We start from the raw sequence: 72,089 nt of genomic DNA, 5'->3' as shown, positions 1-72,089 counted from the left end.
AACCTGAGGCGGTGGCAACTGCTGCTGCAGCTCTATTTTCTGTTCGCGTTTGCTTGGTTGCGTTGCGAGTGGCTTAGTGTTCGTTGTTGTTTTCCAGGCTCTGCGGAATCGCATTCAATCCCACCCTCGTCGCCAGTTTTAAATATGTTTGAAGAGGGATAGACGCAGGAGCCATGGAATCAGAGAGTAGATGTTTATTAGTAGGTTGCAAGCGATTCAGAATGTGTTACAACTGTCACAGTATTTATACTCTCAGGTGCCAACTGTCATTTAACTGTCATTACAACCACCAATCACAGGCTGTGCTTCGCCCGACCAATTAGAACGCAGCACAGGCTGTTGCTGGCTATAACAACACCAATACTCTTCCCCCAAGATGTGTGCAACCCTTACCTTGCTCCAATTGTGTAAAAAGATTAAAGCCATTTTATTTCAATCCACTTTTAGTACCAGATACCTCCTGTGGGTTTTGGGGAGGTTTTATCATTGCTTTCCATTCCGTTTTTTGTTTAGGATATTGTTCTGGTCTCTATACAGAATAACAGACTAACAGAGTTGGTAGGGACCTTGGAGGTCTTCTATTACAACCCCATGCAGAAGATCCTATAGGATTCCAGACAAATGGCTGTCCAGTCTGTTCTTAAAAACCTCCAGTGAGAATTTCTGGAGCCAAGCTGTTCCAATGATTAATTGTTTTCACTGTCAGGAAATTTCTCCTTATTTTTAGGTTGAATCTCAGTTTGATAAACTTTAACCATTACTTCTTGTCTTGCCTTCAGATGCTTTGGAGGATAGGCTAACTTTCTCTTCTTTGTGACAGCCCCTTAAATATTGTAAAACCGCTATCTTTCTTAGTCCTTCTCTTGGTTAGATTAAACATTCCCAGTTCCTGCAATCGTTCTTCATGTTTTAGCTCCAGTTCCCTAATCATCATTGTTACTTTTCTCTTCACTTTTTCTAGCATCTCACCATCTTTTTTGTATTGTGGTGATCAAAACTAGATACAGTATTCCAAGTGTGGTCTCATCAGTGCAGCATAAAATGGCACTAACACCTCACATGATCTTGATACTATCTTCCTATTGATGCAGCCCAGGACTGCATTGGCTTTTTTGGCTGCTGCAGCACAGTGCTGGCTCATACTTAAGTGGTTGTCCACTATGACTCCTAGATCCCTCTCACAGTTACTACTATTGAGCAAAGTACCGCCTGTTTTATACCCGTGCATCTGGGTTTTTTTGCCTAGGTGTAAAAGTTACTTTTCTCACCCCTGAAATGCATTTTATTGGACAGGGCCAATAGAAGGGGATAGAATTCCCCTTCAATCTCCTCATCTAAATCCTTTGTTGATGAATACTGGACCCAAGACAGAACCTTGGGGTATCTCACTGCGTACTTCCCTCCCTTTAGATGTAGCTGCATTAAGAACTACACCTTGAGTGTGGTTGGTCAGCCAGTTAGGAATCCAACTGATGGAGATGTTTTTCTGTTGTTGTTTTTGGTGTTGTTTTCTGTTTGTTGGTTTTATTTCTGGGGGAAATTCTAAGAACTACAAAATAAATGTAGAGCCACAAGCTGAAGCTTGCAGATTTAATATAAAATGGCATAATTTGTTTTCTGAATCGGAGAAAAAAGGAGTCAGACATAGAGACCACATAGCTCTGGAAAGACAATCACATGTGTTGCCAATCAGTATAAACTGGCCTGAAGTAGGGTCTCAACCTCCTTATATCACCCTTCATATCACTTCAAAGAACTCTCTCCACCCCTCTAAAGGTTGGTTAGATCCTGCTGGACTTCAGAGCAAAGCAGAGTTCAGAAGATTTCCTAGCAGATTGGAAGGTTTGTTAAGAAAAAGAGAGGGGACATGAGGGGAGAGGAGGCAGGCCAGGGCATTCCTCTAAGGAGCACGGGAGATTAATGAGGCTGAGGCAGAAGAAAACAATTCTGAGGCTCACAACAAAGGAGAAGTCAGGGAAGGAAACCAGAGACACAAGGCGCTACCCAGAAACAGAGGCCGAAAGTCATTTAAGACTGTGTAGCCAAAGAGGTTTTGTAGAAAAGAAGTGGGGCTCATCAACAAACTGGAATACTTCTCCTCCCCTCTCCCATGATTCATTATCCTTTTGGCTTAATTGCTTTTTAATTTTAATGCCTTTCCCCCCCTTTCATGTCCTTTCTCCTTCTCTGTTAAAGGCTGTCAAGGCCAGGCTAAATTAAAAAAAAAGGTAGAGATGAATAATTTGAGTAGAAAGGTTTTTGAGGGAGAAGAAAGAATTGCTTCCAAATAGGGCAAGGAAACTGTAATTAAGCCCAGTTATAACTTGTAGGCAAGCAATAGCAAAATAACGGCTTTAAACATTTTTTTTATAAAAAGACTTAAAAACTGTATGTGTGTGTGTGTATGTATGTATGTGTGTGTGTGTATATATATATATATATATATATATATATATATATATATATATATATATATATATATATATATATATACGATCTATCAAAATTATTTGCTGCCCATCTTGCACTACATGTGATTCTGAGCACACTACATCAAAATAAAACAATGTATAATAACAAATGCCAGCTAAATGCCAGGTCTGTAGTTCATAAGGCTCCTCTCGTTCGGGACTTAATTTTAGACGAGAGGGCAGACCTGGCATGTATTACTGAAACCTGGCTGGGCCCGGAGGGAGGAGTCCCCCTCGTAGAGATGTGCCCAGAGGGTTTTCAGGTGCTCCATCAGCCGAGAGCTCAGAGAAGGGGTGGGGGTGTGGCCATTGTCATCCGAGAGTCTCTAGCACCTCGTAGAATCCCTGCTCCGGAGCTTGTCGGGTGTGAGTCCCTGCTGGTGAAGTTGGACCTCAAGGGTCAAGTGGGTGTGCTGCTAACGTACCTGCCTCCCAACTGCGTTGCAGCAGCCCTCCCCTCGCTCCTCGAGTCGATAGCCGAGCTGGCAGTTGAGTTCCCCAAACTTATGGTTCTGGGGGATTTCAATTTGCCTTCGCTCGGTGAACACTCTGATGGAGCGCAGGAGTTCATGGCTTCCATGACAACCATGGGCTTGACCCAAGTAATCCGGGGACCAACCCACTCAGCGGGTCACACGCTTGACCTCGTATTTCTCTCGGAGCAGTGGAATTGTGATCTTGGTCTGAGGGGTAGTGAGACCTTGCCCCTGTCATGGTCAGACCACTACCTATTGAGGCTTGACTTTTGGAGACCAAACCCCCACTGTAGGGAGGAGGAACCGACCAGGTGGTTCCGCCCCAGGTGACTTATGGACCCCTTGGGGTTCCAGACGGAGCTTGGGGTTATTCCTGATACTCTCGCCCGCAGTCCGGTGGAGGCTCTGGTTGCTGCCTGGAATTTGGCAGCGACGGAGTCTCTTAACCGGATTGCGCCTCTACGGCCGCTCCGAGGCAGTGGATCCCAGAGGGCTCCTTGGTTTACTGAGGAACTCCGGGAGATGAAGCGCCGAAAGAGACGCCTAGAGCACCTATGGAGGTCCAGTAAATCCGAATCGAGCCGAGCACTTTTAACAACCTGCAGCAGAGAGTACATTCGAGCACTCAGGACGTCTAAAAGAAAACATATTGCCTCTCTGATTGCGTCCGCCGAGTCGCGCCCAGCCGCCCTGTTTAGGATAACCTGTTCCCTCCTAAATAGGAGGGATACAGGCGATCCGCTGCAGGGCAGGGCTGAGGATTACGTCTAATTCCTCGCGGACAAGGTTGCTCGGTTCCGGGCGGACTTGGACTCCAATTCTGCAGAACCAGCCGAGGCACTAAGGGATAATCTGGTAAGCCATCGCTGGATTGATTTTCAAGCTGTTACCCCTGAGGACGTGGACAAGGCGATAAGAGCTGTAGGCGCCTCCACATGTGTGCTGGACCCGTGCCCCTCCTGGCTGGTTGTAAACAGCAGAGAGGTGACACGAGGCTGGATCCAGGCGGTTGTTACCACCTCCCTATGGGAGGGGGTCTTTCCCCCCGCTTTAAAGGCGGCGGTGGTGAGACCCCCCCTGAAGAAACCATCCTTGGATCCAGCCGTTTTAAACAACTATCGTCCAGTCTCCAACCTCCCCTTTGTGGGGAAGGTTGTTGAGAAGGTGGTGGCCTTTCAGCTCCAGCGGTCCTTGGAGGAAGCCAGTTATCTTGATCCATTCCAGTCAGGCTTCAGACCTGGCTACAGCACAGAAACCGCTTTGGTCGCGTTGACTGATGATCTCTGGAGAGCCAGGGATGGAGGCCATGCCTCCATCCTGGTGCTCCTTGACCTCTCGGCGGCTTTCGATACCATCGACCATGGTATCCTCCTGCGGACGAGTGCGGGAGGTGGGGGTGGGAGGCACTGTCTTACGGTGGTTCTCCTCTTACCTCTCGGACAGGTCGCAGTCGGTGTTAGTCGGAGGGCAGAGATCGACCCCTAGGCCCCTAATGTATGGGGTGCCGCAGGGTTTGGTCCTGTCCCCCCTTCTTTTCAATATCTACATGAAACCGCTGGGAGAGATCATCCGACGGCACGGGATAAAATACCACCAGTATGCGGACGATACACAGTTGTATCTGTCCGCCCCGTGCCAACTCAATGAAGCGATGGACGTGATGAGCCAGGGTCTTGAGGCTGTTAGAGACTGGATGGGGGTTAACAAGCTTGTGCTCAATCCAGATAAGACCGAATGGCTGTTGTGCTTCCCTCCCACGAATTGGCCAAGTGTTCCATCTCTCAGGCTGGGGGGTCAAAATGTACGCCCCTCAGACAGGGTTCGCAACTTGGGAGTCCTCCTGGACCCACTGCTGACTTTTGAACATCACTTGTCAGCTGTGACCAGGGGGGCATTTGCCCAGGTTCGCCTGGTGCACCAGTTGCGTCCCTACCTGAACCGGGAGGCCCTCACAACAGTCACTCGTGCCCTTGTGACCTCTAGGCTGGAGTACTGCAATGCGCTCTACATGGGGCAGCCCTTGAAGAGTATTCGGCGACTTCAGCTAGTCCAGAATGCGGCCGCGCGAGCGATCGTGGGTGCACCTCGTTTCACCCACGTAACACCTATCCTCCGTGAGCTGCACTGGCTGCCTGTTGATCTCCGGGTGCGCTTCAAGGTGCTACTTGTCACCTACAAAGCCCTTCATGGTATTGGATCTGGGTACTTGAGAGACCGCCTACTGTCAATTACCTCCACTAGACCGATAAGATCGCATAGATTAGGCCTCCTCCGAATTCCATCAGCCAGCCAGTGTAGACTGGCAACTACCCGGAGGAGAGCCTTCTCGGTGGCTGCTCCGACCCTCTGGAACGAACTCCCCGTGGAGATTCGGACCCTCACCACGCTCCAGACCTTCCGCGCTGCCCTTAAAATCTGGCTGTCCCGGCTGGCCTGGGGTTAAAGACTCTAACCCCACTCGAATTGTATGACTGTTGTGTTCTTAAATGATGTAGTGTCTTTATGTTGTAAATTGTTTGTCCTTCCCCCCCCCCCCACTTTTGAACTGTGAGCCACCCTGAGTCCCCCCAGGGAAAAGGGCGGCATACAAATAAAGTGACTATGACTATGACTATGACTATGACCCTAGGCCTTCCAAAACTGCCTGTGCCTCAGTGTTTTGAACCAACTTATGTTTCTGAATGCTTTTCAAGGGTAGCCCAATGTAGAATGCTTTGCAATAATTCAAGCAGTAGATGACCAGGGTGAGAGTGACTGAGTGCAGGGCTTCTAGAGCCAAAAATAGCTGCAATTAGCATATGTCTGTGTGTCGGGGCACACATATGTTTGCATATGTTTATATATGGGGGAAATCAAGTTATAGTAAATGTTTTGGCAAATCAATTGTTTTAAAGATAAATTGTCTAAAATAAAAAATGGTCAGAGGTACTGATGATAAGAAATATAGCTCAGTTTCTAGAAATTTCATGCTTGTTTCTATTTTTAAAATTAAGAGAAATTTCAGTTTGCCTACAAATTGCATGATGCTTCTGAATATCTACAGATGGATGCTCTCACTTTTAATTGTGTGTGTGTGTGTGTGTGTGTGTGTGTGCATGTGTGTGCACACGCCTTCAAAATTAATCATGACTCCTAGTGCCTTCCAGAACTAGTCCCTGCAGTTTTCTCAATAACATTTTTGGAAGTTGTGGGCTCTTGCCTTCTTTCTAAAGCTAAGAGAGAGTGATTGGCTCAAAGTCACCCCTCATGCCTAAGGCAGAACTAAAACAGTCACCTTGTTTGTAGCCTGTGATGTTGACTTATCTAATAAGAAGTGTTATCTAGCCTCATGCTTTCAACCACCATTCCAAACTGGTTCTCTCACTTTAATTTAATTTCTTGATAGTTTGTGAGGTTTATTTGCAGTTGCCAGTTTGGTGTAATAAAGGTAAAGGCAGTGGTGGGTTCCGGATCCCGGTACAACCGGTACGGTGCAAAAGGGCCAGACATCCACCACATGAATGCGCACAGCACGCGTGCACATACACGCAGCGTGCGCATGCATACTTACCACCCGTGATGCTCCGTGACACCGCCATGATGTTCCAACTGCTCGGTGGAGCATCGCACAGGCATCGTACAGGTATTCCATCTCTCAGGCTGGGGGGTGAAATTTTACGCCCCTCAGACAGGGTTCGCAATTTGGGAGTCCTCCTGGATCCACAGCTGACTTTAGAACATCATCTGTCAGCTGTGACCAGGGGGGCATTTGCCCAGGTTCACCTGGTGCACCAATTGCATCCCTACCTGAACCGGGAGGCTCTCGCAACAGTCACTCACGCCCTTGTGACCTCAAGACTGGACTACTGCAATGCGCTCTACATGGGGCAGCCCCTGAAGAGCATTCGGAGACTTCAGCTTGTCCAGAATGCAGCCGCGCGAGCGATTGTGGGTGCACCCCGGTACACCCATGTTACACCTATCCTCCGTGAGCTGCACTGGCTGCCTATTGGTCTCCGGATACGCTTCAATGTGCTAGTCGTCACTTATAAAGCCCTTCATGGTATTGGACCTGGTGTACTTGAGAGACCGCCTGCTGCCAATTACCTCCCAAAGACCCATCAGATGCCACAGACTAGGCCTCCTCCGAATTCCATCTACCGGCCATTGTCGATTGGCGACCACCCGGAGGAGGGCCTTCTCTGTGGCTGCTCCGGCCCTTTGGAACGAACTCCCCGCGGAGATCCGGACCCTCACCTCCCTTCAGGCTTTCCGTAAAGCCGTTAAAACATGGCTGTTCCGCTTCCTGGGCAGGACTTACTGATGGAAGCAGCTTAACATAGCTGCTCCCGAGTTCCTGGTAGCGTTATCTGTTTAGATGATCGTTTATCAGACATCTGACAGGTACCTTACCCTTCAGGCAAGAAGGGAAGGAGGGAGGTCCTGCTGTGCAAAGTGCCTTTTGATCTTTGCAGCTTCTATGTCTGCGAAGAGAGGGGGCCCAGCCGAAGGCAGAACCGTCTCTGTGCCGGGATCTCCAGCTGCTTCTTGCAGCACGAAGTAAGAATCCTCCCACTTAGAACAACGTTTGAACTATTTGATTTTAATACAAGCAGAACTCGTATGCGAGAACTTTATTTGTTTATTTAAATCCTAGCTTCATTTTTACAAGATCTTCCTTCGTTAATTTGGCTATTTAAAGAAGCTTTTAAAATGGCGACGATGAATTCTCCGTAACAATGTTTACCTTCTTAATCTTCTTGTAAAGTTTTACAGAGCTGTAAAACTTCAAAGGAAGGGAGTGATTCATCACTTTGCCTCATAGCCGGCCAGCAGATTTTTACTAATTAGCTTCACTTTTACAAGACTCCCTTTTGTCAACTTTGCTAATATAGAGACGCTTAAAAAAAATGGCGATGAATATGCTGAGCTGTTTCGTTACAATGCTTTTTTCTGAAACCTTTTGCAAAATCCTATGGAGTTTTAAAAACCTCAAAATAAAGGGGTGATTTAATACCTCTTTCCATAGCTGCATAGTGGGCCAGTAGAGTTTGACTAATTGCTTGAAGATAAAACTTGGAATGGCCTCAAAACCAAATCCCAATTTGAAATCCCCTCCAGCCCCCAGAAGCACATTGCCAATACCTGGTACAAAGTCGCAGCCTCCACCCTCTATGCCCCCTACTGGAGATTTACTAACGAAAGAATTCTTTTTGAGAGAATTGAGTGAAACTTTTAACATTTTGACAATCAAAGTGGAGGACAAACTTAAAGATTTTAAAGAGGAGATAAAAGAGGAGATAAAAGAACTTAAGGAGGACTTGTATGATAAAATTGATGCCAGGGTTGCTAAAATTAAAGATGATATGCTGGGGCTCATAACTATACTGACAGAACATGTTTCTGGAATTGAAGATAATCTAGAGGATCTTAATGAAGCTAATACCAACTTGACATCGAAATCAGAGGTGGTGCAACAAAAAGTTGAAAATGCTGAAAAAGAAATTATTATGATACAGTACAGGCAAATGGAGCTGGCATTAAGAGTAAGGGGGTTGCGTGAGGATAAACAGGAGAACCTGAAACAGATTCTTTCAGAAGCTTTTGATTGTCTGGTGGGAAGACAGGGGACTAAGTTTGACTGGCAAATCGAGAAAGTTTATCATGTCAACTCTTGGGTGGCAAAGCAGAAACAGCTTCCTCGAGACATAGTTATATATTTCACTACAAGAGAGCTCAGAAATATGATATTACAAGAGTCTTATAACACTAAGCTCCAAATTGGGGGTCAAGACTTGACTGTTTTGAAAGAGATACCACCTCAAATGCTAAGAGCCAGGAGAGACTATGCTTTTTTAGTGGAAGAACTCAGAAACCGTCAGATACAGTACAGATGGGACGCACCATTTGGCATTATACTTACATTTGACAGGCAAAGATATCGTCTCAACTCCGTATGGAAAGCCCGAGATTTTTATCACAATATTTTGAAGGCTGGACACCCTGCACCATCTGGACCCGGAGAAAGACCACAAGAAGGACAAGACAGACAGCAAACCACACAACCACCAGATAAGATGGATCATCTCTCCCCCCTAGAAGTGCAAGGCGTTATGGAACAAAGACCTAGCCATATGACTACTACACGAATGGAAAAACAAGCTAAAAGGCAACAACCTCAACAATCACCGGCCATCGATCAAGGAGCTACAGTAACAAGTCCAGAAGCTGTGGGAGGAGCTAGGCCAAAGGTTAAACAGGCCATGCAGGAGGCTCTAAAAAAGCTTCAGGTAACCAAAGATGACAACTAAGATTTTAACATGGAATGTCAATGGATTGAATTCTCCACAGAAGAGAAAGAAAATATTTCACTATCTTAAACAATTTAAGAACGACATAATTTGTTTGCAAGAAACTCATATTAAATCAACCGATCAAAAATATCTGATTAACCCAAAACTTGGTCAACACTTTGTAACTTCTGCTATGGAAAAGAAAAATGGTATAGTTGTATACCTAAGAAAAGATATAAAAGCTGAATTAAATGAAGCAGATCCCGATGGAAGATACATCGTGTTAGATCTAATCCTAGAAGGGAAAAAGACATTGCTTCTGGGAATTTATGCTCCTAATCAACAGCAAGATGGATTCTATAGAAATCTTCATGCTAAATTAGTACAGTGGGATTACAGGTCTTGTATACTATTGGGTGACTGGAATGGCGTTATAGATACCAAGAGAGACAAGAAGATTTCTCGGCCAAATATTAAGATGCGAGCAAAGCTTTCCAAATCCTTTTTTGATATGATGGATGACTTTGAACTGAGAGATATCTGGCGAGAACGAAATGCAGAGGAATATGATTTTACCTTCTTTTCTGATAGACATCAATCCTTTTCCAGGATTGATTTCATATTAATCACTAATGATTTACTTTCTAGGGTCAAGAAGACGAAGAGCATTCGGAGACTTCAGCTTGTCCAGAATGCAGCCGCGCGAGCGATTGTGGGTGCACCCCGGTACACCCATGTTACACCTATCCTCCGTGAGCTGCACTGGCTGCCTATTGGTCTCCGGATACGCTTCAATGTGCTAGTCGTCACTTATAAAGCCCTTCATGGTATTGGACCTGGTGTACTTGAGAGACCGCCTGCTGTCAATTACCTCCCAAAGACCCATCAGATGCCACAGATTAGGCCTCCTCCGAATTCCATCTACCGGCCAATGTCGATTGGCGACCACCCAGAGGAGGGCCTTCTCTGTGGCTGCTCCGGCCCTTTGGAACGAACTCCCCGTGGCGATACGGACCTCCCTTCAGGCTTTCCGTAAAGCCATTAAAACCTGGCTGTTCCGACAGGCCTGGGGTTGATGAGTTCCCTTCCCCGCTCGAATTGTGTGACTATTGATTGTTTTTAAATTTTCTCTGTATCCTGTTTGTTGTTTTTGTCTGGTGTGTATTACTCCCTCCCCTGGGTTTGTTAGCCGCCCTGAGTCCCTCCGGGAATAAGGCGGCATATAAATGAAATAAACCTATAACCTAACCTATAACCTATCGTACGCTCCGTGCGTGTAAGCCCCGAACAGCTTAAATACAGGTAAAGAGCACGGGTGGGCCTTCCGGAGCACCATACCGGAATGATATCTGGTGCTCTCAGCAGGCATCGGATGCCCATACATGGGCGTACTGGTCATATCCCACCACTGGGTAAAGGTAAAGATTCCCCTCGCACATATCTGCTAGTCGTTTCAGACTCTAGGGGGCTGTGCTCATCTCTGTTTCAAAGCTGAAGATCCAGCGCTGTCCAAAGATGTCTCCATGGTCATGTGGCCGGCATGACTAAACCCCGAAGGCTCACAAAACGCTGTTACCTTCCCACAAAAGGTGGTCCCTATTTTTCTACTTGCATTTTTACATGCTTTCAAACTGCTAGGTTGGCAGAAGCTGGGACAAGTAACGGCAGCTCACTGCATTATGCGGCACTAGGGATTCGAACCGCCAAACAAGCTCAGCAACTTAGTCACTGAGCCCCCCCCCTTTTTTTTGGTGTAATAGGATGGTTATATTGCATTGACTGGGATGATTTATGCTAATAAAAATAGGCAATTTGGTGTCTGCTGTTGATAAATAATGTAAACTTTTTTAAAATCAAAGTTTAAATAGCAATACTTAAAACCATTGAGCATCATTGTTAATTAGCAAACCCTTTTAAACCTCTGTGGTGCTAATTCTTATACTTGGTATAATTCAAACAGCTTAGAACTAAATTGTTTTTCTATGAAATACTCCACCAAAATATTCTTAGTGGGTAGATCTCAAAGGGGGATGGAGAAACATTATTCTGTTCTCCTCCTCGTTACATATTCTCTGCCCTCCTCTCCTCCTTCCCCATTACATTCCTATCCAGACAGAATAAATCCTTCAGCAGCATTCTTTATCCATGGCTGTTTGATGTAGTTCCAGCAACTTCAAACACAAGAATGATCCAAACTCATTAAAGTCGAAATGGCTGAGATTCCTCTGTCAAGGGAACAGGCAATAGCCACAATGCAGTCTGATTGTCATGAGCATGGCTGGATATGAAATGCCCTGGGACAAACTGGCTGGTTTGTCCCAGGGCATTTCCAGCCCTTCTGTTTTGATGCATCTTTTGTAAATCTGTTACCAACTAAACAAGAGACAGAACCCTTCTGAGTAGCTTTACTGCTGTGCTAAAAACAATGTTATGGGAATAGAAGCTCAATGGGAGACGCACAAGAAAACTTCAAGGAGGGTCTGAATTAGTATGCTTGTATTGAAGGGGGTTGGCTGTCCTTAACAATTTCACAGCCCTTCTTTTCAAGTCTTGGAACTGTCTTGCCCCTTTCATATGCTCGTGAGCTAATTCCTAAAACACACCACTTTCTAGAATGCAGGGCCTTCCAGATGGTTTTTACCGTCTCTCATTATTGTCAGACAGCATGGTTGAGGGTGTGGAGAGATATCTTCCACTTATCTCTGAAGGATCCCATAGTGAAGAAGATTGTGCTGCAAATATACCACAGGCAATTAGGCATTCAGTCCTCTTTTTCAGATGCTATAAAAAAAGAAGGGGTGCTCCCTTCTTTGCCGACCTTCCTACTCCCCACAGGCATCATAAGAATCCACAGAACACCATCTCAAGTCACATTGTGTTTTCCTTGGTACTTACAATGAAATTTTTAAATTTAAATTATCCTGCTTCTTTCACATAGTATTACAGAGGAAAGGTCAAAGTTCATCACTTTCTGCTTGTAATCCTCTTGTATATAGTACTAAATGGTGATGAAGAACATAAGCAAAATATTTGTTGTGTGGTACCATTCATCACAATTATTTGCACCCACATTGTGGTGAATTGTTAAAATCAATGTTTATATCATCTTCATCAATGAAAAATACAAATAGTATTTCAGAATTTCATGTTCTTCCTTTTATTATTACTTGTCTGAATGGTAGAGATAAATAACTTGTGTCCTCTAGATTTAGTTGAATTCCAATTTCAGTCACCCCTAATCAGCATGGCTAGTGATCAAGGATGATGTGAGTTGTAATCCAACAACAATTGGACCTTGTGTTCAATTCTTGGTATTTCTAGGTAGGTAGTTATTTACTTATAACTTTTGTACTGATGAGTAGATAATATTTAATTAGATTCTTAATAGACCAGAATAGAGATACTATTTAATGAGATCCTGCCAGTAAAGCATAATAGGATGAGATCCTTTGCTTTGGTGCAGAAATTATTGACATCCCAGGGGGCCGTGAGAAACTGAGAGTCAATGGGCTGGACCAAGCAAGTGGCCACAGGAGGCTCATCTTTGCAGACCCTGCACTGGCGGCAGACGGAGGCAGAGGCAGAGGAGAAAGACAGGCTCTCTGGACATGCTGCGCAGTCTGCGGGAAAGCCGAGTCAGTGGGCTGGAGTGGGCGGTAGGCGGCTTGTCTTCACATAGCGGCACTGTGGAGGGAAGGCAGGTGATCCTGATGCACCACATGGGCCACAGACAAGCCGAGAGATGATGGGATGGAGTGGGCAGGAAGCCATGGGAGATTTGTCTTTGTATCTCTTGGCTTGCCTGAGGCCTGTACGGCCTGTCAGGATTGGTTGCCTTCCCTCCCATGCCTCTGTCTCCGTCTGCTGCTGGTGCCACTGTGCAAAGACAAGTGTCCTGCAGTCACCCGCCTGCTCCGGCCTACTGTCTCTCGGCTTTCCTGCAGCCTGCACAGCATGTCCAAATTGCATGCTCCCACCGCGTCTCTGCCTCCATCTGCTGCTTGGACAGGTAATCAACTCACCTGTGCTGCATGGGTTGCGCAGCCCCAGAATGTACCAACCAAGGGGCCGGCAGACTGCAGATGCTGCTGGACACTATTGGTTACTGCATGCTTGCCACCTGTGTGCACGCCAGGGGGTGAGGCATCCAGCCAGGCTGACTACCCTGATATTGTGTTTCCCTGGTGCTTATTTTGGAGCCCCCCAAAATATAAAACTGGGTCTTATTTTCGGTGAAACACAGGTAAAAAATGTAGTCAAAAGGAGTGGTGGTGCTGAAGCATCCACAACCTTATCAAATTTTATTGGCACAGGAGTCCTGGCTCCCAGCATTTTGTAAGTTAGCCCATTTGAGTTATCATGCTTCAATAATTGTTGCCCTATACTTTCCAATTTCACCCAGTTGAAAGTTACAAACAAACAAACAGACTTGAGAGTTGTAGAAATATATAGATGGTGAATACTTTTCTTATTAATCAGTTACATTTTCCACCTCATTTTTGGGCACATGCTTGTAATCTCTTATTTCCAATTAGTATTCTGGTTGTCTTAGATTCAGTAGGATTCATTTTTGAAAAAGGAAAAAAAGTACAAGATAACAAATCACAAATTTCTCACAACTACATTGCAGCAATGACAACAACAGATTAAAATGTTGAAAATTATAGGCTATACCTATCATGTTATTATGCTATTTCATTTTAATACTAAAATATTCGAAATGTATATATTGTATTATTTTTCTTTGTGGTCTAGCCATCACACTCTAGCTCTAGTTAAGTGATTTACTATGCAATTTAATGCCTTTCAGCTTTCAGTAAGATAAAAGAGATCACAGAACAAGCTGCCAAAAAAACCCATTCCAACATTTTTTCCAGCACAGATTTTGGCAAGCAGTAGAGAGCCCAGTTTAGCAGAGTTGAGGAAGGATCACATAACTTTCTTTGATACACCCATGTACTCAACAGGAAAAAGTTTGTAAGTTTGTGACCATTATGTTTCCTTCAACACTCCAGGTTTTCAACAGATCATTTTGAATACTGGACATCCTGAGGATTTGTTTATTGTGTTTAAGATATACTCATTCAGTGCTAGCAAAAAGTCCAGGTTTTGCATGGTTTTCTGCAATGACTTCCAGAAGGGTACCACTGAACCTCACCTGAGCAGGCCAGGATACTGATATTTTCATATTTTCCTCTCCTTAACCAGAGCTATGTGATTAAACCTGAAGGAAATACAGGGGCCTTAGGCAAGTAGTTTAACTGGGAATCTATTAACTTAGACCTTCTGCAGCCTGTTTCTAGCCTCTATATCTTAAGGCAGAATTTGGCACCAAAGAACTGTTTAAAATGTTACTACTACAAGACCCCAGGAGAGCATAGATAAACATGGATTAATATTAAGCATAAAGAAAAGCATTAGGTATAAAAAGTGGAAAAAATAACTGGTATGCCCATAGCAAAGGGAGACTGGGCTTTAGAGAAAAAGCTTGTTTTGAAGAAAACAAGCCTGGTGAGATTCGATCTGCCAAATTGCAGTCAACTGGTAGTCTGCAGAAGTAGCCTGCAGTACTGCATTCTAACCGCTGCACCACCACGGATCATAGTTAACACTATGAGTAAGCAGAGAGCCAGTTTGGTGTAATGATTAAGGCATGAGATTAGAAACCATGAGACTATAAGCTCTAGTCCTGCCTTGAGAATAAAGTCTGTTGTGTGATCTTGGGTCAGCCATAGAAAGGAGACAATGACAAACCACTTTTGAAATCTTGCCAAGAGAACTGCAGGGACTTGAGCCGATATTCATCAGAAGTCAACATTGATTGGGAGGCACCAATAAATAAACAACAAATGATTAAAGATAAAGAGGTTGATATCCCAATTCATTTCCATGTTACATTTTGCTCTTCCCTAGAATTCACTAGCAAGATTCTCACATGTCTTTTTTGCTTTCAGTCATCTCTTTGCCTTTAATTACTTACCATTTGCCATTCCTAATAAAAATAAAAATAAAAGTGGAATACCACATAAGGAATTAATACTCTTATTTCAAGAGCAAGGGCAATAAAAAACAAATGACACAATGGCTCTAATTAACATTTCTATTAGGAGAGTGAACTTTCATTTATCTTTCATAATTTCAAATATATCTGTAAAAGGTGGTTTGAACAAGTAGATGAATTACAAGCTTAAATTTCAGTTTTTTCCTTTTGTTAAATAGAATATTTCAAGTTGTTTAACAAGTGAACAAATGTGTAACTACTTAATAAATCATCATCTGCCTAGTTCTTTGTATTTTTTGAGCTTAACGGATGACTTTCTTTGATTTAGTTGTTTGTTTTTTTATTGTTGCCAGAGGAATTGATTGATCCTTTTTGGGTAGAACAGAGCCATCTGAATGATCAAAGGAGCTTCAGTCTAAATACTAAGAAACAAGCTGTTTTCTCATTGTTCCTAAAATTCTCAAGATATTATGCAGGCCTAACACAATTCTTCTGCTTTTATCTGTGATTGGTTCCAAGATATTCCAACAGGTTTTCATGGGAAGAAAACATGGGGAGGGGGCAATGTAGAGCAAATAAATTTGTTATTTGTTATTTCAATATTTATTTTAGTTTGTTTACAGAAATGTGCTATATCCTTTTTCTCCTCTAATATTAGCTTTGATATTAAGGTGTTTTTTGTTTTTGTTTTTACAAAATTCAATCAAAGCAAACATTTGCAAAAAAATAAAACTGGAATTAAAATGTGCAGGAAAAAATGAATCGTATCTTAGGAACCATTGAAAGTCAAATTGAGCAAAATGTTTGCCTAAAAACTGTTGGGACTTACTTTGAAAGAAAATGTTATACATGTAGTCCTAGACTTGCAACTACAATTGAGCCCCAAATTTATGTTGTAGAGAGAGACATTTGCTAAGTGAGTTTTGTCCCATTTTACCACCTTTCTTGCCACAGTTATTAAGTGAATCACTGCAGTTGATAAGTTAGTAACCCACTTGTTAAGTGAATCTGACTTCTCCATTGACTTTGCTTGACAAAAGGTTGCAAAATCTTGGGACACAACAACAGTCATAAATATGAACCAGTTACCAATCATCTGCATTTTGTTCACATGAACATGGGGCTGTTGCAAAGGTTGTAACTGTGAAAAACAGTCATGTCACTTTTTTCAGTGCCATTGCAACTTTGAATGGCACTGTTTGAACAGTTGTAAGTCAAGGACTACTTGAGTTGAAATATTACCATATTAAAGAACATACCTACCTACCATCTTTTGCTGGTAGGAATTACAACAGAACCTGCCTGAATATAGGTTCATCTGGATTTTCCTGGTTTCAAGCTTCCTCTTAATGAACTGCAAAGCTTTAAACTAAAAATATTTTTTGTGGGTAGGAAGGAACGCTCTAATCTCTGTCAGATATGGCAGAAATTTCTTCCTAAGTGTAATTGTTACTTAAGGACCATATCTTAAGGAATACAATGCAGAATCTGCTTATTTGTATTTTCATTTGATTTACATCCCTGCCATTTCTCCACAACAGCGTCTTTGATTGGATCTGGACTGAGACAACGGTTAGTTCAAAATCAGATAGTGGCTATTTGCATCTGCTATTTAACATTTACAATAAGGTGACCAGATTTTCAGATTGGTAAAGAGGGACACCTTTGACCGGGGGGGGGGGGGGGGGGGGCTTGATTAAAAAATTTATACGGAGCAACAAAAATTTTCATACAACGCAAAAATAGTATCGTAATTTTTTTATTTCAACATAAGTACAATTTACAAATATAAATTGTAACTGTTGCCAAACATCAAAATTTTGATCACGTGACCATGAGGATGCTGCAATGGTCACTAAGTGTGAAAATGGTCGCTAAGTGTGAAAAATGGTCATCAGTCACTTTTTTCAATGCCATTGTAACTTTGGTCACTAAACCCATTATACCACCTTTCTTGCCACAGTTCTTAAGTGAATAACTGCAGCTGATAAGTTAGTAACATAAGTGAATCTGGTTTCCCCATTTGACTTTGTCAAAAGGTGATTATATGACACTGAAACCGTCATAAATACGAATCTGTTGCCAAACATCAAAATTTTGATCGCGTGACCATGAGGATGCTGCAATGGTCGCTAAGTGTGAAAATGGTCGCTAAGTGTGAAAAATGGTCATCAGTCACTTTTTTCAATGTCATTGTAACTTTGGCACTATACTACCTTTCTTGCCACAGTTTTTAAGTGAACCTTAAGTGAAGATGTTATATCTTAAGTGAATCTTAAGTCTTAAGTGAAGATGTTATACAGTAGAACCTCTGGGCACGAACGCTTCTGAACAAAATATTCACATTCCCCTCCCCCCGCTGCTGATTTCCCCTTCTGCACCATTTTTTTTGTAAGCGTCAAATTTCCAAAATTAGGTTTGATTCATGACCAAATCAGTTTGCGACCAAAGTTATGGAACGAATTATGGTTGTGACCAGAGGTTCTACTGTATTCATGCCTTTCCATACTCTATATCACCTCAAAATGTTGCACAGCCTTCATAAGTTTCTAATACAGATAAAATTAAATACAACATCAAAACCATAAAAAAGTAAAATTAACCTGGCTGGAAAATCCTATGCCTGTCTTGCTATTATTACTGACACACTTGCTGCAGTATTTGATGGCTAAAAGAAAAAAAAAATATTGTTAAAGTGTGTATTATGTTCACTCCCATGTCTTGTCTGCTGCGTTGATTTTGAATTCATTAAAAGAGCTTATTTTACATCAAATCCCTCTCATATTATTCTCCTATGTTCAATAAACCCTAAGAGAGAGCATACTATACATGAAATTCCTGTAACTGTATATTTAGTAAATTGTGGAGCTGAGTTTATCCAATTAACTCAGTTTTTGGACTTGAGTAATCACATACAATAAAGGAAATAAAACTATTTAGTTGGCTATTTGTGATTAAGGGTGTCATGCAGAAACAATTATAGTTTTGATCAGGAAAATACCCTAAAAAAACCCTTTGTTTTTTGTTTGCTGTCAAGTTACAAGACCCTCGCACCCCTAACCCTTTAGAAAAAAACCCCAGGGGTCTTCAAACATGACAGCTTTAAAACTTGTGGACTTCAACTCCCAGAATTCCTCCTCTATCCTCACAAATGTAGGTCAGTCGGGAAGGGAAGGGAAGAGCCGGACTGTTTATGTTGCAACAAGAGACGAGGAGGGGGGTCAGCACCCATCCACCCAGATATGCCTAAGCGCGGCCCCTCCGCCGCCCAGCACCGCCGTCCTTCTCCAAGCGCGGATCTTTGGGCGCAGCTAAAGAGCTTGTCTGAACGGGGCTGAAGGGAGGGAACCAGGAGCCCAGTGGAGCAAAAGTGCCATGTACCTTTGCACACAAACAAAGCACATCCGCGCCGACCGACAACTCCTGTGCATGAGAAACGAGCCGGGATCCCCCTCCGCTGCCTTCCTATTGGCTCCCGCGGCTTCATTGCTCCTCAAAAGCACTGCTGTTGGAGGTGGAGGCGGCAGCAGATTTCCGGTGGTGGCAGGGGCTTTGGGGGTTTATTTCAGCCGCAGCGCCGGGCGCAAGCGGCTAGAATTCACCGCCCGCAAAGGACCTCCCCGGACTTGTTTTGATGAGCACGGAGCGACTGATGGTAGTTTGTGCCGGCCGCAGCTGCTCAATCAGTACCTACATTACAATAACACGGTTAAAATCAGCCTCAAATATAAGATCTAACAAGAGCATTAATTAAGCCTATAACGTATGCAGGAAAGCAACCAATGGCAAGCCTTTTGCCCACGGGAGGCATAGGTTGTTTCTGCACGCACAAGGGAGGCTTCAGTTAATAGAAACTGCTTCAACTTTACAACTTTATTAGTATGGAGTAAAATATATCACAAAACAGAAGTTTGCCCATTATGTTAGATTGAGAGTTGTTAAATTTAGAAACCATAGAGCACACATTTCAAATACACAAGTTTATGTTACCACTTTGCTATTGCAGACATAGCTTTTTGGGAAAATCTAATGACTTGCTCATTAGGTATTTAATTCCTATTATTGGCTGAGGTTTCAGCCATGAGTTATTAGAGTTTTAAGTTCAAATGTTAGATGATGTGCACAATAAAGGAAAGGAACAAAAAAACATTTTTAAGAATTTAGAATAGAACAGAGCTAGTCCAGCCCCCTGCTCAAGCAGGAGAACCTGTACCATCTCAGATAAGTGCCTGTCCAGTTTCTTCTTAAAAACCTCCAGTGATGAAGTAACCATGATTTCTGCAGGCAAGCTGTTCCATTGGTTTATTGTTCTCACTGTTGTGAAGCTCCTCCTTAATTCCAGGTCGCTTCTCTTTTTGATTAGTTTCCAACCATTATTTCTTGTCCTGCCCTCTGGTGCTTTGGAGAATACTTTGACCCCCCCCCCTCTTCTTTGTAGCCGCCCCTCAAATACTGGAATATAGCTATCATGTCACCCCCAATTCTTCTTTTCTTTAGAGTAGCCAGACCCAAGAGCTGCAGCCATTCTTCATAGGCTTTGATTGCCTAGTTGCTCTTCTCTGAACTTTTTCCAAAGTCTCAACATCTTTTTTGTAGTATGGTGACCAAAATTTGTTGCAGTATTCCAGATGTGGTCTTACTAGGGTTTTGTAAAGCGGCACTAATATTTCACGTGATGTTGATTCTATGCCTGTTTATACAGCCAAGGATTGTATTAGCTTTTTTGGCTGCTGCTGCTACACACTGCTGCTCATATTCAAATGATCATCCACTAGGACTCCAAGGTCCCTCTCACACTTACTGTTTTTGAGCCAGGTCTTGTTTAATCTGTACTTATATCTTTGATTTTTTCCTGCCTAAGTGTAAAGTTTTCCTTTTCTCCACATTAAAATTCATTTTGCTGGATGGGGCCCATTGTTCAAGTCTATCAAGTCTACCTTTTTGGATCTTGAGCTTGTCTTCTGGGGTGTTGGCTATGCCTGCCAGTTTAGTATCATCTGTAAATTTGATGAGTTCTCCTCCTATTCCCTCATCTAAGACATTTTTGATAAAAGAGATTGATTTTGAACAAACTTGTTGGTTTTGCCAGCACAAACATCTTGAAATTCGTAAGATAAAAGTTTGGAATTTGCCAGGACAATTTATCAATATCAATTTACCAATCAATTATTTCTGTGGAGTCCTGTAGGTCAGTGGTCTCCAACCTTGGCAACTTTAAGACCACAGCTTTGCTGGCTGAGGAACTCTGGGAGTTGAAGTCCACAAGTCTTAAAGTTGCCAAGGTTGGAGACCACCGCTGTAGGTAACTGTAAGTTATTTAATCGTTTCAAATAATCTAGTTTGGTCTAGTGGTTAAGGCATCAGGCTAGAAACCAAGAAACTGTGAGTTCTAGTTGTGCCTTGGGCATTAAAATCAGCTGGATCACTTTAGGCTAATCACTCTCTCTCAGCGCCTCACATAGTTGTTTTGAGGAAAATAGGAGGCAGAAGTTAGCTGCCTTGTGTTATTTATAAAAAATAAATAAATGCAGGACCAAACAATCTAAAAAGGGGCCTCTGATCAATCCTTGTATAAAAATAATAATTTCATTAGAAATTACTGTTTATTGCCATTTTCTGAACTACTCTTTAGAAATAAGCCTCATTGAACTTGGTGGAAATTACTGTATTTCTAAGTAAATATGTAAGTGTTGGTTTGTTTCATTCCTATTTTTCATCAGTAGTTTATTCCACTGAGCTTATGAGCTTATTCCCATAAGTAGAATATATTTCATTATATCATTACTCTGGGTTAAGTAATTAAAATACCCAACTGCAATATAGAAGCAGTATGCATTAATGCCTTTAAACATGTTAAATTTTTATACATCTCTTTAAATTATTAATAAACAACTGATTTTTTAAAAGCCAAGTTGGCAGTGTATCAATTATAAAAAAGAACAAAACACAAAATAAATGTCATTGACAACCATGATTCAGAGCATAATAAAGCACAAAACACAAAGCACTGGCACAGGAACTAGGATTTTTCTCTAAGATGTCTCAGCCAATTCTATGGGAATAGAGCAATATTCATGCTTGGTTTCATTAATAATAAATATTCAAGTATTAATAAGGCCTACTATATTAGATGATATAATATTAAACATATACAATTGATATTGTCAAAATTATGATATAACACTGAAATTCTGTTCAAATATGCATAATCAGAGCTTGAAGGGCTGTGCAGTGGAATGCTATTTAGTAGAGTGACCAGATCTGGACTTTTAAAAAAAGATAACCACTAGATAGGAGCAAAGAGTTACAACTTCCTATACCTCTTGTCTAGTGGGTATCTAAATTCTTGCAGCCAGATCTAACATCCCTCTATCTAATTACCTTCTCCTGCATCAAAAGCCTTAAGCATCTTAGCTGATGTTCAGCTATTTTAAAATTTTCCCACAATGCTTCTGCCATAACATTGTTTCAGTGAATCATGGGAACTTCAATTAGTGCCTCTCAGGCAAAAAAGTATTCAAAGAGCAGGCATTTGTTATAATCCTTCCTGATGCACTGGACCCCAAAATAGCTTTCCATTCAATCTATTTTTTTTCCTGGCATGCATGCCTGTTATAATGAGAATGCTTTTCATTTGTTTCTAATTTAAATACAAAGTTGTTTATCTATACAGAGTGCATGCAATAATACTTCTAAAACAAAGGAATTGTAATTTAATTCTGTATTCAATCTTTTTATTTCTAACACACTTGTGAGCCATTGACATCATAGTAGTAGACCACATTAACAAAAACATATGTTGCAGGAAGATGACAATAAATAGATTTTAAATTGAAAATGTGCTACATTGAAGGTTATGATTCATTTGTATTTATGCTGTCCACCAAAAATAAAATAAAATAGAAATTGATAGCCTTATTATTACTCTAACATTTCAATATTATAGTAAGCACTTTATTGCTTTATTTAGTTCAAAGCAAGTTAGTTATATAGTGACCTGATTCATATTTTGTGTTCTCACTTAGCTATGATTTATTGAATAAACTAGACATAGTTTTTAAAAAACGTTTGCCGAGCATGATGGCAGGGCACCCAATATGTTAACCAAATCCAGATGAGCTACATTATTGTGATCCAATGAGCAAACCAAACCTTAGATCCCCTTGAAAGCTTTGAGTACTAGTTCAAATTCTATGTAGCAGACATTTTAATGTACTCCAAGGAGACAACCTGCAAACTACAGGTGTCTAGAAAGCAGCAGCTAGGTGCTTCAAAGGTCCACTGTGCCAGTGTGGGGCAATATTACAGAGTTCAATAATGCTTACTACTAAATAAGTATACTAAATAAGTATACAGAGGATTGCTGCCTTATTATGCAAATTCTCTTTCAAGGACAGCCCTCCACCTTTTCCCAAAGAAAATATAATAGATTTAAAACATGTACTAGCTCTTTAAGAGAGTCAGGCTCTTACATTCTTGCAGACTATCTCAGTAAAGTTTCTATTGATGTTTTTTGGTTCCCAAGCAGTTCAAAAGAAACAGATGATAGGAAGAAAGAATAACAATAATGTTGTGACAACATAAAAGAGGACATTGGATCGTTGCCTTGGGGTTGTCTCCTTGCAGCTGTCTCAGTCATAGCACAGTAAGTAAAGCTTTGGAAAAACAGAGGGAGGTCTTAGAATTCCAGGGTGGGCAATCTGTAGTCCATTGAAAACCTTGCATCATTCCACCAAGATTTAATGATTTAATTAATGTTCAGGATGACTTATGAAGTCATAACAGTTTATGTGTGGGTTCTGATTATACATAATGTCTCTCTAGTAGGATGAGTAAATAGTTTTCTTATTTTTATGTGACTTTTTAAAATGTTTGTTATAAAGCTCTGTTCCTTTTCAAAATATACCTTAGGAAATGTATGCCCAGCCCCAGTTTCATGAATTGTTACATCTCAACACAAACAAAATAAAGCAGCATCTTTATTTAATATATAACCATAAGTACAAAAATGTTTATTACAAAAGACCTGTTTTGTTTATATTATATTGCTATCAGCCAATACAAAGAATGAGCTCATAATTCCATTTTATTTCCAATATATTATATTGTTTCAATACCCCATTGCATTTCATATAGAGCACACTGTAGAAACAGAAATTGATTTTAAGTTAAAAATATTAAACAAACTACAAGACCCATTTAATCTGAAATAGAAATCAAACTTCCATTTCTATTTCTTCTACTTGCTTAAGCTAGGTTGATTAAAGAAAAACTACATGTTCTAGACTGTCATTTTAAAATTCACCCTTATGAATTCTGAGGAATTTCTGAACATGTGTCTGTAAACCTCCCCCCACTTATTTCAATAAAAAACTTAAATATAATACAAAAAGAAACCAGTCAAAGCACTGAAAACAAGCCTTATAAATGTGTTAGAGAAACAAAAGTTTCAAAGAATAATAAGTATTAGCTCTGGGATTTATAATGAAGCTAATAAAATTCAGGCCAGTAACCTTAAAACGTAATGAACAGCATTTTTAATATTGAACACATGAGAGGTTAATGAAGGCTAGAACATTTTGTAATGTAAAACATTTCAGATGTTGCAGTTCACCAGATATAATTGGATTCAGGGACTGCTTGGCTTTCTTCAGCCTGTTTAGGTGAAGGCGTCTGCTGCCTGTGCTTGGTGCCTGTTGGCCTCAGGGAATTAAGAAGATTGGCTCCATACTCTAAAAAAATAAGGTTGTTCAAAATTAAAGAACTATCAAAGGAGACCTGTTGTGGTCACTGTTAATATTTTACATGCAAAAATATTTTACATTTGAAACTAAATTCCCGGGTATAACAATGTCTTTATGTTAGTGAAACTGTATCACTTCTATTTCACTGTGAATAATATTACTTATCTAGGATTTTAATGGATCTATCATATTACATCTTTCTCTTCTACAGTTCAGAAAACCAATTCATGTTATCAATTTCATAGTACTTAACATATTATTCCATCATAAATCTATAAGTTTAACAGCCTAAGGTAGCACAATATTTCGTTGTTTCTGCAACAATATTTTATAATAGAATCCAGCTACTCAATCTTCCATGATATCTCATTTGCATATCTTCCTAATTGAGTGGTTCTGGTAGAATAAAAAATCTTTTTCTGTTTTACTTTTTGTGTAGAACATGCTAACATCTTTTCTATGCCTTTACAAAAGCACACTTTTAGATAATGAGGTCACCATTAGTATTTGTGTATATGAGTGTGTATGTGCATGTGCATGAGGAATGAGGGGGAGAGGGCGGGAGGGAGGGAAGGAGGAGAGAGAGAGAGAGAGAGAGAGGGAGGGAGGGAGGGAGGGAGGGAGATAGAGAGAGAGAGAGAGAGAGAGAATGGAAATGGGTGGTAGACTGTAATAAGCCTAAATTGTGAAACAATGGTCATAAAATTTGAGAGAATGTTTTACAGTGAGGATATTCATGACCATGTCCTTGTTCTTCAAAGTAAGAGCTTAAAATGAGGTCAGACTATGGGCCCAGGCTGATTCACAATTGAGGAAATGTACCACCGATAGTTCTATAGTTTACAGTTGGAGAGCAAATTTAGGTAATTGTATTGGTAATGGATAAGACAGGAATACAGAGGGAATCCTGGTTATTTATCAAGATAAAAGATTTAGATTAGATTCACTAGACAAAGCATATGAATTTTTTGAAGATCATTTTACTTTACTTTAGTGATGTCTTAGGCTTGTCAATGTTGGAGAACTATAATGATGTGTTGTTAAGGGCCAATCCTCCCAAAACATGGGCAGATGCAAATATTACCTTAATACCAAAAGAAGACTCAGATTTAAAGAAGATAAAAAACTACACAGTAATAGAAGATAAAAGATAAAAAACTACAGACTAATATATATCATTGGTGTATATGTATGTATATGTATATATATATATGTACGTATGTATGTACATGTGTGTGTGTGTGTGTGTGTGTGTGTGTGTGTGTGTATATATATATATATATATATATATATATATATATATACACACACACACACACACACACACACATGTACATACATACATATATATGTGGTTTTTTTATTTTTTATTTGTGCTGATAAATAAATAAAGGGAGACTAGTAGACTACTACTAGTCTCCCTTTATTTATTTATCAGCACAAATAAAAAAAAACACAAATATAACAAAGGCAACAGTAAAAATATTGGGTTTCTGTCGTGATGGACTCTTGTGATGAGCCGATTGATAGATGATGGAAGCAGTTAGCTTCCTCCCATAATTGGGGCTTACCAGGGGTTGTGACTCTAAATATATATATATATAGTGTCACAACCCAGCACATTTATCAGCACAAATACAACACACACACACACACACACACACACACACATATATATATATATATAGAGAGAGAGTCACTCAATGGTTCAATGTGGCTCAATGGTTAACACATCTGCCTTAGAGGCAATACAGCACAGGCTCAATTCCCAGTAAGGGTATGGCTAGCTGATGAGAGCTAAATAGCTTGAAATAGATCTATACTAGTCTCCCTTTATTTATTTATCAGCACAAATTAAAACACACACACACACACACACACAAACATATGTTTTCTGAGGTTTTTGTGGGTGTTAGTATGTAGGTCTCTAGTTATTCGGGTTTTCTCCCACGTAAAATTGGAGATGTCTTGGCGACGTTTCGACGAAGTCTCATTCGTCATCTTCAGGCTACTTCAGGCTTGGTGCTTCCAGGAGCAATGTGAGATCTCGGCTGTTTCTTCCATGTGGCTTAATGGTTAACACATCTGCCTAAGATGCAATACAGCACAGGTTCTAATCCCAGTAAGGGTATGGCTAGCTGATGAGAGCTAAATAGCTTGAAATAGATCTATACTAGTCTTCCTTTATTTATTTATCAGCACAAATGCAACACACACACACACACACACACACACACACACACACGTATGTTTTTGTAGATTTTCATGGGTGTAGGTATGTATTTGGGGCTTTTTCCGTGTAAGATTGAGATTGTCTTGGCAACATTTCGGCGAGGTCCCACTCGCCATCTTCAGGCTGGTGTTTTCTTTTGTGTTGTAATGACCTGGGTGGTGGGTGGGGTTCGTTTGTTGACTAGGGCTGGTTTCCAGATGTCTGGTAGGCGGGAGGTATCGTCACGTTTATTCAGGTTGTGGGGTTGTTTCTCTATTCCATCTATTCCATCGGCCAGCCAGTGTCGGCTGGCAACTACAAGGAGGAGGGCCTTCTCAGCAGTAGCCCCGACCCTTTGGAACGAGCTCCCCGTGGAGATTCGTACCCTCTCCACCGTCCGAGCCTTCCGCATAGCCTTGAAGAACTGGCTCGCCCGTCAGGCCTGGGGATAAGAATCGCTACCCCGCCCGAATGATGAATGTATGTTGTTTACTATTTTATTATATGTTGTTGTCTTAATGTTGTATTCCCCCCTCCCTGGTTTTCTGTGAGCCGCCCTGAGTCCCCTCAGGGAAAAGGGCGGCCTACAAATGCTAATAAACCTAAACCTAAACCTAAACCTCTATTTTGATGGCTTCCAAAATTATTCTCTTGTTGAAGTGTTCAGTTTTGGAGATTAACCTGGTTCCTTCAAAATTAATTTCATGTCCTGTAGCTTTAAGGTGCTGGAAAAGGGAGGACGTTTTTTCATTTTTTCTTACTGTGTTCTTGTGTTCTGCGATGCGTGCATTTGTTCTCCTGTTCATTTGTCCTATGTATGTTGCAGGGCAGATTTTGCATGGTATTTCATAGACTCCTTGGTTTTCTAGCTGGATTTTGTCTTTTGGGTTTCTTAAGATGTTGGCTATTTTTTGGTCAGTGTTGACGGCTGTCTTGATATTGTGTTTGAGGAGAATTTTGCTGATTTTATCTGTGGTGCCTTTGATGTAAGGGAGGAGGGCCAAACAGAGAGTATAAAAAACCCAGGAATTCTCAAAAAGCTCTCTTTGTGCTCTTTTCTTCTTCACCCAACATCTGGAAGTATGCGATCCACCTTTTTGGTTCAGGACCTCAAACCATGTGGTCCTGTCCACCATTAAACCATCTTTCTAAGCAGCCTCCATGTTTCCAGTATCTTCTTCCCCACTTGGAACTGAACCCAGAAGGACATTTCTTCCAACATCACTAACTTGGGGTAGCATGCATTTATGTGGCATGTTTTCAAAGACATAATATTAGGAATGCTCTGCTTTTAGTATTAGAATGAATAAAAAATACTGAAATACATGAAAATACTGGGTATCCATGATGAAATCACTAATACATCCAAATGTTCCTGAACTGGAAAAAATTACAAGATATAAAGATATCCTAAATGAACAAGGGGAATTAAAATAAAAACGAAAACTTAAAAATCAAGGAATTGATTTGTCTTGGTGGTCACTTATGCAAATACAATCAAGATATAAGAAAGATGCAGAAATGTTCAAGTTTTACAAAGAACCTTCAGAATTAGATCAGATATTTTTAGGGACGGATGATAAACTACTGTATTTTTTGGAGTATAAGACATACCTTAGTTTTTGGGGAGTGTAGGAAGTTATAACCAATCCCTCCCCCAGAAAAATGAAATATCCTAGGAAATATTGAAAAGGCAGAATATTTCTCTGGATGTGAAAAGGGAGAAACATATTTTAAAGACAGAATAGCTGCCTGCAGCTTCCTGCCCATCCCCCTTTGTCAATGGGCCATTAAGATGCCCAAGCCAGTCCTTTATATAATAAAGAGTTCTTCAGCTCCAGGGTGATGGGATTAAGACATGATTAAGCCTTCACCTACTCACCACATGGCATCTGAGAACTCAACCAAACCTGGATTCAAAACACAGCTTAGAGCCGGGATGGTGAACCTATGGCACACGTGCCACAGGTGGCACGCGGAGCCATTTGTCAGGGCACGTGAGGCGTTGTCCTGTCAGCTGGCCAATGTGCATGTGCACGCTGGCTAGCTGAATTCAGCCTTTTTTAAAGCCATTTTTCACCCTCCCCAAGCTCCAGAGGCTTTATAGGAGCCTTTATAGGGGAGGGCAAAAAGAGCCTCCCCTGCCCCCTGGAGGCCCTCCGGAGGCTTCAGGAGCTTCCCTGAAGCCTCCGGAGTGCAAAACACTGGCCCTATGGGCAAACAGGAAGTTTGTGAATGGACGTACAGTTTGCTCATAGGTTCGGTTTAAGCCCTCCGGAGGCTTCAGGGACCTCCAGGAGGCTTCCCTGAAGCCTCACTAAAAACCACCCTATGAGCAAACCGGAAGTCTGCTCGTAGGGTCCTTTTTAGTCTTCCAGAGGCTTCAGGGAAGTCTCATGAAGGTCCCTGAAGCTTCCGGAGGGCTTAAACCGACGCTCCAAGCAAACTGGAAGTGAGTTCTGGTTTGCTTGTAGGGTTGGTTTTCTGCCCTTTGGAGGCTTCAGGGAAGCCTCCTGAAGGTCCCTGAAGCCTACAGAGGGCCTCTGGGGGGCGGGAGGCTGTTTTCCCCTCCTCAGAATCCTATAAAGTCTCTGGAGCCTGGGGAGGGTGAAAAAAGCATGGAAAAATGGGGGGAGCACCTCTCATGCGTGCATGTGCACTGGGGGGGGGGAGGTCGCACGTTGCATTATGGGTGCGGCATGTCCACACACAACCCCCCTGCGCTCCTCCCCCTTATGGCACGCGAGCCAAAAAAGGTTCACCATCGCTGGCCTAGAGAGTTGCCCCTGCATGGCCCTATGGGAGTCTGACAACCAATCAGAATACAATCTCAAGATCAAAGGCCAAAGATGGAAAAACCAGGGACTTTCAGCATCTCTTCCCTTCTCCTTTCTTCTTCTCCCCCAACATTGAAACATGTGATCACCTTTTCTGTTCCAGGCTCAAGCCGTGTGGTCCTGTCCACCATTAAACCATCTTTCCAAGCAGCCTCCATGTCCCCAGTGTCTTTTTCCCCACTTGGAGCCGAACCCAGAAGGACATTTCTTTCAACAGGAGCAAAATAGATGGGGGGGGGGGATTTTGCCTACCAGGTATTCATTTTTATTCCCATAACACCAGAAAAGCAAGCAAACACAATAGTATAATGCTACTTTCTTTCTTTTCCCGGTGTGTGTGTGTGTGTGTCTGGGGAAACTCCCCTGCAGGCAAAGCAGGAAGATCGCTTCACTTGTTAGCACCACATTAGGGCTGAAAAAAAAGCTTCCAAAAAGCTACATTCCGAGTAAAGGACACACCCAAATTTTCAGTCTTTTTTAGAGAGGTGGGGGAAAGTGTGTCATACTCCAAAAATATGGTAACAAAAAAAAGGTACCTATGCATTTTTGAATTTGAAAGTTTATTTATAGGCCGCCCTTTTCCCTGGAGGGACTCAGGGCGGCTTACAACTCATGGGGGAAGGGGATACAAACAATGACACATAAGAACAATACATAATTAAAAAGAACACAACATTCATACCATTCGGGTGGGGGTGGGTTATAATCTTTAGCCCCAGGCCTGACGGGATAGCCAGATTTTAAGGGCTGTGCGGAAGGTCTGGAGGGTGGTGAGGGTACGAATCTCCACGGGGAGATCGTTCCAAAGGGTCGGAGCTACTACCGAGAAGGCTCTCCTCCGCGTGGTTGCCAGTCTACACTGACTGGCAGATGGGACTCGGAGGAGGCCTAATCTATGTGATCTAATTGGTCGCGAGGAGGTAATTGGCAGGAGGCGGTCTCTCAAGTATCCAGATCCACTACCATGAAGGGCTTTATGGGTGGCAAGTAGCACCTTGAAGCGCACCCGGAGATCGACAGGTAGCCAGCGCAGCTCGCGGAGGATAGGTGTTATGTGGGTGAACCGAGGTGCACCCACAATCGCTCGCGCGGCCGCATTCTGGACTAGCTGAAGTCGCCGGATGCTCTTCAAGGGCAGCCCCATGTAGAGCACATTGCAGTACTCCAGCCTAGAGGTCACAAGGGCACGAGTGACTGTTGTGAGGGCCTCCCGGTTCAGGTAGGGTCGCAACTGGTGCACCAGGTGGACCTGGGCAAATGCCCCCCTGGTCACAGCTGACAAATGGTGGTCAAAGGTCAGCTGTGGGTCCAGGAGGACTCCCAAGTTGCGAACCCTGTCTGAGGGGTGTAGTGTTTGACCCCCCCCAGACTGAGAGATGGAACACTTGCCAAATTAGTGGGAGGGAAACACAACAGCCACTCGGTCTTATCCGGGTTGAGCACAAGCTTGTTAGCCCTCATCCAGTCACTAACAGCTTCAAGGCACCGGTTCATCACGTCCACCGCTTCATTGAGTTGGCACGGGGCGGACAGATACAACTGGGTATCGTCCGCATATTGATGGTATCTTATCCCGTGCCGTCGGATGATCTCTCCCAGCGGTTTCATGTAGATATTGAAAAGTAGGGGGATAAGACCGAACCCTGCGGCACCCCATATGTTAGGGGCCTAGGGGTCGATCTCTGCCCTCCAACTAACACCGACTGCGACCTGTCCGAGAGGTAAGAGGAGAACCACTGCAAAACAGTGCCTCCCACCCCCACCTCCCGCAGTCGTCGCAGAAGGATACCATGGTCGATGGTATCGAAAGCCGCTGAGAGGTCAAGAAGAACCAGGATGGAGGCGTGGCCTCCGTCCCTGGCTCTCCAGAGGTCATCAGTCAATGCGACCAAAGCGGTTTCTGTGCTGTAACCAGGCCTGAAGCCGGACTGGAATGGGTCGAGATAACTAGCTTCCTCCAAGGACCGCTGGAGCTGGAAGGCCACCACCTTCTCAACAACCTTCCCCACAAAGGGGAGGTTGGAGACTGGACGATAATTGTTAAGAACGGCTGGATCCAAGGATGGTTTCTTCAGGAGGGGTCTCACCACCGCCGCTTTAAGTGCGGAGGGAAAGACCCCTCCCGAAGGGAGGCGGTAACAAAAAAAAAGGTACCTATGCATTTTAAAATGGAAGAACAACAAGTAAAAGAAACTATGATAGTATGGTCCAAAAATTTTGGATACACTATAGAATTAGATAAATGGCTAAAATTCTGGGAAAGAAACTATAAATTAACGATGTCAACAGCCTACAAAGAACATCTCTACAAAATATTTTATAGGTGGCATCTGCCACTAGCAAGAATGGCAAAGTTGTTCCAAAAGATATCTTGCAGATGCTGGAAATGCAAACAGATACCAGGTTCATACTATCCTATGTGGTGGACTTGTCCTATGGCAAAAAAATATTGGTTAAAAATAAAAATGTGGCTAGAAGAAATGATAAAACAACAAATAGAACTAAAACCAGAGATGTTCTCGTTGGGTATCCTACTGGAGAAATATAATAAAAGAAATATAAATTTAATTTTACATGTGGTAACAGCAGGGAGAATTGTCTATGCACAAAACTGGAAAAAATGAAAATATACCTATAGAGGAAAATGTAATAAAGAAAATAATAGAATGTGCTGAAATGGATAGATTAACATTGAAAATTAAGGATGAAACAGAATATTTTTTAACTTGGGAATTATTTTATCAATGGTTAGAAAATAGAAGCAGAAGTTAGAAATTTAGAATAAACGAGGGTATGTAAAATGAAGTAAATCTGCAATTAAATAATGAATATTGAATAATGAGGATAAGTAAACATTATGATTAATAGACTTGGACGATAATAGTTACAAATGTGATGGTTATATGATGTTTATAATGCTTGATATTATTAATTAATTATAGATAAAACCAAATATAGCATTTAATTAAATAATGGAAAGTGTTTAATAAGGATACGTAAAGAATACGATGAGTAGATTTTGAGAATAATAGTGATAGCTGTTGTATGTATAAAATATATTATTTGTATTTAAAAGAGATTATACCCAGTCACTATCTTGCCATTTTGGGTATGGAAATTTTATATATAACCAAGAAAATTGTATAATAAAAAATAATATTAAAAAAAGGCAGTGACCCAGGAGAATGTGTGTTCCAGTCCAGAGGGTTTTACTAGTGGTTCACTTCGCATGCAGTTCCATGTAAAAAACATGCCGGCAATGGCAGTGATGACCAGTGAACTTGTTCGGGGGTGTTCGGGGGTGTGGCCAGGCCAAAATACCATTACCGATTCAGCAGAACTGGGAGCAACCCAGGGTGGCCACACCCCTGAACAGGTTCACTGGTCATCACTGCCATTGCCGGCATGTTTTTTAGTAGTGCGCGCACATGTGCAGTTCACTGTAAATTGTTCTGCACATGCGTGTAGTACAATTTACATTGAACTGCATGTGAAGTGAACCACTAGTAAAACCCTCTGGACTGTAACACACATTCTCCTGGGTCACTGCCTTTTTTTAATATTATTTTTTATTATATAATTAGTTTTATTAGTTATTTTGCATGTTAGGATTTCAATTGAAGATTACATCCTTCAGATAAGATTACATTGTCATTATGACCTGAACCTAATTTTGGAAATTTGGCGTTTACAAAACAAAACAAAAAAAAAATGGTGTGAAAGAGGAAATTGGCAGGGGGGAAAAATGTGAATTTTTTTTTATCAGAACCCGATTTGTTCCTGGTCAGAAGTGTTTGTGACCAGAGGTTCTACTGTAACACTCTTACATAGTCACAAAGCTAAAAACTTTGATTTATCAGGACTTACTTTTATTGCAGTTCCTTCCATGCCATCCATCTTGACATTGACATAGATTTGGCTCAATACAGATTCCATACAATCCACAGCTGGGTTCACAGACAGCTATAATGGGTTATATGAATATCAAATGTTTTTCTCCACAAGATACTATATTGTACAATTCTTATTAGTATGATGTGAAAACAATGAACCTCTGAATCTGCCACCTTTCCCTTTTTTTCCAGCCATCATGATATCTAAATCAAGTAATAGTACCCAAATTCAGAAAACTTAAACTGTGGCAAGATTTACTGACCTTCCACCATTTGCTCTTGAAAGAAAATTTTGAGATATAGAGAGTCCTTGTTTAGCAGCTGCCTCATTTAACAATTGTTTGCAGTTATGAGGGTGATGAAAAAGTACTTTATGACTAAACCTTTCATTTATGTCCTTGGCAGGTCAGTAAAGTAAAGAAAACTGAAGTAAGATCATAAGTACAGACAGGGTTTCACTTTGTGACTTCTTCACTTAATGACCAAGTTGCTGATTCCAATTGTAGTTGCTAAACAAGGACTGCCTCTATTCCAAAGACTTTGCCTTTGTGTTGAAGAAGTTAATGAAATACTAATCTATGTTTTAGTCTATTGCCCTGGTTATAAATATGCCCTATTACAGGTAATGTCTTCACAGCTGATCACATTTCCAGATCAACTGGATTCATTCTGTTTATAGTTATGGTTTTCCAATTAATATAATTTGATTTCTATGAATGTAACTACTTTTTGCTTTACTAAGATAAATTGTACTTCGATCACATCAATTTTATAATTATTTAGTTTTATTATGATTTTTATTTGCTGTCTCAGAATTTGTTGTCTTGTGTTTTCATTTGATCAATGATTGCAATAAAACTTATTGATTGACTGATTAACTAAATCTTCTATTAATACTTCTTAAAAAGTTATCCTACTTACGTTTTGAACAAAGATCTCCCTGATAACCTTTGGAGCACTTGCATTTATTTTTACCAGTACATTTACCTCCATTTCGACATGGCTGATGGCATTTGCCTAGGAACAGAAAACGTGACACTAGTGCCTTGCTTTATTTAAATTAAAACTAATCCAACACCACCAGTTGTTGCCATGTCTTTGGTCAATTGAGACTTTCACATAATGTGTGAAAATAGGAAGATTTTCAGCAGGAGATGGGTGGGCAATAGATTGCTGCTACAGGTAGTTCTGGACTTATGGTCACATATGGGACTGGAATATCAGTGGTAGAATGAAGCAGTCATTAAGCAAGATGCCCACATGCCCACTTCACTCAATGACCGCAATCCTGTTGTGATCATTAAACAATCTCCCAGGTCATTAAGCAGATGGAGCAACAAAGCTACCTGCCAGGAGGGAATCTGTGGGACTGAGATTCCATTCTGGAAAATAGCCCTTTTGCACCCCTTTGACCTCTAAATGTGATGGCTTCTCCGTACGTCAGCTTGAACAATGAGGAAGAGTGGCTCTAGAGACTTTGGAGAGGGTTCGGAGGAATGTCGGGAAATTGCTGAGGACCCTGAGAGGCCGGACACATTGGAGGGATCATTGGAGGAGCACCCAAATACCCAGCTGGAGAAGAAAAAGGAGAGATACAGAGCTCAGGGGCTGCACTGGAAGTGCAGAATGGACAAGGTGCACAGCTACAGCCTGAGGAGGAATTGTCCCCTCTACCTGATCCACAGACATGCCGGGCAGAACAGAGGCAGGCTCAATAGAAGTTGGCCAAGTTATTTGCGAGGAGGCAGGCGCATCCCTCCTAATAAGCTACACCATGGGTGTCAAACCCGTGACGTATCGTGATGTTCTTTGCCTTTGTGGAGCTTTGTGGTAGAGCTTTGTGGTGGGCGTGGCCTGTGTGTGATGCATCTGGCCCGCGAGCCACTCATTTGACAGGCCTGAGCTATACCACTGAACGCCTATTTAGTTGGATGGGTGGAGCGGGAGGTTGTTGGAAACAATCACTGGTTCTCCTGCCATGTGCATGCTTCACCTTTGTGACTTCAGTTTCCTTGACATTGGATTGTGCTGCTCTTGCCTGTGTGTTTGGACCTTGGTCTTGTTTGCAGATTTTGCACTCCTACGTTGGATTTTGGAGTGGACTTGGCCGGTGGACTTTATAAACTTTTGCTTTTGGATTTGGTACCTTGTGCCATGACTGAGCAGTGTTGGACTTAATAGGACTTTGCATTGTGTGCAAGTGGGGACCTGAGGATTAACATTAAAGGCTTTGACTATCAATAAAGTCTGTAAAATCTTTGTGCATGTTATGCATGTGGACTGGAACAGGACACTGAGATTTCTTCCTTGCAGGCAGCCCTTTCACTCCCCTTTCAGCTCTGAGATTCCACCCATCAGAAAAGCTCTTTCATCCAGCCTCTAGAAATGAGGTGGAGTCCTTTTGGCAGATGGCAGCAGCTTACAAGCTTCACTGTCAGCTTCCCATTGATTTCTGGGGAGGCTGGCAGAGAAGATTGAAAATGGTGGTCACATGGTTGTGGGGACTATTGTATGTATCATCTTTTGAGATTTTAGAAATTTCAAGTAAAATATTTCAAATTTAATTAAAATAAATTAAAACAAGACTCACTAATTTCACACTGATCCCCCTCCAGTCCTGCAGGACAAATACATTTTTCTGGATAAAAGCATATTCCTCCATTGAAACAGATTTTTGTACAATTTGCTGTGGAATATAGTATTAAAGTATTACATATAGTATAACAGACGATTTACATAAAGCTTTAGTGAAGTTCAGTAAAATTTTCAGTCTTTTTAAAAGCTAAAGAGCTCAACAAAATGTAACATTCTGATCTATAGTACCATGTTTATATATGCAGATAACTAGCATATTTTCTCTGAAGTAGGCATCTTAGCGTCCCCCAAATGTTGTGGACTACAACTTTTGTAAGGTTTTAATATTGACCATGATGGCTGATTGAAACTGAAATTAAAAACATCTGGAGTAATGCAGCTTGTATTCATCAGACCTGCAACAGTAAGAAAGTATGGTGCTTGGGGCTGATTTATCTTTTGCATGGTGAATGATATTAAGCTTCCACCATCCTAAAAAAAATCCTAATTCAATGAAAATGAAATTGTTCAAGAATCCCCTAGGCTCATTCTACACTTAATTTTACTGAGAGTCAGTTAGGTCATGCTTCTTTCATTTGATGTTTGTGATCAAAAGGAAAGTGCATCCAAGAATAAACACAGAGAATGCAGGCATATAGTGCAAACGTTAAGCCAACTACATGCTAAGAGTTGGTAGTACATGTTTCTTTCCAGGTATCTATTTCTACTTTCCACCATACCTTTGTTACAGTTGACGCCATAGAAACCAGGTGGGCAGATACATAATCCCGGCATGATGCAGAGTCCATCATTCATGCAATGTGGTGTACACAGAGCTGATTTAAAGAGAGTGAAGAACCAATATTACACTGAACAATTATCATTAACACATTGAGAGGATAGACCTTAAAATATACAGCACTTTTCATTCCACAACAGAAATAATATTTTCTCCTGCAAAGAAAAGTGTTGATTCACTGGTAAATATTCTAATGATACATGTAAGTCCTGAGCTTGATTTTCAAGTAAGATTTTTTATAACTAACTTGTATGAATACCAAACTGCAGCTAGTGGAAGTAAATTGAAATTTTACTTAACAACATTTTTGATGTGCTGTACATAGATATATTTCTTAAGTGCATGAGGCACAAATAGATTACGCTTATTGGACTTGTCATAGGCCCCAGTCAGTGCTAGTCAGTATTCCTGATCTCAGGGAGCCAGGAAAGAATAATTTCATCTTTCAGTTCCTGTAATTAACTGCCATCCAAATGAAGGCCAGGAAAATGATGCAACTGAAGGCAATGTATCTAGAAGAAACCAGGTTTCAAAAGTCTGTGCAAGTGCACAAGTTAGGAACATTTTAGAAAGAGATTCCATAATACATTCTTCTCTCTTCTAAGGTAAAGAGGGTTAGGGTTAGTCCTGGCAAATAGGGCCGAATTAGAAGTATTATTGGAGTAATGAAATAGATCCTACCCTGACTGTCCTTTTGGTATATAAGCTTAATTTATAATGAAAATTGGATGTTCTCTTGAGAAATGATGGTAGAATAAAACAACTGTGGTACTTCATATTTTCAAGTTAATGTACATAGTACTTAATGTTTTGCCAAAGTTCTTATTAAGTTGCCGGCCTGTTCTTCTTTGCCTTTCAGATCTTTTAATGGAAACTTCTTTATCTTTTGTATAAACAAACAGTACTTTCTTAAGAGCTGCAGTTCATTGAATACTTTTCTTATGTGTTTAGCTTTAATTTTAGGAAGCCTCCTAGCCATATGCAAAAATTCCTGCAAAACAATATTTTGGAAAGAAGTGACTGCTTAGCTTCTTTTTGTTGTATAAATAAAGTACAGAAGAGAACTGAAGAACTCTTTTTGATTACCTTTTTCACAGTGAGGACCATAAAATCCATCTGGACATTCACAGACGTGCCTTTCATTACAAAATCCCCTATTTCTGCATCCTCCAGGACATTCAGCTTCAAAGAAAATGACATAGATTAAGTTAATTTACTTATTTGTTGCTTAAGTACACCAGCTTCTATTGGTGATGTGATGGTTAGGGATTCTAAAAAGAACATCTCTATGTCAAAATCTCTGATTGGTAGCACATAATGTGTAAGAAAACTATAATCAAAGGCATGCATGTCAAAATATAATTTGAAGGAATATTAAGAGAAAGATGTAATGAAAGAAAATTGTTCTCCCACTTGCAAATTTTAAAGAAAATTTCTTTAAATATTTTTGGGAAGAAATAACCCAATTGAAAACTGAAGGACTTAACTGTGAAATCTCAGTTTAATGGAGGACAAACTGGCAAACTGGCAACTGCCTTCTCTCACTGGTAAACCTTTGATCTTCCTTCATCTTTGACCTCCAATAGGCCCATCTGTTAGTAAACAGTTCCCATGGTATTTCTTCCTCTTCAGGTTTTTCTTTGGCTTTCTTTAGCAATGTTCTCCAGATTTGCCCTGAGCTACAAACCCTTCAACAGTGTAAATATGGTCCAGTCCAACTGAGATTTGCCAGACTGCACAGATCTTCAATAACCAGAGCTATCTAGGTCCATCTTAATTGCCAGTTATTACCTCCATTTCAGTTCTCTGGTCATTTAAGACAGTTTCTACTGCCTCATAATCCCCTTTCTCCTCTTATGCAAAATGTTTTATGAGAAACAAAACTATACTATAATTCCAGCTTCCCCTTATCAGCCAAACTAGTGCCAAGTGTTGGTTGGGCCTTTGCACATGTATGCAAATAGCCAGCAGGAAGATGTAGCTGAATATAGGCTATAAGCCACCTATTTTCTTTATTATTTATCGTATGTTAACTATCTGATTTTGTGTGCTTTTTCTGAAATCTGCATGTTTATTTTTATTTTATTTTATTCATTTGTATTCTGCCTTTATTATTTTTACAGATAACTCAAGATGGCAAACATAGCCAACACAGCTTCCTCCTCCTGTTTTGCCCAAAACAACAATCTGTGAGGTGGGGTGGGCTGAAAAAGTGACTGGCTAAAAGCCACCCAGTTGGCTTTCACAGCTAAGATAAAACTTGAACTCATGGTGTCCTGCTTTCTAGCCTCATGCTTTAACCTCTAGGAATGGACAACTAGGCTGGCTTTGGAATTCTGCATATTACACTACTAATAAGGTTTGGCTTATAAGGATCTCTTATTACTATGCCAGATATTTCCCATTCTTTGGCTTCAGAACTGGGAAATAGGATCAAGTGTTGATATTCCCAACATACTGAAAACTCTGAAAACAGACAAATCTTTATTCAGCTCACTTCCAGGTACCTTGTTGACATGTTTTGAAGAAGATGGCATTCTGTGGTGTTTGCAGTATGATAGTGCCTTCTGAGTTCATTATAATTACTGTGATTTCAAATGCTGCCACTCCATCTTGTTTTCCAAGACAAGGAAATCCAACTTGAACAACTACAAACAAAAGAATGGCATATTAATGTTGTCAAGGACAATATTTTATTATATGGGAAATCTGAGTGTGAAAAATAGACACGATGTATGATGCCTTTCCTAATGGCATTTAGAAAAGAAGTGAAACAGAACTCTTTCACAGATCTTATATGTTATTGGGATAGTCAATGGCAGAGGAGGGTTGATAGATATTTGTATATATTATTGTATATTATACATATAATTCCATATATCTTACTGGTGCACCAGTAAGAATGCAGCATTGCAGGCTAATTCTGCTTGATTCTTACCGGCTCAAGATTGACTCAGCCTTCCACCAGGGATGGGTTCTGGCTGCTGCTACTGCCAGTTCGCTCAGGGGCACGCTGCGCACGTGCTTGATGTGTGCTATGCGCGCATGGACAGTACTAAAAAAATTGCTTTTGTGCATGTGCAGAAGCAAAAAACAAGATAACAGCACCTATAGCGCCGCCAAGAGAACTGGTTCGGGGGCGTGGCAGGCTGAGTTACTACCTACTCGGCCGAATTGGTCCAAACCCGTAGGAACCCACTTCTGCCCTCCACCTTCTGTGGTTGGTAAAATGAGGACCCAGATTGTTGGGGGCAATATGCTGACTCTGTAAACCGCTTAGAGAGGGCTGTAAAGCACTGTAAAGTGGTATATAAGTCTAAACGTTAGTACGATATACTGTAAGTCACTGGGGTATTCGCAGAATCAGCAGTACATAAATATTGTAATATATGTTAAAATATGTGGTTGATTACATATTGGGAATTCAATATTAGATTGAAATATACAGTAGAAATAAGTTATAGGAGAAAATGCTATATTCATTATTGTAGAAAAGGTCATATCTAATTAGAGTTGGGATTCTCAGCTTTCCTAATTCTCACCCAATACACAAGATAGGTCAATATTTTGGGAATTGCAGCTCTTCTCATAATTCTAGGAGGCATCAGAATGTGGAAGGTTCCTTTAGTTTGGTATGAATAACCTCTGCTGTCATCCCAAATGCACCTGTTCTAAGAAGCACAGTCTAGAGACTGTCACAATAACGCTTGATAGCAGGGGCTGCATGCTTCCATTTCAGTTCTTTAAAGTGAATATATTCATGTATTTGCTCTTCAGCACTGCAATGGCACCATTGCAAATCACCTTTCAATCCAACTGTTCCATGAACTCACTCTCCAATCAGATAATTGATCATCATCCAAAAAAGGACTCCTATTTCATGTTCTTTACTTCAACCTATGAAACAACAGCAATGTCCTGTATCCATCTTTGCTCCCTCATTTTAAACCATCACCAGTGCAGCTACAAATATAAAGTGTGCCTCCAGTATCTGTTTTGCATGTGATCAAGGCCATTATTTCTATGCTAGTGCTTAAAGGATTGTTTTAATGTAATTGAAAACTTTGCTTTGTGCCCAGAATGAAAGGAAGAGAGAGCTCTTTACTATTCTCATTTCTGCCTGGCCAACCTCTTGACTAAAAAAGAGAACAAAGGCAAAGAACAAAAGGGTTCTATCAGAGGTGGGTTGCTCCCGGTTTGGACCAGTTCGGGCAAACCGGTAGTAGTAATTGGGCCTGGGTCACCAAACTGGTAGTGAGTGCTGGTTGGCCACACCCCCAAACTGGTCCCCCGCTCGGACTGTCGCCCTGCCTTGCCTTCACCATGTGCATCAGCATCCACAAAACTGCCTCCTCCTGCCTGGACACAGATATGCAATCACGCTAGCCTACCTCCCCCCACTGGCCAGCATCTCCCAAAGCCGCCACCGTTGCAGCCATGGCAGGGCCGGGGGCAGCCCAGCAAGCTTCATAGCCACATGGCTATGAAGCTTGCCGGGTCGGGCGGCCCCCTCCCTGCCAGCCAGTGTCTTCCAAAGCTGCCACCATTGCAGCCGCAATGGGGATAAGGGGGCAGCCTGGCAAGCTTCACAGCTGCGTGGCCGGATGGGGGGTGGGAGGGATGCAATACCCCACCACTTGGAGCTCGGCCACTGCCATGTGGTGGCATTCGCTTACCCGACTGTCATGACCACATTGACTAGACAGGCCATCGGCACCAGGGCCTTTATGCAGCCAGCTGCCAGCCAGCTGCCAGCCAGCTGCCAGCCAGCTGCCAGCCACCGGCCTGGTGAGGCTGCGGGCTTCTGTTCCCGGAGCCTCTCTCTGGACGGCAGCCACTCCCACTGCAGCTCCCAGAAGTCAACCAGGGAGCCACTTCAACTGCTTCCCTGTCCCTTCATGGCCAGGCAGCTTCTCTCTCCCTCTCCTACCTTGCTGGGAGAGCCATGTAACACCATGGAAGGCAAGACCCTCCTGGACAGCTGTCTCGCTCACGTCCCTGGAAAAGCAGCAGGAGGTGGGTGGGCAAAGAGAGAGAGAGAGGGAAGAAAAACTTGCCCACCCATGTGCTGTCTTCAGGCAGGCGGCGCATGTGCTGCTACGACATACAGCTTGCTGTGCCTGCCCCAACGAGCGAAGGAGGCATCAGCCACAAACTGCCCACCCGCGTTCAAACCAGTCTGCCTCCTTTCTCCCTGCATGGACTCTCTGGAGGGGGAGGGAAGGTCTCTCCCAAGACTGGTTTCTTTTCTGCCCTCCTGTGGCATCAGTCAGTAGGGGGAGGGCACAGACCATTCGGCATTGAGGTAGAAGCAGCTGCTGTGGCGGGAAAAGCAAGTCTTCTTTGCCAGCCTCCCAGCTGGCAAAACAGAAATTTTCACTGGTTCAGTGGGCATGGCTAGGTGGGGGGGGCGGGTTGTCACTGAGTGGGCATGTGCATGAGTGACACCAAGTTGGTTATGCCCACTCAGTCACATGCTCCCCCACCTAACCACACCCACCGAACCGATAGTAAAAAAAAATTGAAACCTACTCCTGGGTTCTATATATCTTCAGCTGGACTCTCTTCTTGAGAGGCACCACATAGAACATATGTAGTCTTCGTAGCAGAAACTTTTGGTAGCTATTCTACATCAGTTTTCTTTGGCTTAAAAGTTATGGAGTAAAACATTCTTAGGAAATATTTCTTTATACTATTTTGATTCCTTTTTTATTCCTGCCTACCTTTCATTCACAGCAAAATAAAATCTTTCTTACTTAGCTAATGTCCCACCGAGTTATACTTTATAAGTTCATTTTGATGTACCATGATAGATTTCCAGCTACCATACCAAAAAAATGGCTTTTTATATGATCTTGAAAAAGATATGATATTACTAGTCTAGAAGTCAACTGGACTGCTAGTTGTATATTATTTCAACGTTGACAAGGCAAGAGTCAGTATCCTCCTTTTCATCTGAGGACAGCAGGCTAAGTTGGAAGTGAAGATACCATTTTGCCTCTAAGCATCTCAAGGCCACTTATAGACTTTCAGCATCTATAGACTGAGTCTACGGTTCTCTCTACCAATTGGAAGGGCTGATTTTTGTTGGTCTTAGAACTGGATGTTTCTGTATCTTTTTCTTGATTACTATGAGCACAATTCATTGTGCAAGAATTTTAGTGATGCAGTCCCAACATTTGGCATTCCTCCTCTTTTCAGATGTGGAATATAAGATGTTTAGATAATAAAAGTTCCAAAGACTTTCATTGTTATCAAATTATTAGATAATTTGACTCAAAGAAGTTATTGCAGACACATGTAATAACATTTACAAACAGATAATTCTGTTCTATTCCACTCCACTCCATTCCACCCCACCTCATTCTTTTTACTCTACTTTTTATTCCACTTTATTGTATAAAAGTGAAGATAGTAAATTGTAGGAGATGACCAGGCTGAGCCTGAGGGAGGGTGAAAAGCGTCCTCAGTCATAAATCCCTTGACACCCACAAGAGATCTAACTCCAGCCCACCTTGAATTCCTCTGACTCTTTTCTACCGCCAACTTGCTTGACCTGTTAGTAGTTCAGATTCTTGTAGAGAGGTTAAGCTTGCAATAGATCTTTATACCCATTTGAACTGCCTGGACCTCCTGATTTCTGTGGCGCTTCACATAAACATACCTATTACTCCTGCCTCCTGTATTCTCCACAATACAACCTGTTGAGATGGATTCTGTTGCCAGAGAATGATTGGCTGAATGTAATCAACAAATCAGTATTTTTTAAAGTCCTCACGGTTAACATAGGATTTTTTTCTATCTTTAATGGCACACACACACACACCAACAACATGTGGACTCACCACTTTTCTTCGTTCATCCTTTACATGAACAACATTGGATGTATAAATAAAGATGGATGCTACAGACCTGAGGTTTGATGAGGTATCATTCCAAGCAGAGGGATGTTTACCGTTGGGTCAGCCATTATGCCTTTATCCAGAGAGCGCAAAGAGAGGAATTCATAAAAATATTCAGCCTGCATGAAAAGTGATGTATAAAAATATATAATGAATATATTTATTTTAATAATGTTACTCTATGAACTCAACATTGTGTCATTTACTTTTGAATAAACAGAGAGAAAGTCCATTTTCTCCATATTTTGCATGCTTTTATATGCTTTATGTCTTTCTTCAGTTGCCTTTCTTTAACACCAGGCCTGCACAACTTGTAGAGGGAAATTAAAAATAATGGCAAGTCCCAAAGAAATGGTTGGTATCCCAATCATCTGTTTGGTGGTTAGTGGTGAGAATGCAGTGATGGACTGCCAGTGTCAGTGGGGCTGGGAGGCATTGGCGATACCTCCATTGGAGGTTGGCAGGGTGTCTTTAAGAATGGAAACATGGCAGATCCTTCCTGGTGATGGAAGCATTTGATGGCAGTGGATTTATTTTTTGAGTTGCACCGGACCATATGTTGTGCAGACTTATTCTAAAGAATTTCAAACATTTGAGTTGTTTCTTGAGAAGGAAATGTTTAAAGCTCCTAATCATTTCATTTGGTCTCTTCTGCATTTCTTCTATTATATACTTTTTAAAATGTGGCTAACAAATTGTATCTAGTATTCTACAAATTGACCTACCATAGATTTGCATAAGACTATTAAAATGGTGATGGTTTCATTAGCAATCCTTTTCTGAATTTACCCTAAAATGGAATTTGCCTTTTTTCACTCTATGTGTCTTTATATACCACTAAATATATTTATTTTATTGTGTAATAAAAAATCGGTGAGGACTGCATTAATAAATATATGTGAAGCAGGGTACTGTTTCCTCATTAATACTTACTTAAAACTGAATCTCATGTATGATTTGGTTATTTGGTCATGTATTAAATAATAGTCAACCAAATAATACAACCCTTTACCTGTCCTCCACCGTTTCTCAACAAATGTCTGTGCGTGTGTGAGTGTGTGTGTGTGTAAGAGAGAGAGAGAGAGAGAGAGAGAGAGAGAGAGAGAGAGAGGGAGGCAGAGAGGGAGAGGAAGAGGGAGAGAGGGAGAGGAAGGGAGAGAGAGGGAGAGAGGGAGAGAGAGAGGGAGGGAGGGAGAGAAAGGGGGAGAGAGAGAGGGAGACAGGGAGGGAGAGTGAGAGAATGAGAGAGGGAGTGAGAGATGGAGGGAGAGAGGGAGAGAGAGAGGGAGTGAGTGAGAGAGGGAGGGAGAGGAAGGGAGAGAGAGAGGGAGGGAGAGGAAGAGGGAGAGAGGGGAGGGAGGGGGAGAGGAAGTGGGAGGGAGAGAGAGGGAGGGAGGCAGAGAGGGAGAGGAAGAGGGAGAGAGGGAGGGAGAGAGGGAGAGGAAGAGGGAGGGAGAGAGGGAGAGGAAGAGGGAGGGAGAGAGGGAGAGGAAGAGGGAGAGAGGGAGAGAGGGGGGAGAGAGAGAGAGGAAGAGAGAGGGAGAGAGGTAGGGAGGGAGAGAGAGGGAGAGAGAGAGGGAGACGGGGAGGGAGGGAGAGGGAGAGAGAGAGTGAGAGTGAGAGAGGGAGTGAGAGATGGAGGGAGAGAGGGAGAGAGGGAGGGAGTGAGAGAGGGAGGGAGAGGAAGGGAGAGGGAGGGAGAGAGGGAAGGAGGGGGAGAGGAAGAGGAAGGGAGAGAGAGGGAGAGGAAGTGGGAGGGAGAGAGCGAGAGTGGAAGAGGAAGAGGGAGGGAGAGGGGGAGGGAGTGAGAGAGAGGGAGAGGAAGAGAGAGGGAGGGAGGGAGAGAGGCAGGGAGAGAGGGAGAGGAAGAGGGAGAGAGAGGGGGGAGAGAGGGAGGGAGAGAGGGAGAGGTAGAGAGGGAGAGGAAGAGGAAGGGAGAGAGGGAGGGAGAGGAAGAGGGAGGGAGAGAGGGAGAGAGAGGGAGAGAGGGAAGAAGAGAGAGGGAGGGAGGGAGAGAGGGAGAGCTAGAGGGAGAGGGAGAGAGAGGGAGAGAGGGAAGAAGAGAGAGGGAGGGAGGGAGAGCTAGAGGAAGAGGGAGAGAGAGGAGAGTGGGAGAGAGATAGAGGAAGGGAGGGAGGGAGAGAGGGAGAGAGAGGGGGGAGGAAGAGGGAGGGAGAGCAAGGGAGAGAGGGAGAGGGAGGGAGAGAGGGAAAGGAAGAGGGAGAGGAAGAGGGGAGAGAGTGGGAGGGAGGGAGGGAGGGAGAGGGAGAGAGGGGAGAGAGGGAGGGAGAGCAGAGAGGAAACCAGAACTCCTGGCCCTCGTTGGATCAGCTGATCCGCAGCTGCGGTTAAGGGGCCCAGGTAACTGGGGAAGAGAAGGGCTGCCTCCTGGGCTCACCATGCCCACCCCTTTCCCTAGGGCTTATTTGGGGGAGGCCTTATATTAGGCCTACCTGAAAAATCTGGGAAGGGCTTACTTTTGGGGTAGGTTGTATTTTGGGGAAAACACTGTAGGAATCTACATTATTGATTCTTTTTTCTTTTTTTAACAAGTTGTAGTTTGTAAAATAAATACTTATTCCATAAATGCTAAGTTTATTCATGCATGCTCAATAAGTAATTTCATCAAAGGCTTTTTGGAAATCCAAATATACAATGTCAACAGGGTTACCCTTCATCCACATGTCTGTTAGCTGTCTCAAAAAACTCCCCAAAATTGTAAAAATTATCAACTTTTACTTATTTATGATGTCTCACTCCAGGAGAGAAAGAAAACATGACATTATTTTTCTTCCTGTGGTATAATTAAAGAGAATGCAGAATCTTGGAGAAATAAAGAAAAAATCTTTGAAATCATTTGTAAAACATGTTTTTAAATACCATCACTGCTAATTAAGGATTACACTCAAACATTTTATTGTGTCAATAACAAGGCTTTCCTGATGTGATGAAAGAAGAGTTCACAACCTATGGTTAAAGTAATTGATCTCTTTGATTTTAAAAAACATCCATAGAATCTACAAGCTGCTTTTGGCCATACTTGAAAAGTAGTGAGCCATTCTCCTTATAGCTTAGAAAATGGCTTTGAAGTTTTGGACACAATTCTTCTAGCACATCGTTACCAAGGACTATCTTTCGATTATGACCTTATGAAAGTATAAATAATATTTTTTAAAGCTTACACTATGACAAGAAACAAACATTTTGGTTTTAGATCACTTTCCCTGCCACTTTTTCTACTTGTTGGTTTCAGTTTTCACAGAATATATAATATTTAATTCAATTCAATCTTTATTACAATTACAGACCAACACACACACACACACACACACACACACACACACACACACTAGCATTTGCAAAAGGTAAGCTCTCTGTAAAAGAAATAGTGATACAGTCATAAAAAGTGACATCCTGTGATCTCATTGCTTTGCGATGGCAATCCCTACAGTTCAGTTGCCAATATTAAGTGAGGATTGTGGGTCTTTAAGCAAGCACTTCCTTGCAACTTCCTGCTGGTTTCCAACAACCAAAATAAGTGGGGAAGTCAGCAGAAAATTGCAAGTCCCAAATGGCTTGCAAGAAGATTGCCAGGCAGAAAACTGGCCGCTACTGGGTGGTGGAGGCAGTGAAGGGCTGCGCAAGTGGCCAGAGTTGTGGTGCAAGCCCGGTGGGGCTTGGGAGAGCAGCTGCCAGGTGGGAGAGGGTGTGTGAATGGCAGAAAGGCATGGTCGACTGTGACCAGGGGGGCCTTTGCCCAGGTTCACCTGGTGCACCAGTTGCGGCCCTATTTGGACCGGGAGGCACTTCAGAGAGTCACTCACGCCCTCGTCATCTCAAGACTGGATTACTGTAATGCGCTCTACTTGGGGCTGCCCCTGAAAAGTGTTCGGAGACTACAATTAGTCCAGAATGCAGCCGCGCAAGTGATATTGGGTGTACCAAGGTACACCCATACTACACCTATCCTCCGCAAGCTGCACTGGCTTCCCATTGGTCTCCGAGCATGATTCAAGGTGCTAGTTATCACCTTTAAAGCCCTACATGGCCTAGGACCTGGATACCTGCAAGACCGTCTTCTGCCACATACCTCCCTTAGACCAATAAGATCGCACAAGATGGGCCTTCTCCGGGTGCCTTCAGCGGGACAATGCTGGCTGGCGACACCTAGGAGTAGGGCCTTCTCTGTTGCCTCTCTGGCCCTATGGAATGAGCTGCCCACGGAGATCCGGGCCCTCCCTACTCTCATGGCCTTTTGCAAAGCTATTAAAACCTGGCTTTTCCGGCAGGCCTGGAGCCGTTAACCTCTTGATTGAGGTCCGGCCCCTCTCTGATTGGTTGTTTGTTGTGCTTTTTCTTAACTTTGTTGTGTCTCATTGTTTTAATTCTTTTTAATAATTTTTCATTTCTGTAAGCTGCCCGGAGTCCTTCGGGATTGGGCGGCCTAGAAATTCAATAAATGAAATGAAATGAAATGGTGTGAGCGTGATGAGGCTAGGGATGACTACTGCCAGATGAGAGAGGCAAATATGGGAGGACTTAGGGTGATTGCGGCTGCTGGGGGAAGGGTGCACAAAGGTCTCTGTGTGGCCAAAGACGATGGGTGAGTGGCCAGGGATGTGTGATGTGAGCAGCAGCAAGATTCTGAGAGTGTGTGTGGGTGGGGAAGACAGACTGGCACAACATGTGGCAAATCACGACCATGTGACTGCAGGATGCAGCCATCATTGTATGTGTGAACTGGTTACCAAGTGGCCAGATCATGATCCCCTGACCACGAGGGAGCTGGGATGACCATAATTCATGCATTCACCATTCATTCAGTGTTGTAACTTCAAACTAGTTGAACCACCTATACTTTAAACAATGAAATGTATACACTGAATTTCAATCTGTCATTAGAATTGTCAATTTGACAACTGATTAAAAATCCTTAGAAAAGAAATGAGAGAAACATAATGAGAATCTACCTGTTTGATATCTGTGAATTTTATGTTGCTATCTGACAAAATTACAATATTTGGAAATTGAATAGTCTAACTTAGCATGGTCCTGCTGTGCATATTTCAAAAGACAAATAGCAAAACATTTTCATTAAATGATTGAACAACATTGCCTGATGAGAAATAATTTTTCTTCCACTGGATACAATTTCTATCTATTTGTTCAGTTTATCTCACATGTCTCCCACTTCATCAAATAACTGAGAACTACTGAGAAAAGAAGAGAGACTGTTTGCTTGCAATAAATTCATGCACTAATGGATTATATACTGTGGTTTCTTCTAGGCTTTTTTTCAGTAACATTTAAATGTTTTATTAGTGCAGTATAACAACTATAAGATATGAAGAATGCCAACCAAAAATATATTACTGCTAATATATTCAAAAGGAATATATAAAATGGTAATTAAGTGAGTGACAGTTGAAGAATCTAAAGATATATCCATAAAGTATTAATAAATTAATTAAGTAGCTCAATTTTTAGCATATTATTGTATCTATTGCACCACCTTCTCATTTTTAATGCATACGTTTTTAATGTATGAGGGAGATGGGGTGGTTTTTAAATATGATAATAAATACATATATTATTTCAGGTCAATGATATTTATATAATACCCTTACATCTTATTTAGATGCATTAGAGTAATAAATATTGATAGGAAGAAAAAATAGATATTCTACAACCCTGGTTCCTTATAATTTAGCATACTGTCTATATGGAAAGAAATATCCCATAGAAACTTTGGACTGTCTCTCATTAAGTCATGCAGTTTCTAGGAATCTATGCACAGCGCTTGGTCCATTTATATCAAGCTACTTACTCTATCACTAAGCACTGCCTTGAAAATTTCAAAGTAAAGCCCTGGCTGGTTCCCTTTCATCCAGTTTGCTGTCTCTGCCAAGTGCTTAGAAATAAAAGAAGTCTACTAATTAAATTCATCAGGCCAAAAAGGAAAATAAGCTCGATGTAACGAGATGCTAAAGTCACTTTAGCCCAGAAAGCTTAGTTTCCCTGTGGGCTCAGATCTGTGGGGAAGAATTCTGAGTTACAGTCCAACAAGGTCTTACTTGAGAGCCATCAGCAGAAAATAAACCTTGACTCAACATCACACTCAAGAATCTCTCCATGCGCAAAGAAAAAACTGCTTTCTTTCTTTAAGCTGCTGCTGTTTTTTTTATGAGCAAAATTGCGTCAACAGCAGACTACAACTTGTTCTTAATTTACTTACAGTCATGCCCTATCTTCTACAATCCATTAGATCTTTATATAAAACAAAATCTCTGATTGGTCAAAACATATGTCAGCCTTAATATTCACTAGTTATTTGTCACAGATCATGCGATACTATAGTCTTAAGGAGATGTTCCATCAGGATAAGACTTGGGAACACAAATCTTGGACCCATTAGGAAGAGAACCCCAAACCACAGCCATACAATGCTTACAAGTTGGCTGAATATTATGCTTGACTATTCAAATATTTATGATCATTAAGTTAATAAGCTAAAGTACAGGTAATCCTCGACTTATGACAGACCATTTAATGACTGTTTGTATTTACGATGCCAAACACCTGACATGCATCACGTGACCATTTATGATGGCTGGGGTTGCTTTACAGGCCATAAAACACTTGTCCTACTTATTCTCAACCCCAGTCATCGTAAATGGTCAGGCCTCCTTTGGTCACGTAATGCATGCCAACCTCTTCTGTAGGTGTGGCCTGCTTTGTGGGAGTGGCTTGCCAGCCATGTGACTGGGTTGGGAGTGGCTTGCTGGCCATGTGACAGGGTGGGAATAGCTTGTCAGCCATGTGACTGAGTGGGCGTGGCCATCTTGTAAAATGTGGTGAAACTCACTTAACAATGCTCTTGCTTAGCAACCAAACTGTTGGCTCAGAAACTGGCATTTGAAGCACGCAAGTCTTAAAGCTGTCAAGTTGCAAGACCTTTGCACCCCTAACCCTTTAGAAAAAAAAACCCAGGGGTGTTCAAACTTGACAGCTCTAAGATTTCAACTCCCAGAATTCCTCCTCTCGCTCTTCATCTTGATGTTCGGACGGGAGGGGGGAGGGAGCTGGAACCGGTTCTATACGGCACTGTCGATTTGTGGAACCTCTTCTATAGAAGAGCTTAGAACTGGCAGGAACTCAGCCCTGATGCCAGCGCTTGGCAACTAGTTACTTTTATGAATGGTTGCAGTATTCTGGAGTTACATGATCATGATTCACAATGTTTTTTGTCAGTTTTGGGAAAAAAATATTTCCAAATGAATGGATTTGCACTTACAATTTGCTGCATTTGCTTAAAGACTGCCAGTCATGTGGACGCCTCAACTTATGCCTGTAATGACTATGACCGGATTTCTGGTCCCAATTGTGGCTATAAGCTTTAAAGTAAACACAAATTGGCATAGAACAAGAAAATATGTTTTATGGATGCAAACTAAGTTTAACAAATTATTGATATATTGTGACATTCTAATGTGATAATAACTTCTGCATAATTATAATATACAAATAACAGTGGCTAGGGAAAAGTGATACTTTTATTATTGGATAATAAGACTAATGACACCTGCTCCCAGATAATTATTCTTCTAGTACTAGTAACTGAAGTCTCCAGAATTTTCTTGGCAACATTGAGGCAGAAAATTCCTCAGAGGTTTTATGCCAACAATTGGAATGACACAAGGCCTAACTCCCAAGTAAATATTTTTAGAATGTATCAATTGGTTTGGATATTATAGAAACTATAAAATGTTCAGTGTGTGCTTCTGGTTTTATCATGTGTTATAGTAGATATAAACTATCAGCTTTTATTAACTTACCAGCCATTTTTATTCTGCAGTCTTTCAAATGTAAACTTGCCCTACAATAGAACTGGTACAGAATAGTAAAAGTTATGAAATCCTACCAAAATCTATCAGGTTCCTACCAGAACCTATCTGAAGCAGGTTCTCTAACCAAATTCCACTTGAATGTTTGTAAACTGAAGGTTTTTTTAAACTTTTATTCTACAAGTTTCAACATTTTGCAACAAGTTCCAAAATTTCCACTGTACTCTAGAGAAAGCAAGAACTATGATTTTCAATTGAGGACCCCAGATACTTTTTAAAATTATTTGGACAATTGCAATTTCTATCATGATTTGATTCCTGAGAATTCTGAAGTCAAACCCACAGATTATAAAGTTGCCCACCCTGCCATAGTGGTGAGGGGGGGAACACCAAAAGAGGTCTTCTGCAACATACTCCCCAAAAAGAAAGAAAATGGCTCATCAGGGCAGCTGTAGAACCTCATTAGGGGAAATATTGTTTCAGGTTTCCCCTTTTGTAGCCATAGATAAAATAATTCTTGATTGTTGTAAATTGTCAAGAACCTGGAAGAAGAGCATTTTTTTTCTAGGGACTATGCCAAAGACTATAACATTTTAAAGGAGATGTACATCTTTCTTTCAAAGCCATCCATAATTCTATCGTAGTAGTAACTGATGAGAACCAGCCAAGCTGAACACTGAGATTTTAATTAAAATTTACTTAATAATCTATTTTTTTTAAATTGGATTCCTGTACACCACCAGAGTCATCATTTGTGAGATAGACAGCCATATGCATTTGATAAACAAACAAACAAACATACAAACAAACAAATAATCTCTCTTTGAATTCTTGAAACTCCACTTCTTTTATTTAGGAATTTACAAGTTTATGTTTTTATGATTAGGGAGGACAGCCTGATTAACTACTCAACTAACTCTACTTTTTTCCATTTAATTGCTTAATAGCATTTTTTTCAAATTCAGAAATACAAACTGGCTTTTAATTAATTCATGTATTAAACTCATTTATACAGACAGCTATCTCACAATCAGCAACTCTGGAAGGCATTCAACAGAGATAAAACCAGTGACAGGCGGTGAGGTTTATGGCTGGTGAGGCACTGATGCAGGGGTTTCAAATTTTTTTAGACTTGTGGACTTCAACTCCCAGAATTCCACAGCCAGGCATGTTCAGTTCCGATTTAATACCCCCCCCCATTCCCCTGCTGCCTTCCGATCCGAGTCTTTGATTGCAGGTGGAGCCACGCTGCCTTTTCAAACTTGTAATCAGTGAAGCTGTGTGTGTGTGTGTGTGTGTGTGTGTGTTTGAAAAGGCAACGTAGCTCTGCATGCAATCACATACCTTTTCCAGCTGTTTCAGAGGATTTCAACTCTGCTCTTGCCTGCCATCATGAAAAGGAAAAAAAATGTAAAAGGAAAAAGACAAGAGTTGAAGGCTGAGCTAGTTGCTGACAGAGTCACCGTGTGGATGACTCTGCTTAACTGTTTAAAAAAGCCTCTAAAAAAAACGCCCTCTACAAGAGGCAGGAGAACGACGTGCCTCATTACGTCAGGAATTTTTTGGCTTTTAATCCTTGCTTAGCTCTGCTCGAGTGATCATAAAGTCAGACTAGATGAGGCACTTCGTTCTCCCGCCTCTTCCTGAAGTTTTTTAGAAGCTTTTTTAAACAGTTAAGCATTAAGCAGAGTCATCTACTGTGACTCTGGCAGCAACTAGCTCAGCCTTTTTCCTTTTACATTTTTTTTCTTTTCATGAGGACAGTGGTGAGGCTCTGCCTCCCCTGCCTCCCCTGACTGCACGTCCCAGTTAATAAATGCATTAAAAATACAAAAGCAAACTAAAAAATATAAAAGGAATAGGCAGTTATGTTATATTTGGTTAATGTAGCAAGAATTGCTGAGCAAAGACAATACCTTGATTTTATTTTACTATTATTATTTTTTAAATGATCACACTTAATAAAGCTATACCTATAATAATTTTATCAATCTGCAGACAATTAATTTTGAACTACCAGGTTATATGCTATCACATTTTTAGGCTTTTCTTATTTTTATGGAATTTTTACTTTCTGTAACCACAGGAGGGAGCTCCAACATAACAAATGTCTAATCCAGTTTTCCAACTTTGAAATAAATATTAAACCATTTAGATTGAAGAAATCTTAGGAATTGTAGTATAAAGAATAACAGAATGTTATGAGTTTAATATATATTATTAGGATGTAGCTTTAGTCTGTTTTTCTTTAAAGCATTTCTATACGTTTTTTAACTCTCATATTGTATTATCGACATTTTATATTATGATATCTAGTTACCACTGGCATTTTTCTCATCTAGTATCTTTCAGCTATGTGCTTTATTCTGGACTGTTCACATAAGAGGAAATTTTGAGGATAAAATCATTTTTAATCAATCAAAAATAAATGGAAAATTACACACATTTTTCTTCTACAAAGAAACAAGACAAATCTGAGAAGACTATCCCTAAAATCCCTAAAATAACAGAAGAAGCAGTTGATCAGTAATCAACTGATTCTTCAGTTATTTTATCACAAGTCAAAGACTTTCTTACAGGTCAATTGTATTCAGTTGAAAATAATATCAACAATTGGACAGAAATTTTAAGCTTTGGGAGTTAAGACTGATTCTTTTAAGGCTAATTTTAATGACAAATACAACATATTACATTGATTAGAACATCAGGAAAAAGAAATTTAAATTTGCTGTCAGATTTGCCCCAGTTTGCTCTCTTGGGAAAGACTTGTGACTCCATTTAGTTGAAACAAAGGAATTTTTACTGAAAGAAACTGATTGCAGCAAAGTCAGGCGGAATCTGGTGTTCCCACGCAAAATACAAAGCTATTCTTTCCAACTCCCAATCCCTCCTCTCATGACCAATTCCCCCAGTCAGCCAATGTAATGCCAGTATGATGTTTTGAGAAACTCTTGAGGTGTGAAACTGATAACATTCCATTCTCGGGGCAAATAGCCTTGAAGATCCTTGTACAAGCCAGTTTGGTGATGTGGTCTTCTTCTGTTGTCACTTCCCCCTCCCATTTCCCACCATTAGATACAGAGGTGTGAATTGTCCCAAATGTCCTTTGATGGCAGGATCCCAGCAAGTTGCCATGCCAACAATGGAGATCCTGACATGCTTCCCCTCTTGAAGAAGCAAAAGAAGAGAGAGAGAGAAAACAGGGAAAAGTAGGGTTAGATCATTTTGGTTTGTCAGGGTGATTGATTGTAGAAGCGTTTAAGGAGTTTGGTGGCTTTAACATGTTTGCGATCCACCCACTCCATTTCAGAAGGGTGAAAGTCTTTCCATCTTACCAGGTACTGGATCTTCCTGCAATTTTTGCTGGAATCCAGAGTGTCTTTGACTTCAAAATATTGCTCCCCTTCAATCATGAAAGGCTCAGGTGGAGATGGCTGCATCAGGCCCAGGGGAGGGGGCGCAGGGGGGAGAACGTCTCAGGTTTCAGCAGACTTCAGTGGAAGATTGGGTGGATGTGTCTGAGTGATTTGAGGAGTTCGAATTCTACTGTGACAGCGTTAATCAGGTGTTTAATGGGAAAAGATCTCTGTTTTTTCTACAGTTGCCTGGATTGCAAGTACTTGGTAGATAAATACATCGGATCCCATACATTAAAGTCCTTAGGCTTCATGAGTTTTTGTCTGCTTGCTTTTTATAGGCATCATTTATCTCTTCCAGCGATTTTCTAGCCAATGGCCAGATGTTGGCCACTTAGAATGGGGTGAAGCCTGTGCTGCTATGGACAGAATTATTATACACTACTTTAGCAAATGGGAAGAGCTCCATCCAGGTCTCTTGTTGGCAGTTTATATAACACCTAAGCTACTGCTCTAGAACCCGTTGTCCATTCACACCCCTCATTAGTTTAAGGGTGATGACTGGAGCTTAGCTCTGGGAGGTTCCCCCAAGGTCCCAGAAATGCCTGCCTGAGATGAATTGCACTATGTGATTTGAGATTATTTCTTGCGAAGCCCCATGCAATCTATAAACACGTTGAATGAAAAGTTTAGCCAACGCATGGGCAGATGAGATTTTTTGGCAGGGTATGAAATGTACAAGCTTGCTTTGAGTCCCAAGGATTGGGCCATTAGTTCTATTGGGATGGTCATTGGGTAATGGGGCCACTTATTAGGAGGTCATTATCAGAGTTGGTCTTGGTTCCCCCAGAACCTGGGTTGGCGGGCATCCCATTGCCCCTCCTGGGGATGGGGAAAACTCTATGAATTGTACTCCTTCCAGGGCTGTTTCCTGAGTCCACAGCAGAGGCTTGGTGGGTTCCTTTGCAGGCCCACTGGTTGGTTTTTTCCCTGGGTGGCCTTGCAGGATGGTTTTGATGTGGTCCCTAGCCTTGCAATCAGTCAGGGGATCTTCAAACTGCTTGCGGAGGGTGGCCATGAACCAGTGGTGGGTTCCGGATCCCATTGCAACTGTACTGGTTGCAACAAGGCCTGGCGTCCACTACATGAATGTGTGCAGCGTGTGTATGCGTCATTACCTTTTGTGATGCCTCTGGAAACCTCCGCGATGCTCCAGCTGCTTGGCAGTGTGTCAAACAGGCACAATGTGCTTTGTGTGCATGCGCGGAAGTGCTGAAGAGCTCAAATACAGGTAAGGAGCTCGGGCAGGCGGGTGGGCCCTCTGGACTGCCATACTGGAACGGTACCCGGTGCTCTGGGCAGGCCAGGCGTACCAAAGCGTACTGTCTGAAACCCACCACTGCCATGAACTGGTTGAGACTTCTCTGCTCCAGGAAATTATCATTGTAGAGAATCACCATCCACTGGGCAGCTGGCTCCTTCAGGACCATAGTAACGCCTTTCACCTTGGCTTCTTCGATGGGTATTTTTGACCCCTATTTAACCACATAGATCCATACCTGGACCAGGAAGAATCCTAGTTGCTGGGGGACTCCATTAAACTTTACACCCAGGGAGAGTGTCTTGTGGGTTCTCCTCCCCCCCACTCCGGCTGGTCCCTGTTGGGCAGCCATTGTTGGTGCTGGGGTGGCAGCGGTTGCTGCAGTGGGGATGGATGTTCCATTGCATCAGGTGTGCATCAGTTTGCCCAAGCCGAACCAGGATTTTGCGCACTTTGAGGTTCTCAAAGGCCCTCACATGAACTTTACGGCTTGTACAATCATCCAGTCTGCCCAGTCACTCTCCCCACACTCATCGCTTTCTTCCTCCAGACCTTCCAGTTCAGCTCATTTTCTGCGTTGGTGGCTGCTTCTGCCACCATGGATGAATGTCACCTTTTGGGGTTTCTTTTCCTACTCTTCTTTTCTTCTGATCCCCAGGGACCATCAGGATCTCAACAGGTCATCTTCCCCCAGCCACTCATATATATCCAGTCTTCCCAGAGGGGATCTTATAGACGCCTCTCCCCAGGTTTCAATTTCCTGTTAACTCCCTTGAGTTGACAGTGTATGCACGGTTCCCATGGTAAAATTCCCTCTAGGTTGACCAAAATTGCAGATTCTGCCTAATGTCAAACCTGCCCCAGTCTGCCCTCTCAGGAAAGTAAGACTCATGACTCCATTTAACTGAAGCAAAGGAACCTTTGCTGAAAGAAACTGGTTGCAGTAAAGTCAGGCGGAATATGGTGTTCCCATGCAAAATACAAAGCTATTCTTTCCAACTCCCAATCCCTTCCCTCATGATCAGTCCCCCAGCCAGCCAATGTGATGACAGTATGATGTTTTGAGAAACTCTAAGGTGTGAAACTGGTAATATTCCATTCTCAGGACAAACAGCCTTGAAGATCCTGGTACAAGCCAGTTTGGTGATCTGGTTTTCTTCTGTTGTTACTTCCTTGTCCCCATTGCCCACCATTAGATACACAGATTTGGATTGCCTCAATTCCTCCCCCCTCCCTTCCCCTTTGATGGCAGGAATCCAGCAAGGTGCCAGGCCAATAATGGAGATCCTGACATTTGCATACAAGATACTAGTAATTGTTCAGTTCAACGAATCTAAAAGATATACAGTAGTTAAAAGAAGTTGGAAGCTAAATTAAAAATAACTGAAATAGAACTTGATAAATCTTTGTTGTTTATTTATTTTTATGCCATCCATCTCCCCTACATCTGAGAGGCTAACAATCAAAATAGGTGAAAAATAATTAAAAGATCAAAACCAACTAACACAAAAATATTATTAAAAACAGTGCTAAAACTATACCTACAAGCATCAAGAGATGGATGGGACAAGGATGAGGTCTTCTACCCTGTCAGCCACTTCCAGCAGGGAGCGCCCACCTCAGAACCCCAGGCAAATGGTCAAAACCAGGCTTTGATACCCTTCCAGAAGGCCAAAAGGGAGGGGGGGAGTTCTCACCTCTGGTGGAAGAAGTTCCACAGGGATAAGGTCATAGCAGAAAAGACTGTTCTCCTTGATCACTGTTTCAATTTCTTAGCAGATAGAATCTATGGCAGCCTCTTCCATTGGCACGAATGGGGCAGGCATATCCCATCGAGGAGAAATGGCTCCTCAGACACCCTGGAACCATGCCATGTAGGGCTTTCAAGGTAATGACCAATACCTTGATTGGATCTAGATACAAAATGGCAACCAGAATGGTTTACACAGGAATGGTATTATATGTGCAGCTCTATGAGATTACAGGACTGTGTATACTGCTTTATTCTGCACCAGCTGCAGCTTCTGAATACTCTTCAAGGATAGCCCCATGTAGAGCATGTTGCAGTAATCATCGAAGTATGAGTAGGACATAAGCAACCATATACAAAATGTGCAAAATATGTGCATAAACATAAATGGCTTATACAACATTAAGGTATGGAACTATACACCCTTATAATCAGAAAAAAATAATTTGAAAAAGTGCTCTTCAAAAAGGAATAAATGTTTTAACACACAAATTCCAAGGAATCAATAGTAATTTGTTTCAAAAGTAATATAGTAATGGTATCTAGTGTAATAAGTGTAACTATATACCGCCACAGTTGAGCTCAAAATTTCTCTTGCTAAGCAAAATGGTTAAGTGTTTTGCCCTATTTTACAACTTTTGCCACAGTTGTTAAATGAATCACTGCAGTCGTTAAGTGAATTGTGCGGTCATCAAATGAATCTGGCTTTATCCACTGACTTTGCTTGTTGGAAGTTGGCTGGGAAGGTTATAAATGGTGTTCACAAGACCTCTGAAAAATACAACTTTTATAAATATATGCCATTTGCAAAGGAGCTGAATGTAAATCACGTGACCATGGGGATCATGAAATGGTCTGAAAAACAGTCATAAGTCACTTTTTTTCAGTGCAGTTGTAACTTCAAAAGGTCGCTGAATGAATACTTGTAAGTCTATTATTACTTGTATGTGCAACCTAGTAATTATTCATACATAATATATATGTACTGTATATTAAAATAAAGTAAAGATATGCCTGACTCTCCTTCACCACCCTTAACAAATCTATGTTTACTGTGAAAAGCTGTAAAGTGTTGGCACTTTACAGAATAACCCAGGTCAAGAAACAGTTATGGCTATAGTAACCATATTTTCTTAGAAAATGTAAAAGATAACTGAAAAAGAGGCATATTTTCTAAGGATAAAAAAAAATGAACTGTGTACATTTATAACATTGTTTCATAAAAGAAAATTCAAGAGCAAAACAAGAAAATAAATAATTAAATTAAATAAATCCAAAGGACAGCTTTCTGAAACAAAGGGCTGTCCTTGATAATAAAGCACACGTGGTCACCATAGGCATGGCAAAGATTCCAGCAATGTTCTTTATTGTGGTAAGTTAGAATAGCAGAATCTTGAGAACATGTCCAAGTTTCTCTCTATGCCATCTTACACTAAACAAAATCATGGCAGAATTATTTGAATTTCTTTCTTATATTTCCCCCTATTTTGGGGCTGTGTAATCTCTTCTACCAGTTTAACAGTTTGCTTCTTCCTTACCCAAGATCAATTCTACAATTTTTCAAAAGGCCTATACCAGAGGTGGTATTCAGCAGATTCTGACCAGTTCTGGAGAACTGGTAGCAGAAATTTTGAATAGTTCAGAGAACTGATAAATACCACCTCTGACTGGCTCCACCCCCATCTATTGTCTGCCTCCCGAGTCCCAAGTGATTGGGACAAAATGGGGATTTTGCAGGAACCTTCCTCTGGAATAGGGAGGGAATGGAGATTTTACAGTATTCTTCCCCTGCCATGCCTACCAAGCCATGCCCACAGAACTGGTAGTAAAAAACTTTGAATCCCACCACTGGCCTATACTATATCTTCCACAGCTACATTCATATAGAGTGAAAGAGGTAAAACAAGTCCTATTCCACTATTGCCTTCTATGTGCTCCTTTTGTGAACAAATTAAGAAAATTATAGCAAATGGTACATGGCTATATACCCTAAAAACTTTATGTGAATTATTGCAGTCATTCTTAAGACTGCATAAGACTATACTTCAATACAAAACATCTTTATATGAAAAGGCTCTAGGTTCTTTGCAACCTAGCAGTGCAAAGTTGTGCATCCCTATTTAGAGGTCCTGCTGCATTCAGTCTGGCTTTCTTCCAAGGGAAAATATATAGAATCTCAATTGTGTATACACTCTTAGCTGATGGGTTTCAATTATTAGTTTTTTTCAGCATGTGGTTCCAAATGCCATTCACAACTAAAAAGAACTTCTTCAATATTTATTAGAATAGAAATGTTTGTGACTACCATAGCAGTAAAATGGAATAACAAATACAATATTGTAGTGGAAAAATGGAACGCTGCCATTTATTGATCCATGAAGTTTTATGTAATAGCATTTATAAGCAGCCTGGTATGAGGCACTTCATTCAATAAATGTACCTTATGTGGTGAACCTGCGGCAACTCTGCAAGGCTATAAGAGAAGTTTTCCTTAAAAGAGCTTTTTAAAAAAAAATTACAGGCAACAGTAATAATGATATTAATAGCACATTGGATGCAGAGTAATTTAATCTTAATTTAATACCAATGAACAAAAGGATAAATGCTTCAGCATTCTTCTGTCTCTGTAAAATTTAAAATCCTTTGATTTCAATAGAACATATTCCCAGATAAGTAGGTAGATAATCTTTTACCTAAGAGCCAGTCTGGAGTAGTGATTAAGATTTAGGGTTCCAGAAAACCAAGAAATCATTAGTTCTACTTAAGTCTGGATTAAACTTTTTCATCATTTCACAAGGAATGTATGTGTCTGTCATTCAGAGATGGTTGCATAGCTGCTGCATTTATACATCTGCAAATGTTCATTCTGGCTAGGGGATGCTCAAACAGCAAAGGACAAAACAGGAAGTTGTATCAACCAATCACCACGCAAGACCCACACCTCCGCACAGTACACAGCTGGGATTTGGGAGATGTGCTCACTGGCCTCTCTGCAGCTATCAACTCTTCACAGATTAGGTATATAGCAATGTCAACACGCAGTTGGTGGTAACTCTAAATCAAGCTTTAAGCACTAAGCCAGCTGGGTGAATTTGGGCCAGTTACCAGGAAGAAAGAAATGGCAAATCACTTTCAAACTCTTGCCATGAAAATTGCAAAGACCTGCTCAGGCAGTTGCCAGGAATCATGATTGACTCAAAGGCATATATGCATGCGTGTATAACAAACACAAAACCTAAGAATTATTAGCTGAAACACATGTCATACCATGAGGATTTTAAAAAGTAAGCCATCATGCTGGTTTCGTTTTTTAAAATTTTGCTTTGTTTTCCTCCTATTTTCTCTGAAATGTTTTTCAGGGGCTCATTCATTCATTTTATGAAAAATGTTGCATCATGGTTTGAATACCATTTGTAAGTCTGTTTTTATGCCCTCGTATGCTCTCTCTGTGTCTATCATAACCTTTGTTAAACTAGTCTTCAGCTGCGGTATATTACAATCACTTCCAGGAGCCATGTTGGCTGGATATGGTAGCTGTACATCAAATTGGAGAAGGCCATTTTGTTCATTCTGGAAAGCCATTCAGCTCCTAAGTGAACCCATATTTTAGAATGACCTATCATCACTTACCCAAGCCTTAGTTATATCCATATCTGATTTTTGCAGAAAATTTTTTGCTCTTTGATAAACATAAATAATCCCAGTTATAGTAAAATGAAATAATTTTCTATGTTCCAATACGAATACAGTCTCATGATCACATCACTATTTTAAGGAATCCACTGCTTGCCTGTTGTTTTCCAGGTTCAGTTCAAGATTTTAATCTTTAAACCCCCTTAGGGGTCTGGTTGTCTGATAAAATTTGTAAAAGGGAAACTTTTAATGTCTTCATTCACAGAAGCCCAGAATATCCATGATCTGTCTATTGTTACACTTTGTCGTTTGGTTGTTTTTTTAAATTCTATCCAAAACATTGTATTTCTGGGGACACACATAGTTAACTACTTTCATCTCTTGTAAAAACAAAATAAAATTTGTATAAAGCCACAACAAAATAGAGGATTTCCGCAATGAACCTTCGTATTACCTATGTATTTGTGATGTTTAAATAACATTTCTGAAAAAATGAAGATTAAAATAACCCAGTAGGAAAACATCCAATAATTAAAAAATAATTATAATTATTAAAACAAATCAATTATTCAATTAAAAAGTTCTATCTTGATGCCCTAAATCAGAGAAGAAGTGTTACCATTTGTTAATTTCCAAAGCAATCTGTTTAGATTCTAGGAGAAAAGCTTTTTAAAAAAATTATCTTCTTGAAAGGTTCAGATTGCCTGCGCCCTGTATAATCTTTTTACAGTATTGATGGCTGCAGTTGGTATGTAGAATTAGGATAATGATGCAAAGTGGATAGGTCCTGGATTTCCTGGATTTTTTTTTCTTGGATCCTGGAGGAAATTTGTAGATTTCATTTGCTTTTTAAACAGTGTTAGGTCCATTGCAGAGATCACCTGCTACTTTCTTTTAGAACATAAAAATATAAACATCCAATGGCAGATGTTTGGATCATCAGTTTTTAGCCTTAGTAATCAGATGGTGGTTTGGGGACAAGAAGGAATTCAGGGGTTACTTAGAACCCTGAGACTTAACGTTGTACACTTATGTTGTATATAGTCGAGGCTCCTCAACTTCTTCATTTAAATGTGGTACCATTTAAACAAAAGTATGGCAGTGGATTCTGGTTAAAACTACATTACAAAAAAACTAATGAATATACACCCAACATCACTGTAGAAAAAAAGCTTATCTGGATGGATCCGGTGTTCATCTTTTTCTCCTAATATTTAAAGCAATTTAGAATTCAGTCATTCTTCCTACTTATGTTTATATCCCACATTTTGTACAACTACTGATTAAGGTTGCTTAATGCAGTCATCAAGGTATAGCAATTGTAACTGCATATAACCTGGCACCCAGACAACACATTCATTGCGCTTCCCTGTCATCAGATATATATTTTGAGCTCCATGCTTTGGATGAAAACATGGAATGTAAAAAAGCTTATGGACAAAATTAAAAAGAAAATAAAACCAAGGATACACATATCAAAAGCAAAGATCTGAACATTTTATATTTAACTTCTGCCCTTCTGTGGTATTTTGCATCTCAGTGTTATGGATGTGCCACCAGAGATCAAAGTATCATGCTGTAGAGATCCCAATTCATTTAGCAAGGGAGTCATGTGCCAGCCATCTGTTATAGCTGCTGACAGAAAACAGCAGCAAAATTCTCAAACTTTGCCAGAAAAAAGGCTTTATTGCTCAGCAAAAAAGAATTACAAGGTAGCTTGTAAACCATTTCTGGACTGCAGTCATTTACATGGTATATAGTACACTACAAAATTATGTCTTTCCGCATTCTTTCCACAGATGCATAACATATGGTAAATAGAGTTTTCAGTGGAGTTTATTATTTTCTATAAAAGCTTTTCAAAAAACAAAACATCCCTTTTGCACACTGAAGCAGTGAATTACTATTCTGTTTTTGGCAAAATTTGAACTTCAAAGCTATCTACTGGGTAAGGAGGAATAGCATAACTGAGTCACAGTAGCCACACTTGTAAGTTGTGATACTACCTTGGAAGTCTGTGTCTCGTAAAAGTTTGTCTACCAGTGATCAATCATCTCCTTCAACTATTAACTAGGAGAACCAGTTTGGTGTAATGTTTAAGGCACCAGGCTAGAAACCAGGAGACTGTGAGTTTTAAACCCACTTTAGGCATGAAAACCAGGTGGGTGACTTTGGGCCAATCTCTCTCTTAGCCTGTCTCACCTCACAGGATTGGTGGAAAATAGGAAGAGGAAGGGGTGTTAGGTAGGTTCGCCATCAATAAAAGTATGATATTAATTATCAACAGCACAATTGCATTAGCATAGGCAGTTCTCAAATTCACCCAAAATGCCTTCAGTCAATTTACCTATATTTAAATATGGATACAAAATCTCAGGCTGCTGGTCTTATATAGTCCTTAAAAACTTTGGATGCAGCCTTCTTGAATCCTAAATGAAGTGGTAATATTGAATAAAATAGAAAAGATAGATTGTTAAATATTCAAGCAGTCATATTATCTATATTTAATTTGAATTAAATATACATGTCAATGAAATGAAATCACATTTAGCTTTTCTTTTAGTTCCATTCCCTAAGGAATAACTGGTCTCCAATATGCCATCTAAAGGTCAAGCATTATTCTTAGTTTTGAATAGTAGTCCCAGGGAACTTTTGGTACTTCCAGAGTAGAGGCTAAGAAAGAGCTGCATGCAGCCTCCTATCCTATTTGTGCTGCCCTCACAACTCCTCAAGACTGTGCCACAAAAATTAAACAGCAAGACAATATTTTATCTTTCAAAACACTTATTTAAGGCTTTAAAAGATGTATTTCAGTATTGGCCCTGGCTCAAAATACTCATTTTAAGGGACTGCCTTTTACTGTTTCTATCTGGAATGGAGTTTCATTAGAAAGACACATACAAAGAAAGTACATTGTATACCTTTGCCTATCATAAGACTTGATTGATTCATATTTCATCTGGCAGATAATTCAAAGTCTAATTTTGTATTGCCTTTTTGGTGTAATTCTAAACTACTTTCTATTATAACAATTGATCCAAAATATTTCTCTCCTCCCCTCCCCTCCCCTCCAATAAGCACCAGGTTATACCAGTTTATACATTTTACCTACCTTTCCTGTTGCTTCCCAGGTGAAATTCATAGACTGAATGTTGACAGGGATAGCTGGCATTCTTTGTTGAGCTTTTCTGAAATCATGAGTAAATGGGGCCATCTTTCCTTCTGAAACAATCAGAATATCCTCTTCAAAGCCTGTAAAATAAAACCAATTAATTTGAAACAAGTAACAAATTAAATACTAATATGGGATGAAAAACAAGCATTCAGTCTGAAGGGTTTTTATAGGAAAATGCATAGTGCAGGCTCTGCCAGAACTATGACAGAAATACATATGTACTGAGAGTCATGCCTATTCAGTCACTTATGGGGATAAAGAATGTATAACATATAAAAAAGGATCACCATCATGCATTACTTAAGAATATGTTTTTTGGGGTTTAAGTTTTCTCTGTTCAGTGCTAGAATTACAAGGGTGGGGGAGAAAGGCACTCTCTTTCAGTCTTTGCAATAGCCTCATTAACTACTTTTTAAGGAATTTTGTTTGGGGGGAAGTGAAATATCCCAAGGGACTTTTCATTTTCTTTCATAATTGCCTTGTATATATACTCATGTGGAGGCATGAGGAAAGAACCAGCAGACCAAAGGTTTAATCCACCATTTGGTAGGTCTGTTATTTTTTTCCTAATAGCTATCCACAGGCTTACACCAAAGATACTTCAGGCAATGCATAGCCATTCTGGATGACCAATAGCATTGGTAGCCTTTTCCTTTATGAAACTTCTTGCCTAGTTGTTTAAACTGGCAGCCATAAGCACATCTAATGGCAATGGATTCCAAAAGTTCTACTCCAGCACTATATCTATCATGGCTTAAGAGTTAAAGTTACCTTGTGGAGAATCCAAAGAGGCAAAGAGGATGGGGATGGGGAAAGGTTAAAAACGCGGTGCCCTTCTCACGTTTGAGAACAAATCTCATATTTCCTACCCAACAGCCTGGCCCTAGATGACTAGGAACTGAGCTGCGATATATGTCCGGACACAGACCCAGATGAGAGAAGTCTGAGCGAGGGCGCGCGCAAAGAGAGGAAAGAGATCCTGGGGAGCCCCTTTGGCGCGCTCTCCTTTGCCCGAGCCAGAGCGAGCCCCAGCCTTACCTACCGATCAGCACGCGGGCTTGGTGAGCATCAATCCACATGTAGAGAGTGTCTTGGTGGCGCTGTGCGCCGAGCAAAAGCGGCAAGCTGGCCAGGCACAGGAGCGCCGCTGAGCAGAAGGCGCTAATTCCACGCCACGCCATGCCGCGCTTGACTTATCTGTTCCACAGGAGACGCAGGAAAGGACGCCCTTCCTCGAGGGAGCCCCTTCACGCCTGCCGCTGCTTCCCGCTCGCTCTTCTCCTCCGACCCGAGTGGACTCTCACTTTTGCACGGCGGGCTGGCGGCGGCTGGAGACGGGCTTGCCTTTTGGCAGCCGCAGCGGTTGTGAGAGAGGGGCTGGGAGTAGGGAACGTGCGTTTCGGAGAAGTAGGGGAGCGAGCGCCCCGAGCTAGACCCGCTAGGCGGCAGCAGCAGCAGCAGCGATGGTCTGCCAAGAAGCGGCCCTGGGAGAAGTTTGAGGAGGACGCGGCCTATCAGCACCGAGGAGGTGGAGGAACCACGGGGGGAGGAGGGGGGAAATTTACAGACCTCGGGCTGGGTAACTGCTTTCTATTTTTGAAATTGTTTTATCCTACCGCGCTTCTCCTCTACATTCTTATTGCGGTTGTACTAATTCTTATTTCGCCATTTATAACATGCAGCTTCTTTCTTTATTTTATTTTATTATTTAAAAAACATTTTTTTTTATTTTTACTAAACAAACAACACACACAAAAAATAATCATCTTACATTACATCTTGTAGAAAGTGTGTCAACTAGTTACAATTAGCTTTGGTGCATCTCTTCCACAGTCATTACTTACATTCATATCGAATATCAAAGTTCTTAATGAGTCTTACTTTCCACATACCATAGTTCTCATTTAACTGAAATTGTTTTAATGTCCTTTTGACTAGAATAATCCATAGTTAAAAAACACAACCACCTAATGGCATTTCATTAATTATTACAGAGTCATCCAATAACCTTAAACCTTTATAACATATTCTAAACAAAAATTAGTTGACAAAATTTCTAAGCCCTTTTCTCCCCCCAAATCACTGTTTACACTTTGTGTCCATGTTCCTTTTGTTATGGTGGTACATATATGCATCATTAACTGTATCCCTTATCCTTATCATTCCATTGTTAGTTGTTATAATTAAAATTGGTTAACAAAAAATCCTTTACTGTTATATCTATTTTCTTCTCATCAAACCAACATATATGTATACCTTATTGCCCTTATCAATTATTTATTTAACATAACCATCTATAAGTTACTGTATTACTACTTACTAATTATAAAACTTAGTTAAACTTTTTGTTATTTACTTTCATATATCCAATAACATTATACCTTTATAACATATTCAAAATAAGAATTAATTATTTAAATTTCTAAACCTTTTCCCCCCGAATCATTGTTTGCAATTTATATCCAAATTCCTTATTTTAAGCCAGTACATATATATGTCATTAACTATAACTCTTATCATTTCATTATTATTATTATTATTATTATTATCATTAATGTTTGTAACGAAATCATTTATTACTTATATCTAGCTTCCTCACCTCCAGCCAACATAGAAATATACCTTGTTGCCATTATACCGTTACTATTTATTTAAGCAAGCAATCTAAAGAATTACTAAATTCCTACTTACTGATCATCAAACTTAGCTATTATTATTATTTTTTATTATCGATTTTCATATATCAACCTGTGTCCTTCCAGAAGGCATGTAGTCTTATTTCTTTTGCCATTTGTGGAGTTAATTTTCTATTTATTTCCTTGGTAAAGTTTTTATGGACATCTCTCCACACCTTATTGTCTCTTGGATCTCTCAGGTAATCTCGGCGCCCTTTTGCTACTTTAATTGATTTATTTTTGATTGCTAATCCTGTTTCTGATAAGATTTTTTTTCTTTAAAACCATCATTTTTTCTCTTTTTTCTTCTTTTGTGCCTTGAAATTTGGGGTAGTGCTCCAGACCATCGAATTCCCCCCTCCAAACTCCCATTTTTTCTCTTTCAACCACTTTCAGTTCAGAAATCAAATCATTAGTTTTCTTATCTTTGTGTTCCTTTTTCTCTTCAGTTTTTGGAACTCCACCTCCCTCATTTTTTTCTGGTATAAACTCTATGTTCTTGTCAATTCTCCAAGTTACCAATAACTCTTGAATTGCATCCCAAATCTTTTGCAAAGTTAAAGTTTCCTCTTCTGTAAATTGCTCCATGTTCCAAATTGTTTCTCTTCCTGGAAACATAAGGCAAGAATGGATATTTTTAAAATCAAAATGATGCTACAATCAGTGGGATGTAAAAAAAAAAGAACAACAGTGTACCTTAGAAGCTGCTGATGCAGTTCTACAGATGAATTGTTGAGCCTGTCATCTGCACCTCTATAACTGTGGTTTGGCACAGCAACCAATCAAGACAAACACAGGCTTCAATGGATAATTAGAACTGCAGAAAAAAACAATTGCTACCAATCTGCCTTGAGGACCTGTATAATGCACCAGCCAGAAAGAGGGCTGTGAAGATATCCAGACCTCTTGTATCTTGCACATAAAGTTTCAACTTCTACCCTCAAAACGATGCTCTAAGGCATTAAATCTCAGAACAAGTAGACCCAAGAACAGTTCACCCACATGCCATCATTCTGCTAAACAACTAATTCCCACAACACTGTCAAACAATCTAAAAGGGCATTATTACCATCATTATTCTCATCTTCCCTATTCCCTATCTCTTTATTTTCTTATGACTATAACTGTTGCTTATCGCTATTGTTGTATGTACATTGAGAGCTTATGCACTTGAAACAAATTCCTTGTGTGTCTAATCACACTTGGCCAATAAAGAATTCTCTTCCGTTCTATTCTATAGTTAAGGACAGTTAATACTTTAATATCCTATTAATGCCTTAACACTTTGCTAAAGTCTAAAAGAAACAAAAACTGCTTATACAGCCAAACTCACTAGTCATATAAGGCCTGCAAATATTGATGAAAACATCCCTGAAAACAGGCAAACAATTCTTTCTGTAAACAGCCTAGAAAGCCACTTTTAGTAATTGTCACCTTTGTATTTTATATGTTTTAATATTTTACGTGGGAACTGTTAGTGTGGATAACTGAGAATGTGTGACTCGGAGGACCTGCTGGGGAAGGCGGGGGGTACCGGGGTGGTTGGGGGGACCATGGACATGGGAGTGGGTCGGAGCATAGCGGTCGTGATAGGGAGAGGCAGATATGGCGGGGACCTTAGGGCTGGCCATTACCGGGGAAGGAGGGTTCGCTACATCACAGAGATCCCTCCTTCCGGCCCTAGGAGTCCCACTCCAAGACCAGATGGCGCGAGTAGTCAGGACCCTGGTCTCAGGCTGTTGTCGCTAAATGCCAGGTCTGTTGTTCACAAAGCTCCCCTCGTCCGGGACTTAATTGTTGACGAGAGGGCAGACCTGGCATGTATTACTGAAACCTGGCTGGGCACAGAAGGAGGAGTCCCCCTTGTAGAGATGTGCCCAGAGGGATTTCAGGTGCTTCATCAGCCGAGAGCCCAGGGAAGGGGTGGCGGTGTGGCTATTGTAATCCGGGAGTCTCTGTTACCTCGTAGGGTCCCTGCTCCGGAGCTTGTCGGGTGTGAGTCTCTGCTGATAAAGTTGGACCTCAAGGGTCAAGTGGGTTTGCTGCTAACGTACCTGCCTCCCAACTGCGTTGCAGCATCCCTCCCCTCGCTCCTCGAGTCAGTAGCCGAGCTGGCAGTTGAGTTCCCCAGGCTTATAGTTCTGGGGGATTTCAATCTGCCATCGCTCGGTGAACGCTCTGATGGGGCGCAGGAGTTCATGGCTTCCATGACAGCCATGGGCTTGACCCAAGTAATTCGGGGCCCAACCCACGCAGCGGGTCACATGCTCGACCTCGTATTCCTCTCGGAGCAGTGGATGTGTGATCTTGGTCTGAGGGGTAATGAGATCCTACCCCTGTCGTGGTCAGACCACTGCCTACTGAGGCTTGACTTCCGGAGGCCAAACCCCCACCGTAGGGAGGAGGAACCGACCAGATGGTTCCGCCCCAGGCGACTCATGGACCCGTTGAGGTTCCAGACGGAGCTTGGGGTTATTCCTGATACTCTCGCCCACAGTTCGGCGGAGACTCTGGCTGCCGCCTGGTACTCGGCGGCGTCGGAGTCTCTCGACCGGATTGCGCCACTACGGCCCCTCCGGGTCAGTGGATCCCGGAGACCTCCCTGGTTTACCGAGGAGCTCCGGGAGAAGAAACGCCGGAGGAGGTGCCTAGAGCACCAGTGGAGGTCCGATAGGTCCGAGGCGAACCGAGCACTCTTAACTACCTGCACCAAGGACTATGTCCGAGCACTAAGAACTGCAAAAAGATCATATATTTCAGCCTTGGTTGCGTCCGCCGAGTCACGCCCAGCCGCCCTGTTTAGGATAACCCGCTCCCTCCTCAATAGGAGGGATGCGGGAGACCCCTTGCAGGGTAGGGCTGAGGATTATGCTCAATTCTTGGCGGACAAAGTAGCTCGGTTTCGATCGGACTTGGACTCCACCGCAGTAGATCCAGCTGAGACACAGGAGGATCACTTGCCACACCAGTTCTGGGTTGAGTTCCAGGACGTTGCCTCTGGGGATGTGGACAGGGCCATTCGAGCTGTAAGTGCCTCCACTTGTATTCTGGACCCGTGTCCCTCCTGGCTGGTTGCCAACAGCAGGGAGGTGACACATGGCTGGATCCAGGCGGTTGTCACCGCCTCCCTTCGGGAGGGGCACTTCCCCGCCGTACTTAAAACGGCGGTGGTGAGACCCCTCCTGAAGAAACCATCGTTAGATCCAGCCATTTTAAACAACTTTCGTCCTGTCTCCAACCTTCCCTTTATCGGGAAGGTTGTTGAGAAGGTGGTGGCCTTTCAGCTCCAACGGGCCTTGGAGGAAGCTAGCTATCTTGACCCCTTCCAGTCCGGCTTCAGACCTGGTTACAGCACAGAAACCGCTTTGGTCGCATTGACCGATGATCTCTGGAGGGCCAGAGATGGAGGCTATGCGTCCATCCTGGTTCTCCTTGACCTCTCAGCGGCTTTCGATACCATCGACCATGGTATCCTTCTGCGACGACTGCGGGAGGTGGGAGTGGGAGGCACTGTTTTGCGGTGGTTCTCCTCCTACCTCTCGGACAGGTCGCAGTCGGTGTTGGTCGGGGGGCAGAGATCGTCCCTGAGGCCCCTAAAATATGGGGTGCCGCAGGGTTCGGTCTTATCCCCCCTACTATTTAACATATACATGAAACCGCTGGGCGAGATCATTCGGAGGCACGGGATAAAATACCACCAATATGCGGACGATACGCAATTGTATCTGTCCGCCCCGTGCCAACTCAATGAAGCGGTGGACGTGATGAACCGGGGTCTGGAGGCCGTTAAGAACTGGATGAGTGCTAACAAACTGGTACTCAACCCGGACAAGACCGAGTGGCTGTTGTGCTTCCCCCCCAATAATTTGGCTAATATACCAACGCTTAGGCTGGGGGGTCAAATTTTATACCCCTCAGATAGGGTCCGCAACTTAGGAGTCCTCCTGGACCCACAGCTGACTTTTGATCACCAGCTGTCAGCTGTGACCAGGGGGGCATTTGCCCAGGTTCGCCTGGTCCGCCAGTTGCGGCCCTACCTAGACCGGGGGGCTCTCACAACAGTCACTCGAGCCCTTGTGATCTCTAGACTGGAATACTGCAATGGGCTCTACATGGGGTTGCCCTTGAAGTGCATCCGGCGACTGCAGCTAGTCCAGAATGCAGCCGCGCAAGTGATAGTGGGCGCACCGCGGTTCGCCCACGTTACACCTGTCCTCCGCGAGCTGCACTGGCTACCTGTTGGTCTCCGGGTGCGCTTCAGGGTACTGATGACCACCTTTAAAGCACTCCATGGTAGTGGATCTGAGTACTTGAGAGACCGCCTGCTGCCGATTACTTCCCTAAATCGACCAATTAGATCGCACAGACTGGGCCTCCTCCGAATCCCATCTGCCAGTCAATGCCGACTGGCGACCACACGGAGGAGAGCCTTTTCTGTTGCTGCTCCGACCCTGTGGAACGAGCTCCCCATGGAGATCCGTACCCTCACCACTATCCAGACCTTCCGCGCAGCCCTCAAGATCTGGCTCTCCCAGCAGGCCTGGGGATAGGCTTCCAATTCACCCGCCCGAGTGTTTGATTGTTGAATGAAAGTTGTGTTTTACTATCTTTCTTTGTTCACATATTGTTTTGTTTTTGACCTTGCACCCCCCCCTCCCCCCCCCTGTGGTTGTAAGCCGCCCTGAGTCCCCTCAGGGAAAAGGGCGGCATATAAATCCCAATAAACTGAAACTGAAACTGAAACTTCCCTACCAAGGAAGGAAAAGTGCTGATGGGCTGACAGGACAATCAGCTTACCTATGTCTTGTTTTAGTTTATTTACTTCTATATCTGTTAAAAAATAAGAGGGTGTTGATGCAGAAAAATCAGAGCATTTTAAAAAAAATTGCCCCCCCTCAACAGGTTACCCAATTATTTTGCAATTCAAAAGGATTGAGAAGACCACAGTGTTTTATATTATTTATTGATAAATAGTTTTTCATTCTGATTCATTCGTATTTTGCATCAGAGAAGAATTCTTTCTCCCTAATCTTTGCATTTGAGACGTTGTGAAGCAGATGGTTCCAGCAGATGGGGGGGGGGGGGGGATTGTTGTTTAAGTTTGAATCTACTAGACTACAGATATTCAAGCAAAGCAGATATATGTGTAATCTA

General features: G+C 41.6%; 1 protein-coding gene across 1 annotated transcript; it reads right to left on the bottom strand.

Moving 5' to 3' along the window:
• Nucleotides 1-23,274: 23,274 nt before the first annotated feature.
• Nucleotides 23,275-65,441, bottom strand: WIF1 (WNT inhibitory factor 1). Its single transcript, XM_032221833.1, has 10 exons — nucleotides 65,303-65,441; nucleotides 64,198-64,337; nucleotides 43,192-43,300; nucleotides 38,787-38,927; nucleotides 37,366-37,461; nucleotides 36,221-36,316; nucleotides 35,497-35,592; nucleotides 33,828-33,923; nucleotides 32,881-32,976; nucleotides 23,275-23,952 (listed from the first exon to the last, which is right to left on the bottom strand). The coding sequence occupies exons 1-10, from the start codon at nucleotides 65,439-65,441 to the stop codon at nucleotides 23,831-23,833; spliced, it is 1,131 nt and encodes a 376-aa protein (XP_032077724.1). The 3' UTR covers nucleotides 23,275-23,830.
• Between the last annotated feature and the right edge of the window lie 6,648 nt (nucleotides 65,442-72,089).

The sequence above is a fragment of the Thamnophis elegans genome, chromosome 7 (assembly GCF_009769535.1).
Source record: "Thamnophis elegans isolate rThaEle1 chromosome 7, rThaEle1.pri, whole genome shotgun sequence".
Classification (NCBI taxonomy): domain Eukaryota; kingdom Metazoa; phylum Chordata; class Lepidosauria; order Squamata; family Colubridae; genus Thamnophis; species Thamnophis elegans.
This window is presented reverse-complemented; position numbering and strand designations above follow the sequence as displayed.

Bases quoted from the DNA above. Each gene is read 5' to 3' on its own strand.
- WIF1 (XM_032221833.1), bottom strand. From the start codon at position 65,441: ATGGCGTGGCGTGGAATTAGCGCCTTCTGCTCAGCGGCGCTCCTGTGC. The intron at 64,338-65,302 runs GTAGGTAAGGCT...TTTATTTTACAG, and splicing joins CCAAGCCCGCGTGCTGATCG to GCTTTGAAGAGGATATTCTG. The intron at 43,301-64,197 runs GTAGGTAAAATG...CTTTTCATGCAG, and splicing joins CCTGGGAAGCAACAGGAAAG to GCTGAATATTTTTATGAATT.